The sequence below is a fragment of the Spermophilus citellus genome, assembly GCF_964194105.1.
Source record: "Spermophilus citellus genome assembly, chromosome: 12".
NCBI lineage: Eukaryota > Metazoa > Chordata > Mammalia > Rodentia > Sciuridae > Spermophilus > Spermophilus citellus.
In genome coordinates, this window is record NC_138198.1 from 5,013,535 (window position 1) to 5,085,623 (window position 72,089).

Below are 72,089 nucleotides of genomic sequence, written 5' to 3' on the forward strand. Positions count from 1 at the left end.
CCCCTATTGTTTCACTTATTTCACTGACTCAAAAAAAAAAAAAAAACCCTGCCAGATATAATATCAATGACATGAATGTGGGAAGTAATTAGAAGACTTGACAAGTGAAGAATGAAAGAAGCATGTTTTCAGTTCCTGAGTATCAAGGATTGCCTCTGGGTTCCTTTGAAAAGGCTTGTAACAAGGTGTTGAATATTTCATAAACACCAAAGTGTGTATTTGACGGTCATGATGGGATGAAAAACCATTATATCCTATAGAATGCCAGCCACGCCCTACAGCTTAGAGTATTGGCTGTTTATACCCATGATCTTATGGGTGATGAGAGCCCTGCTCACTGGCCCTGCCCAGTAGGGGAGAAAACAAAAATGACAGGTGAGGCATTGGAATAGAGGGGCACCTGTCATGCCACTCTCCTGTGCATTTGAGAAACTATTTCAAAATGGCCCGGAGGCACACACCTCTTGTGTCACTACTAAACTACTTGATGTGAACTTGAGGTTCTTCTACACCTGCCACAGCTCTTCATGGAATGTCTGCCCAGCCCCCACCCAGGCCTGCTGCCCTTGGCCCCTCCCCCCCTGCAGAATGTCTGGGTCCAACATTCCACTGGGGTTTACATTCAAACTTTGCCCAGCTTGGCTCAGTTGGACCCTGAGCATCTGTTACAGACAGGTTACTCTCTGGGTCCTGTGTTGACGTTTCCTACTCTGGAGACTCCAGACTCTGTGTCCAGTGTCATAGCCTTTAGGAGGAGGTGAGCCTGGAGGGTTTGGTTTTTGACTGCTGGTCACTCCTTAAATCCTTGGGAATTTGAATGGAGCGCTCCCTCCATGTGAGAAGAAGTAGAGGAAGGAAAGTCCACTAGAGGACACAATTGACATGGCTGGGAAAGCCCAGGGAAGACTGATACTGCTCATGGGGAGGAGAGCTCCTAAGACATAGATCCAGACAACTCATGGGAAGTACATGGGGCCAGCAGAAAGGAGAGAGGCCAAGGTCACTTTGCGGCTTTTTAGGCAGTCAGAGACGGTATCACAGTGTTGGGCAGTTTGGGCTCCCTGAAGGGGGGAGAGGCTGAGTGAGACCTGGGTCCATTCTTCAGACACAGGGAAGCTGCCTGGGATATCATTGTGAGGGGTTCAACTGAAGAGTCTCAGATCATAAGTGGGCAGTGGTGAGAAGTGTTCTTAGCTAGAAAACTGCCCAGTTGAGTTCTCAATGACCACAGACGCAGTGTGATATACTCTCTGTGGGTGAGGCTCCAGGACACTCCAACTGCCACAGCCCAGGGCACCTTGCCAACTTCCTGCCCAGGAAAACTTCTCCTTCCATTCAGACAGTTGGTGTCCTCAATTCCTAAAGGTCAAAGAACCCAGAAAACTTCAACCAACATAGATCTGGGCTCCTGTGAGGTCTTCTGAATCGTTATGACTTTCATGGAAAGAGGAGTTCTTTCAGAGCTACTTGGTGTTGGCCCCTCTCTGTGGGGTAGCCTCAGCCTTCATTTCATGTTGGCAGGAAGACTTCTCTCATCTTCCTTGTTGGGTACTCCATGAACACATGTGGGGTGTCCTTCTTTTTTCGAGGATCAGGTTTGAAGATGGCTGGGTTCTTTCCAAGAGAGGAAGGAGAATAGCACCCAGTTAGGAAGGGGCCCAACTCATAATGTCACTGAAGTTAGGCAGGGGTCCTGATCAACATGTGCAAGTGTGGAAGAGCGGTGGACCTCGCATTCCTTGGCTACACTAGTGAACAGGGATGTGCTGCAGACAACCTGACCCCAAATGGCAGCTGGCGCAGACCTGGTTCTCCGTGACACCATCAATCTGTGATTGGGAGCTCAAAGGAAAAGGTCCTCATAATGGCCCCAATTCCCAGGCCCAGTACCAACATGACCAGTGGCTGTGAAAATCTCTGAAATGCCCCAATCCTCACCATCCCATCACCTCCCATGATCCTCAGCAGCCATTGCTGGTCAGGGCAGGGGAGGGTCTCGGGAACTCAGTGTCTATCACACAGACCCTTTCCCTGGGAACAGAGCTTGTGTATCGTGGCAGGGACCAATGAACACCGGGGACACGGCAGGCCAGGATCTGTCCCCCATTAGTGTTTACTGTGGGAAATTCTGGGAGAAGCACCCACATTCTGAGCAGCAAGTGCTTCTGGCTGACCTTCAGGGTTCCTCAGCCCCTAGCTAGGGACAGATTTTATTCAGGGGATTTTCGTTTGTTTGTGCAAGTCTAGGAAAGAAGGGGAGGGGTATACAAGGAGTAGAAGCAATAGGAAGGCTGAGGAGGTGATGGGGCAATAATCTCAGAACCTGTCACCTTCAAAAATGACCTTGGAGTGCCTAGAACTGCCCAGGGGAAGGTCCCTTACCCTGTTGGCGAGCATGGGGAGGGGCATGGTGCCACTGAGCAGAGTCGCATTGATCCATTTCTAGGGATTCACCTAGGAGGCCAATGGATTGTCTGCAAAGGATGCACAAGGGACCTCTCAGAGGCAGGGAAAGCTGAGGTGCCACAGTCCACTGACAGCCTTCAGGGAGTCCTGGTGTCAGGGGAAACAGTTTTCTCTGGATAGAACTATGACAAAGGGAACACAGCATGAAATTCACTCAGGGACATTTGCAAACTGCACAATTTGCCTGCCCACAGGGCCATGAGCTGTGAGCATTTGTCCTCAGATTCCCACTGAGTAAGAAACTGAGGGCCTCAATCCTGCTGCCTTTTCCCCTCCTCCATTTCCCCCTTTGCTTTGCCTCCACAGCATCTGCATCCCAGAGACCAGGCATGAACTCCAATCCTGGTGCCCACATGTCTGCGTTCAGGGGCCTGCCCTTTCTTCCAGCTGCCCCTGTGCCAACACACCAGCTGTTCTGGGAGCCGCCCCTGGCACCACGGGTGACTGCACCCATCTCCCAGGGTAACCCTCTGGTGCTGTCCACTTACCCTGGACAACTGTATGTGCCAGGGCAGTCCACCCTTGGACAACAAGGGCCACAACTGAGGCCAGCAGGGCCTCCTCATATTCAAAACATTACCCACACTCAGGCACCCCACAACTGGAGGGCCCCAGGGGCCTTCTGTGGGGGTGTGGAGATTCCTTCTCCATTCCTCGTGGCACCTTCCGTCCTGAGGACCACTGTGCCTGCCTCAGCCAGTGGAGGGATCCAGATCCATGGGATCCACTGGCACCTGGGCCTTCACCCTCCAGCACCACCACCATTTGCCCACCTGGCCCCCATCGTCTTCCCAGTGAACGCCCAACAATCACCAGATGGAGTGTATGGGGAGGGCACACTGCCCACCTTCCAGGCTGCGGTGCCACCAGATGACTCCAGTGGACCTCAGAGCAACTATGAAGATTTCAGGCGCTGGCAGCGTTTCAAGACCTTGGTCCGCAGGCACCTTCCTCAGACTCCAGATGTGGAAGCACTTTCTTGCTTCCTTGTGTGAGTGTTCTTCCCAGGGACCCAGAACTCCTCCTGGACCTCTGACAGAGGGAAAAGCATGGGATGGACAAAGGAGGCTGGGATGTTAGAGAAGTGGAAGGGAGGTCCTGAGGGTGGGGGCCGAGCTGAGACACCAACATCCCCAGGAACATTGATCTTGCACCAGTAGATGAAATGTGCCTCATCCCAGGTGCCCATCAGAGTCCTGTGAGTGCAGCAATCTTTGTTTCCAATAATCTTCTCCATCACACGGAAGACTCAAGGTCAGAGAAGGTTCCTGAGCTAACGTGAGCCAGGATTTGGAGTTGCCTTTCTCACTCCATAAGATGGTCCCTCCCCCAGCAATTTCACCTTCCACCATGGACCTGATTGTTCCTGGCACAAAGGACATCACAAGGACAAGTGGGTTTAGGGGTACTGGCCCCAAGGCTGAACACTGCACACACCCACACACATTGTCCTGGAACCCCAAGGATCCTGTGGTGACGTGGCACTCATGGGGGAGCTCTCTTTGGATTCTGGATGGGGATGTTCATCTTGGCCCCAGTTTGTAGCCCTGCTCCCAGGCCACTCTTTGCATGGTCTCTGTTAGCTTGGGCTGCCACACTGAATGCCATAGACTGGGTAGAGGAAACCCCACACGTTCCTTTGCCACAGTTATGGAGTCTGGAGTCCCACAGGAAGGGTGCCTGACCCAGAGTCCCATGAGGCCTCTCTCTTCTCCTTGCTAGAGAAGATGGCTGGCTCCCCTGCACCCTCACCTGACGCACATCACTTCAGTGTCTCTGCCTTCTCCAGGAAGACCACTGATGCTCTCATGAAGCCCCTCCCTCGGGTCTCGTCTAACTCTCTAAACACTCAAGCCTGTCTCCAGATGCACCACATTGGGGGTCAGGACTTCGACAGGTGGATCTGGAGGATGAAAAGTCATTCAGCACCTCGTACACCACACCACTGAAGAACCCAAGTAAAATCAAGGCCAATGCAGACCTTGGTGTTAATGTTTGGCATAAGGAACAGTGTCCCGGAGTCTAAATGCTAATGCTTTAAGATGAACATGATGGGGCAGATGTAACACAGGTAGGAGGGAACGTTGGGAAGATGAGAGCGGAGGGTGACCTTGTGGACCCTGACTGATCCCAATGAATTCCAGCCCAGTGCTTCGGTCTCTCTCTGAACTGGAGCCCACCATCACCATGGAGGAGGCCCTGTGGAAGGGTTTGCAGGAATGGCAGTGCACTAGCAACTTTGACCGGATGGCCTTCTATGAGACTGCAGAAAAGTGAGTCAGATTTCAGGACCCAGACCTGAGTGCTGGAGGATCATGGTTTGCACAGCAGGGTCAGTCAGGGCCTGTCACCTACCTACGTGTTGGTTCGGAGGCATCAGGCTCTCCAGATAGCGGCTCCTCTAGCTGGAGGCCTGGACATTCCCTCTGCAACAATCCCAGAAACTGCAGCCTCCATACTCCTGATCCCAACCCTGCCTTGAGGTGCAGGGTCAGGATGGGGAGGAGTAACCAGCTCAGCCAGAGGGTCTCCTTGTGCTTTGTTGGCTCTGCAGAGGTGAAAAGTTGCTCTCGGCTCACACAGGCCACCTGCCTGGGAAGTGGCACCTCTTTACAGAGTGGGATCGATTATAACTCATGAAAGTGGCCACTACTTCAACCTGATGTTCCAGAAGAGGGTGGCAGTGGGGATCGCATGGTCAGGGCAGTCAGCACGTCAGATGCCCCTAGGACATATCTCTGCACTTTACTGGCCTTTCTCTATATAATCCTGGCCATTCTAACAAGGGAAGAGAAGGAAAAGAACAGCCCTCACTGGAAGCAACCCAATGTTCTCAGTTTAGTTTCCATTTTTCACATGACCTCTCCTGTCCTTTGGTCTCCCAGGAGATCCTTCCAGGGCCCATGGTCCCCGCCTCAGTATGCCTGAATTGGATAAGGATCCCCGGTGTTCCCTGAGATAAATCGCATCCCTACCAGCTTCTGGCACTTACCTGGCCTGTGTGGTTCCTGGCAGAATCAGGAGAGAGCCAGAACAAGGGTCACCTAGGGACCCTACCTGGGTCCCTCAGATCTGATTCCCTTCAGGTTCTGACTGATGTAGTGTTTCCGCAGAACTGTGGTTCTTCCTTAGTAGCACCTCCTTCCTGGGACTGGCCGGCACACTGTAGGCAGGACACAGCTCCACATCCCTGCCACCAGCTCCTGCCTGGTATGGGGCTTGCACCTGCCTGGTATGTCTCACCTGATTCTCAGCTCAGCCTGTGCCTCCCTTACCCAAACCCCACCTAGGTACATGGAGTTTGAGGCCACAGAGGAGATGGAGGATCCAAGCATGCAGTTGTCAGGGGTCTTCCAGTGCCGACCTCCTCCTGTACCTCCAAGGAGGGATCTACCAAGGCCCCCAGCCCCTAAGGCTGTGCAACAGCCAGGTAGGGTCCCCACTTTCCCACAAGAACCCATGATAGTGTCCAAAGGGTGCCAAGGGCCAGAGGAGGCTGTTGTCCCAAATAAGAACATTTCCTTCAGTATGGGGGATTTGGTCTTGCAAGTAGAACAGCCCCCTTATCACCTGAGATCCCTGCCACCCATTTTGTTGGATTGCATATTGACTGGGCCAAGTACGTAGCTCCTCTCCTCCCCTGACTGTCTAAAGAACCAACACACCATCTGCTGGGGACTTGGGTCTGGCTAGGCAGGGTGTGTGGAATATCAGTGGCTCAGAATTTCCTCCCACGTGACTCTCCTAGATGTTGCAACTGGTGCACTGGTACCTTCCTTGGGTCCTCGTATGGTTGTCCCAATGCATGGCAGACCAGGTTAGGTCCCCTGAACCCTGCCTACTACCAAGTGTTTGGGAGACATTGGATCCCCCAGCCATGCACCGTCCCGGTCCTCCCTGTCCTAGGGTGCGCCTCCAGAAAGACCACCGCTAAAGCACAGCCTGCCTGCTCATTGGCAGCCAAATGCAAGGCACCAGAGACTAAGGCATGCGAGACCAAGGCGCCTGAGGAGATCCCACCTGAAGCCATCCAAGAGCTCACGGACATCATGGATGAGCTATTTGGGCCTACCAACTTTGGCATGTGGGAGCCCTTCTACTTGTCCACAGGAGACCTTGCTGCAAATCTGGGAGAGGAAGGACTGGAGCAACAGCCAACGGACGTCGATTTATACCCAGATCCAAGTCTACTGAGCTATGTTGATGAGGACTTTGTTAACCAGGTGGGCGGGGATACAATCTTGGTGTCCACAAGGTTTCAGGACCCATAGAATGGAGCTTAGACTCCCAACATTGTGTATGTGTGTGTTTGTGTGTGTGTGTGTGTGTGTGTGTGTGTGTGCTTCTGAACATGTGTGTAGCTGGTGGTTGGGATTTAACAACCCCGTGGTGGGGAACAGGATGGGATCATCATTGCTTCCTGTTCTCCAAGAAGCCTTCCTGACTTGGGGCCATTTCCCACCAGGGTCACTCACAATGTCTTCCTTCTCTTCCCAGGTGGAGACCATGATTCACCCCCAGTTCCTGGAAGAATTACTTTGCTCTGAACCGTATATAAATATTTTGGACCTAACACAAGAGCTGGAGCAGGAGGCAGGACTTACCCCTGACCAGGTAGAGGGGGAAGTGGGGTCTCTCAGCAGACCAGAGGCAGGAGGTACACCAGTTATCCAAGAGAGGCAGGGGCACCTGATGAACAGGTGCAGGGACACCAGGAGCACCAGGGACTGGGAAGAAACAAAAGGTAGAGCAGCAGAAAGGGGCATCACGTAGAACTATGGAGGTAGAGACACTAGGTTTACCGGGACTTGGAGAAGGACACCAAGTGGATATGGCAGATATCTATCCCTATCCTGCCTGTGACGCATGGCTCCTTCAGTGTGAATGCTCCAGGACAGAGGACGTAGGTGGGGGGAAAAGGAAGGAGACAGGAAAGTCATGACAGGCTCAGGGTATCAGGCTGAAAGGAAGCCCAGCAGGGTGGCCAGTAGAGGCTCAGTCTGCCTCTCTGAGACCAAGACAGGTGACAGCTCCACTTCCCATCTCCCGTGGAAACATAATTGTCCCTGGTCCCTCTGGCCCTCATCATGCATAAAGAAGAGTTAGCCAGTGCCCATCCCCTCCTGAACTGGTGGAGAAGCACCTCTGTACGTGCCCCAAGGTCATGTTATGTCCCAACAGGACTCAAGAGCTTCCGAGGCAGCAGCCAGCCAAGGTGCAGAGAAACGTAAATGTTGCACTGACCAAGGGGTCTGCACGCTGAACTGGCCCTCAGAGGTGGCTTCCCAAGATGTGAAGAGGCGCAGGGCCACAGAGCCAGAGCTTCTGGGTCCAAAGGACACTGCTATCCTCCCGAGCTGTCAAGTGTCTCCCTCACTGGGGGCCATCCGGTCCAACCATCCACCCCAGAACCACAAATCCTCCTCCCTAAACCTGAGGGGAAAAGGTGCTGGTGGTCACAGAGGAGCCACTTCTTCAGGGGGGCCACATGGGACAGCCAATGGCTGCAGTGAGGACGATGGCCTCCAATGCCTGGACTTCCTCCTAGCCTCCCAGCACCGTCTGCTGCCCTGGGCTCTGTGCCAGAGCCAGGGCCCTCACATGGAACCCCTCTGCTCAGGAGACCAAGCAGCCCAGGCCCCACCTGCCCAGACAGGCAGCCTCATCCCCCATCCTCCTCCAGCTGCCATGTCCAAGAAGAGCGCTCTCACTGGACGCTCCCGCAACGTGGAAAAGATGCCTGGCCCCAGGCCTCCCCTGGAGGTCACTGGAGGGAAAGACCTGCATCTGAAGCAGGTTCGAACCTCACAGCCTCAGAAGAGGAAGTGCAAGGCACCAGGCAACTCGAAGAAGAAAAGGAGGCTCTATGGACAGTAGGGCTGGTGGGTGGCCTCTGGGGTGGCAGCCCCTCAGGCGAGGTCTCACCCTTGCTTCATGATGCACACCCAGAGCTCCTCCTCACTCAGGATGGTTCCTGCCAGTCCTCGGGACAGGGAAGGGAAGGGGATTGGGAAGGGGGAGGGCAGAGGGAGGCTACTGAGAGGGAGGGGGCGGGATGTTCAAGCCTGGAGGGAGGTTGGACCTTGTTGGCCTCGTGTCACTGGGAATAAAGGCAGATTTGCAGGAAAAATCTTCTCAGGCTACTGCTTCTGCTATAGAGTCTGTGTAGCACCATGCAGTGAGAACTGAGAGGAGGAGGTAACCGGAGATGCCAGGCACCAGGGTGCACAAGTGTCCGTCCACTGGGTCTTGCCTCTGGATTGAGGCTGGTCCTTCCACTGATCCTGGGAGAAAAGAGCCAACAAGCTCCCAGAACCCCACTCATCACCCCACTGAAAAGGGGTCACTTGGTTTAGGGGATCTTGTCCCTGTGCATCCCTTCACGATCTGTGTCCCTTAAACATCTCTCTTACCAATCATCTGAGGGCCTGACACGAGGAGGAATCACGAAGAGCCAAAGTGCATCTCCCTTGGTGTTGGCAGCTCTGAGGTCTGAGGACTGACAGACTGGTGGCTGTCAGATTGTAGTGTGAACAGCCCTGATGTTGAATGTCAGGGCCCCTCAGCTCCTAGTGGTAGCAGCTCTCCTGTTGCTGCCCTGGGAGCAGTAGCCAGCCACTTCCAACACTTCCCTGGAGATCATCTAATGGCCAGACCTAGCAGCTCCTGTAGCTCCCCACTGCTCTGGGTCACTCTCTGTGCTGGCCACCCTCAGGTTGACCTGCCCAGTTTGCCAGTTTTCAGTGCAACCAACTTGACCTGCTCCAGTTGAGATGAGAGTCATGAACATAAGCTCTACCCATCCCTAAGAGCCTTCATTAGGACTCATGCTGTGGCAGAAGGGGAAGTGGTAGAGGGACTGTCTGCATCAGGAGATGGGGAAGGAATCTTTTTTGAACTAAAAAGGTGAACTCAGGCCTGCACAGTGTCCTTCCAGATACCCACAGTCTTTCTCCATAGGCACAGGCAGGGGAGGGGCTCCTTGGGCATCACACTGGGGACCACTGAAGGGCCCCAAAGGGGTGGAGTCATCTAGAGCCACTCCACTACAGGGTGGAATCATCAGGGGAGGACCTGTATGGAAACAAAAGGCTCGAGTACCGTGAGACCTTTGTGGCAGCCATGAGCATCACAGGCAGGGGCACAAGTTTTTATCAAGTGCCTCTTGACAGCTTTGGGCCCTCTTGACTCCTTTGGGTGGAGGGCTGCTTTTGGCTCTTGGTCCCCCTATGAGGTTAATCAGGTTTCTAGAAGTAAGCCTGGAAATAGTGTTATTTTTTAGACAGCTTCTTTCTCCTCCCATGAATGATGCTGGACAGTGAGTTTGGACTGACCCCCAGCATGGCCATGGTCTTCCTGAGTAGGTGGCCTGATGAGAGGACAAGGCCTGGCTTCTAGGGGAAGAAGTCACAGCGCCCTAGGGAAATGTCAACTGACACCACCAGTAAGACCCACTCCCCCAATTACTGTTGTGCTCTGCTTTCTGACGGTGACCACAGGGACTGGCCCCTTGTGCATGGATGCCCTTTGTTAGCTGCACCTTCATTGAAACTCAGTTGAAGAAGCTCCTCCTGGTCTCTCTGCACTGGGTAGGGTTGGTCAGAGTCTCCTGATTCCTGGGACCTTGGCCAGCCTGTGCCATGCCAGTCAACAGATGAGCCATGGTCTGCTAACATCTTAAAATTTTTGTCCTAGCTCATTACAAAAAACTTTAGGAAGACCTTCTCATAACACACGTCACTCATCAAATCGTAGAATTCTAAGGTTTTCAGTAGACTTTCATAGACTTTGCCTCCATATCAGCAATAAATTCATAGACATAGGCAAAGAGGGCTGAACTGAGGGAAGGGGTCGAGAGATGCTCTCACCTAGGGAGTGGGTATGAGGAGCTGTAGGGACTGCCACTAAAGAGGAATTAGGTCTGTGGAGTGGGTAGGAGCCCTCCTGGTTAGAGAGCAGTGTGAACAAAACCATGATGTTTCTTGTTCTCATCATAACAAAAGAAAGCTGCAATTTTGTGCACTCTTTTTTTGCATAAGAAATTTGTTGTGAGCACTTACCACCAAGTAGAAAAGAAACCCTGAGGGAGTGGGTAGTAGAGTTGTTTATGCCTGGGTCAGAGGGAGATATTTGAAGAGACGACTGATGTATGAGTTAGCTTTTTGTCACTGTGAAAAAATACCTGTGAAAATCAAATTAAAAAGAGGAAATTTTACTTTGGGTCCTGGTTTCACAGGTTTGTACCTCTGTTACATGCTGGACACATTGCTTCAGGCCTGTGGGAGAACAGTATGCCACAGCAGGCGCACATGGTGGAGGAGTCCTTTTCACCTCATGGCAGCAAGGAAGCAAATGGGGGGACATGGTCCCAACATCACGTCCAGAGCACACCCCCAATTCCTAGGCTCTGCTGCTTAAACGTTCTGCCATCTCCTGATAGTGCCACAGACCAGCACCCAAGCCTTTTGCACATGAACTTTTGGGAGTCATTTAAGGTCCGAACCATAACACTGGTAATGGTCCAGAGCTCCTCCTAGGAAAGTAAGAGGGTTTGATCTGAGGCACCCATTAGTACCCTCCCAGCACCAGGATTCTCAGCTCCTCCAGGTCTAGGAGGTGGTGGGAAGCCCTCCGTCCTGAGGTTGTGAGTTGAGTGTTCATCAACCCAGAGCGAGAAGGCTCCTGAGTGTTAGAAGGGAGGAGACAAAGCTGCCTGGAATCAGGGCAGGGAGGAGGGGTCCAGAGCAGTGTGGGCAGTGGGATGAGGATGCAGGAAGAGTGGGGCCCCAGATAATGGGCCCTTCCTCCTCCAGCAAATCCCAGGCACCACAGGACTATGAGGTCCTCCTGGGGAACACCCAGCTGTACCAGCACACCCAGCACACCCAGAAGATGCTCGTGAACCAGATTATCACCCATCCAGACTTTGAGAAGCTCTATGTCTTCGGGAGTGACATTGCCATGTTGCAGCTGCACCTGCCTGTGAACTTCACACCCTATGTGGTTCCTGTCTGTCTCCCACGTGCAGACATGCAGCTGCCCAGTCAAACGTCCTGTTGGATAACTGGCTGGGGAAGGCTCTCCGAGAAGAGTGAGGGGGCCTGGGAGAGGCAGGAAGGGAAATGAAGGACAGGAGGAAGCATCGGGGCAACAGGAGAGGGGTGGCTCAGCCAGGCAAGAGGCCCAGGCTGGTTTCTGAAGCCCCTGGACTTGACCCCCCGGTGCCTCATTTCCATGATCTCTCAGATGAGGACCGGGCAAGTGCTTCATCCCTTTTAATTCTGAAAGTGTATGATTCTATGCTTCAGAGTTCCATGTGGCCCAGTCCCTGAATATCTGGGGATCCTTAACAACTGGAATCAAGAATCTGGGTTGTTTGAGTCTTTGTGGCTTTTGATTCGAGTGTTTAATCAGCCAAGGTTTGGGATGACTTGAATGAACTCAAAAGCTGTTCCTGGGGGCTGTTCCATTCCAGGTTGTTAGTTGGCTTTCCATTACTGTAAAAACAAAGCAAAACAAACTTGCCTGAGATAATTACTGAAAAAGAGGAAAGGCTTATTTTGATTCATGGTTTATGATGTTACATGGGGATGACGTTACATCCTGAGCAAGTTATGGAGCAGTGCTGCCCAGGAAGCAGAGAGCCAGAGGAGGGGCCGGGTTCCTGACATCCCCTCTAAGGGCACACCTCCAGTGACCTACCCTCCTCCTGTACACCCCATTCCTTAAAGATTCCAGCACCTCCCAATAGTGTCATGGGTTGGGGCCAAACTTTAAACACACAGGCCTTTGAGAATCCTTGGAAAGGTGCTTGGGAAAAGTGGTAAGTCACATGTGGCATCTGACCCCAGAGCCTGCATGATGAAGTCAGAGTGGTCCCAATTTAGGAATGGTTAATGTCTATGAGCTCACCTAGCTCTTATCTTGTCCACTTCATATTCTTGTCATGTGAACTGCATAATGAAGAAAGCTTTGGGGTTTTGTGTTGCCTTGTCAGATTGAAAGAAGAGAATTATAGACAAAGGCTTATGCCTGGATGATTCAATAAAGAAAGGATTGTTGATGGTTTGGGGAAATGCTTCTGGTGTATTTTCAATGAAAGAAAGAACAGTACAAATTTGTAATCATCCATGGGGTCAGCATTTGGTTCCGTGTCTCTCAACAGAGGTGTTATAGGTGTTTTGGACAGAACATGTCTTCAGTGAGTGCTCTGCCCACAAGCCTAATACCTGCCCACCCAGTGTTGGGAACACTCCCTAGTCATGGGATGGCCAGCCCCCAGCATACATATGTGTAGAAACACATTCTGGTTCTTCCTTGAAGGCAAGATCCAAGTCTTGTTTTAATGTTCCAGACAGTGTCCCAAGGCACCTGGTAGGAGCGCCACTGCTCTTTTCCACCCTGGCACAGTAAATCACTGTTTCCTGCCTGTTGACTCCAAATTTCTCTCCCATTTTCCATCCTGTGTACTTCTACTCAAGTCCCCACATGGTGTCCTATTATGGGCACATAGAATGGAATGTAAACTCCCCACCTTGGCTCTAAGGCTGTACATAGTACCAGTGCTCTGCCCCCTCTCTGCTCAGCTCCTCCTGCATCCCTCACATATCTGATAACTAGCAGCACTGTCCACGTTGCCCCTCCTTGAGCAAGGCCACCTCCATCCCTAGACCATTTGCTTTGCTATTTTCCCTGCCTAGCTTTCCTTCCCCTCTGCTCTTTGCATTACTTCTTTCTTCTTGACATTTACAGCTCAGCTCAGCTACTCCCAGCTTTACTCGATCATGTGAGCTATTTTGAAATAGGCAATCCCTACTGTCATCTCCCTGTTCTCTTTGGTCCATAGCACTTAACAATTTGTTCATTTACCTTACTTGCTCTGTCTCTTCCAACTCAAAATGTCAACCTATACCTCAGTGTGCAAAATATGCCTAGCACAAGGACAAGTGAATAGATAAGTGATTGGGTGAGAGGATGGATGGATGGATTGACAGATGGGAGGATGAATGTGGAATTGGATGGGAAGATGATTGGATGGATGGATGGATGGGTGAAGTTGGTGGATGGGTGGTTGTATGTGTTAGTGGATGGGGAGAAGGAAGAAAGAATGGAGAGATTGATGAGAGTAGATGGAAAAATGAGTGTGGGAAGATGGGTAGATGGATGGAGGAATGGGTGAATGCGTGGATGTGTGGGTGGGCAGGTCAGTGGATAAAGAGATGGCAAAAAGGTTAGTAATGGATGGGTAGAGAGTAGACTGAATGGTTCATGAGAGGATAGGTGGGTGAGTGAATGGTCGCTGAATTCCAGGGAGTGGAGTCACATAATTAGTGGGATTTGCCACTTTGTAGAATAGGAAAGGTTGTTCTGTTATTGGAGGAATAGGCTAAGTATGTGGACAGCTTTGAGAAAAAGGTGGGAGGCTTAGCATGGAAGACTGAACCAAGGTTTGAAACCCATGCTTGAGAGTAGTGGTGAGCGTCAGGCAGAGTGGGGGTTCTGAGTCGTCTGGGTTTCTTTGCTAAGGCACAGTGCATGTCACTCACCTCCTTCTCATTCTCACAGAGCCATTGTCACCGCCCTACTCTCTCCAGGAAGCTAAGGTGAGTCTTATGAATAGCACGATCTGCAATACCTTCTATGGGCAAACACCTGGAGAAGGCAGGAACTACTCTGTGCAGGAGGAGATGTTGTGTGTGTGGGACTTCTCAACAGGAAAGGCCATCTGCCAAGTAAGTAAGGTCGGGCTCTGCTGCTCTCTTGCCTGTTCTGCTGGCCTCAGTTTCCCCTGGGGGGCCTGTGTTGGCCTCAACTGTCTTGGTGGAGACCCCAAACTTCTTGCTTCCTTCCTTCTACATATTTTCCGTGGGCTCTATTCCTCATCAGTCTTCCTTCAGACCAGCACCTTTCTCAGCCCATCCCAGCACAAAGCTGTCTGCTGTGAGGACCCTCAAACAGTATCCATTTTAGTTGCCTGTTTTAAACTTTGATGCGTAGCGTATACACAGGATGAGTTATTTGTAAGTGTACAGCATGATGACTTTTCTGACGTTGATGCAACCTGTTACCAGCCCTCCCCACAACTCTCCATTCCCTTCTTGTCCCTAACCAGCAGATTTCCTTTTAGTCTTTGGAATTGATTCTGAATTTTCTGCAGACAGGATTTACAGTTGGCTTTCTTCTGTATTTTAACATTATATTTGTACCCAGGGTTTTTACTGTAAGTTCATATCCGCTGTCTAATCATCAAAAAATAAAGGGTAAGCCACAATTGGGGGGCATCTGGTCACCTGGTGTGTTGGAATACACCTGTAAGCCCAGTGGTTCAGGAGGTTGACTGCAAATTCATGCCAAGCCTCAGCAATTTAGTGAGACATTTTGCAACTTAGGGAGACTGTTTTCATATTAAAAATAAAAGAAAGTGTGGATGTGGAACAGTCGTGAAAAGCCCATGGATTCAGTCCCTGGTAATAAAAAATAATATTAATATCTGGTTGGTAGTATACAAAAATGCCAGTGTTATAGAAAAGAAGGAATGAATGAGACTGAAGAAGGTTAATAAAACTTGGTATTTAAAGATAATATGGGATCCTGGATTGGATCTTGGAATAGAATAGGGATATTTGGGGGCTGAGGCTCAGTGGTAGAGTGCTCACCTAGTGTGTGTGAGGAGCTGGGTTCAATCCTCAGCACCACATAAAAATAAAGAAAATAAACATATTGTGTCCAACTACAACTAAGAAAAAAAATTTAAAAAAAGAATAAGGATATTTGTTCATAGTGAAATCTGGATATTTATTTAATAATATTGTACCATCTCTACTTCCTTGGTTTAAGTATTTGTACCATGGTTATGTCAGATGTTAACACTAGAGGAAGCTAGGTGCAGGATATGTAGATCCTCTATAGTATCCTGCAAATCTAGCCTAATCCCACATTATTTCAAAATGGAAATATTTGAAAAGATTGAAATAAACCCTTTACCAGAGAGTTCATTTAGATCTCAAACAAGCAAATGAAAAAACCTCTCAATATTGTCAGGCACAGGAGAAATACAAACTCAAACACCAGTGAGATGCCTCTACACATTAATTAAATGGCTGAATTCAAATGACTGGCCACATCAATTGTTGATGAGGATGTGAAGCACCTGGAACCCTCAACATACCCAAATGGTAGCATTGTAATCTGGTGCAAATATTTTGAAAACAATTTTGTAAAAGGCTATATACACTTCTACCATACAACTCAGACATAGTAATGTTAGGTATTTACCCAGGAGAAGTGAAAGCAAGACATGTAGATGTCCAAGAAAGACATCTATATGACTACAAGACAATTCACAGCAGGTTTCTTGGGTAATAGTTCAAAACCAAGAAAAAGTTAAAAGATCAGTAGCAGGCTAATGAACAAATAAACTAAACAATATCCCTACACTAGTGCACTACTCAGCAATAAACAGGAATAAGCTATGGTGCACACAGCTACCCAGGTGTACTACTAAATAACTGTCCTGGGGCTCAATGATTGTAATAGCATACTGGCCTGCCACATATGAGGCTCTTGTTTTTCATCCTCAGGACTGAAAAAAAGAAATAGAAATAGAAGAAAACAATCTTTAGTGAAAACACCAGATAAAAATAGGAGTACAACTTGTGTGATTCTGTTCCTACAAAATTCTAGCAAGTTGGATACTCAGTGAAGAAAAAGGCAGTACGGGTGCTCCCTGCTGCTCAGGGTTCACAGAGCCAGGGTCTGCACAGAGGTGTCAGCTGACCCGGCCTGCTCTAGGCCATTCTGTCCAGAGAGCTGTCCACCCCGGCCTCACAATGTGTGCTGCCCTGGGCCACCAGGAGCTCAGGCATGGGGGCGAGAGGGAGGGGCTATGTACTGCTGGATTTGGAACATGATCTCCACTGGGAGGGTCATCTCAGGAGCTTCCTGCTGCCTCATTCTGGTGCCCCTCATTGGGGGCTTGAACGGATTGGCCTTCACTAGGGCCCTGATTCAGATAGTGGCAGCCCAGGGTGTCCAACGATGTCACCTGGTATTTCTGCCCCCACTCAGCCCCCATACTAACTCCTCTCTCTCTTTCCTCAGGGTGATTCTGGGGGTCCTCTTGTCTGCTATGGCCCCCATGCCTGGGTCCTGGTAGGACTGGCCAGCTGGGGCCTGGACTGCAGGCATCCTATCTACCCCAGCATCTTCACCAGGGTTGCCTACTTCATTGACTGGATCAGTAAAGTCAGGAAGCGGAGTTCTCTGCCAGACCCTCTGCCCGACCCTCCTCCCACAGACTTTCCATCCCAGCCTCTGAGAGCTTCCGGCTGCCCCGGGCCCTGGAACACGCTCATGTGCACACAGACCTGGCTCCTTCTGCCATTCATCCTCATGTTACAGCAGCAGGTCCCTGGGTGACTGTCAGGGCCCTACACATTTCCTCTGCCCAGGCCCCCAGCCTCTTGCTGCAGCTTCTCTCTCAAGTCCACTGTTGATCTAAACAGCTCCTTTCCTCAGCTTCCCTGTCCATCGTCTGCCACTCCCCAAGCCAAGTGCAGCAAACCAACCCAAATAAAAGACTCATCCTCCTGTGCCTCTGGCTGTGCTGCCCTTTGGGCTCCTTCTGCCCCTCAGTGCTCTCCTTTCCCTTCCACTTGGTCATCGGACTTCCAGAAGGAAGAGGAAGGGGTCTTCTTAGGAATCTTCAGCCAAGGGGCCCTTGGGCAGAAAGCACTGCCATGGGGTGGACTAGGAGGAAGTTGGGGAGCCAGGGTGCTTTCTAAGCAGCAGTCATGGTCTGTCCACCCTGGCTGACTGCTCCCACCCTGGGGAGCACCAGATTGCTCAGAGAAGGCCAGGCTTTACACCTGGTGTCCAAGTGTGGGGAGGCAGTGCTTCCCCTCAGTAGATATGTAATCGGGTGCAGATATTTTGAAAACAATTTTGTAAAAAGCTATATACACTTCTACCATACAACCCAGACATAGTTGGAATCAGTGGACCTGAGGGATGACGACTGGTGCTGTCCTGTAGCCAGAGGTCTCTCAGATTTCGGTGGTGGGGGCTGGAATCTGGTCAAGAAGCAGAGAGAAGGCCCTGATGCCAGACTGAAAGCTCATCCTCATAAGGCAGCGATTTTCAGAGCTCTGCCCCCTTTTTGACACCTGGTGTGCTCTTCATCTACATCTACAGGATGCTTCCAGCATGTGTACACTGTCCACTTCCCCAGCCCCAGTCACCCATGAACATGGTACCTGTTGTCTAAGGTCCAGGGTACACCTACCCTTGTGTCCACATGCCTCTTGGGGTTGGATCCCAGTGTCACCTTGTTGATGTAGCTGATCCTATACTAGGGGTCCAGTAATAAGTTTTAAAGTAGCGTGGCTGTCTTTCCCAAAAATACGCTGGACACAGGTTTTGATGCAGCCAGCAGGAACCCAGAGGCCTCACAATACCCACCCCAATGTTCAGATCCCTTGTTGAAAGGGAGAGCTTTTATTTAGCAGATGGTCACATAAACTGGACACCATTTATGGGTTTCAGTGGTAAATGTTTCCTACCCTGATATTTCTCAAATTTCCTGGACCCTTACTGACAGGAGAATGGATGAACGCTCATGAACATTAGCAATAGGACTTCCCTGTCTTTGACCTTCTGAAGGCTCAGCAATGGCCTTTCCAGTGTGAAGACACTGTAGGAGCTTTAAGTACAATCCTGGCCTTTGGCCAGAGCACCTCTACTAAAGTACAACTCTGGATAATTGTATAACCACCATCTTTGATGGGTCTTGGAGCTCCATACTCTATGGAAGGTGGAAGACAAGAGCTTTCCATCTGGTAACAAAACAGGTGATCTCACCCAACATGACTGCTCAGAACTATGGTCTGCATATGAGTTATTTGCACAGCATGCGGTCCATGCATCTTCTCCACAGGGTCAGGGGAGCTTGCGTGGTTCAGTGCTGAGTACCACCTTCTGTTGGTGCTCTGGAAACCTCAGGCTGGCTGGTGCTGGGGACCCGGGCATTGTCTTTCCTATTGCAGGGGCTGGGAGATTCTCTGATCTGTGGGCATTCTCACACTCTAAACCAAGAGATCTCAACTCACACCTAGTCCTCATAACAGATCCACCAAATATCAGCTTCAGCCCAAGTGGTTTTCCTTTAGGTGAAGCAACTTAAGTACTCAGTGTCATTTATTTTGAATGGTGAGCTGAAGCATATAAGGTTCAGAAACTACTTGAGATGTTATAGGAAGCAAGTAGTGGCAGAGGAATGTAAGCCCAATACCACTTTGAAAGAGTTTGAAGGCCTTTTTTTCCCCTCTCCCGTAGGCTGCCCTGACCCAGCCTCAATCACCCAGGAGAGACTTTTTATGACCCGTCTCAAATGTGAGCTCCAGATACTGCCTTCAAGAGAGGGAGTGGCTGGGTGGGCCTGGAGCAGGGTTTCAGGCAGCCCTATTGGGAGAGCATTATCAGGAGGAAGGATTTGAAATTCTTTGATCAGGGCCTCCCTACCCTCACAGGTGGTGCAAGGACACAGGCTACTGCTCATTGTAAGATCAACTGTAGAAGAGCTACAGAGGGCAAGAAGTGAGCCACGGTCAGTTGGAGATGCTGCTTCCAGCCTGGAACAGAAGGAGCTTGGAAGTCCTCACTCCCATTCTCAAAACAGGAAGGCTGGACCAGCAACATCCACAGCTCTTCTTAGATCCCTCAGAGAATGAGGTCCCCAGGAAAACTGTGACCCTCACATTTGCAGAGACATTCTTATCTGGAGACTCAAGACTTACCTGAAGGGAAGCCGAGGCGTACACACCAGGCACCGGCACCAGTGCTGGGTGAGGAAACCTAAACTGCAGTGGAGCAGTTGCTGGAGACTCGAAGTTGAACTCCAGAGAGGCCGTGGGAGCACTGGGGCCCCTCGCTCCCTAGAGTACTACCTCCAGGAGCCTGGTCAGGTTCTCAGGCTTTAGACCAGAGGATCAAACACTACCCCTGTTTGTGGCAATGGCATGGGGAAAATAACCATTCTGAACTATTACCAGAGTATTAGTTCTACTCTATAAAAGCTGCTACAAGAGAAAGTGTCATGCCAGAGCTGATCTTTATGATTTTATCTGCATCTAACTGACTTGGAGGGGCAAACATCAACCTCCTGTTCCCTCTTTCATTCCTGCCCTATCATGGTTGGGAGTGCATGAAGGTTTTAGCCAAAGGACACAGGCTCCCTGTGAGACTGCGAGGTCTAATCCTAAGACTAGGGAATTCTTCCTATCCCACATGCTCACCTCAGGACCACCTCAGTAGGGATTCTGTATAATGAGAGAGGAAGGAACTGTCTCAGTCCATAATCAGTAAGGATCTGGGAAACTAACAGGCCAGAGCGGAGACAAAAATAAAGACACCAGAGGAAATACAGTCTGTCACACCCATGGCAATGTCAAACAGTAAACACAGCCTAACTACTCACCAGATAAACACGAAACATCACACTGCACATTTATGAACCTTTCACCCAGCAGATCATATCTGACTTTGTACAGAAAATTTCAAGGTATACATGAAGAAGAAGAAGAAAAAAGAAGAGGATGAGGAAGGAGAAGAAGAAACAGAATCAGACAACATTTCTTCAAGGAAAAGCAAACATCAAAACCAGGCTTAGATTTAGTGGGCATTTTGAAAAATTCAGATCAAGAATCTGAAATAATTATGAATACATTGTGGGCGATGTCAACAGGCAGATGGACACTCCAAGAAAGAGTCAAAAGGAAATTCTAGAAATCAAAAGATATTGTAACATAAATACTACCTTTAAATATTTAATCAATAAACTGGTGCAATGGCTAATTTTAATTATCACCTTATTAGAGTAAGAGATGCTTAAGATTAAGAGGCTTCTGGGTTTGACAATGAGAATGTGTCTAAGTACAATTAATATACACTAATATATTTGGAAAAATAAAAGATTTGTGAATGGTAATGAAGCACATGAAAATATGTTCCACATCATCAGGCATTAGGGAAATGCAAATTGAAACTAAAATGGGAGACCACTTAATTTGAGTTGAATGGCTGATAAAAGAGATAATATCAAAACTTGGCAAGGATGTAGAAAAAGTGAAACCCATTCACATTTCAGCAGGAATGTAAAATTAGAGACCTTTTAGAAATCAGTTTGGAAATTTATAAAATATTAAACAAAAACTTACCACATGACCCGGCAGTTTCAATTCTCAGAATCTACCCAAGAAAAACAAAACTGCATGTCCAAAAAGAAAGTAAACTAAAGAATTGAAATAAAATAGTTAAATCAAAACACAGGTGTCTGCACAAATACTTTCACAGGAATATTCACAGCAACATTGTACATAACATCTGCAAACTGCAAACAACCAAATTCTTGTCAACTGGTAAACAAATATCAGAGTGATACAACCATGGGGTGGAATAAAAAGAAACAAAATACAGGCACCTGCCTAGAACTTCAAATAGGTTATGTGAAGTGAAGGAAGCTGGATGCAGAAGACAACAAATTCTGTGGTTTTATTTATCTGGAATGCCTAGGAAATGCTCATAGGAAAAAAAGGACTTAAAAAATATTGGCATTTTTCTAGGAGTGGAGGCAAGAGTGAAGATAGCAAGTTAGGTGATTATTGCACAAATCCATGAATTTACCAAAAATCATTGAATTGTCTACTTGTAATGAGTGAGATTTATAGTATGTAAATAATATTTCAATAACACTGTGTTGAGGGAAAAAATAAAAATGGTATGATAATGGTGAAGGCACTTAATGTGGAGTTGGGTTGCCAGTGCAAATCACCTTGGAGACCTGACAACACCCACAACTTGGGCACCTGCCCAAGTGCATGCTGGCTGCATGGAGAGCCTTAACAGCAAGGGCTTTGGGGATGACAACACTGAGTTACGAATTAAGACTGCTGTGCTGGAAAAATTAAGCCATTTTGTAGGAAGGGACATGAGTACAATTTAAGTCTCTGTATAGTTTTGTGGAAGGAGTGGTTTGTACAGAAGATCAAGAGTTTAATCGTGTTTCAGGAACAGGTAGTTTGTCCCACTTGGGTCAGCATGGTGGGGTGGGGTGCAGCCCAGATAAAGGTTGAGCTGTGGTTCCCAGTGATATCTGATTAATAATGGCTTCTTGCTTCATTTCAAGTGCCCAGAACCAATTCTGCTCCATTTGATATTTTTTCCTGACAGTGGCAAATAAAATAAGTTCCCTATAGTCTGAAGTTTATGGTCAGACATGAAGAAAAAGCATAAGAAATAAATGCAAAAATGACACCTTCCTTGAAAACTCTGCTCACTGGCTGCAGGTCTTCCTGTACCCGGGTATTCCCATTGGCCCCTCACAGTACGTGTGCAGGGCTGGGGGTGTGGGAACAGAAACTTCAGGGTTCAGGGGCGACAGCAGTAGCAGCAGCAGCCAGAGGCAGGGTCTGGCTCAGCTCAGGTCCCCACAGCCCCTGACCATCCAGAGTGCAGAGTGGAGCGTGTGACCTGTCCCTGACCTGGGCCTGACCCAACTATAGACAGTCCCTAATATAACCCAAGTCACACCCCTTCTGTCCCCTCTAAGCCCTGATGGGTGCATTCACTGGAGACCAAACAGCCTGGAGGTCCTGACTCCATCCCAAGACAGACCCCCCACTGACACAGTGTGTGACACAACCCCGACCTCAGCCTGACCTATATTGAGCATGGCTGGCACAAATCCAATCAGGTTCTCCTACGAATCAATGACGAAAAAAAAAGTTTAAAAAGGAAGCTACGCACCACATGGCTTGCCAATCATTGAAATGGGGAGGTTTGCAAAGAACAATGATTTAATCACAAGGTGGCCAAGGTTTAGTGCTATTTATGGGACAAAGACCTGGGGAGAGTTCAGGCAGGCACGAAAGTGACTGGAGGTGAAATAGGTCATATCTGTCATTAGTAATCAAACTTCATTGTTCTTCAGAGGACATAGGTTCCAAAAGTGGTGGCATTGGTGTGATCCAGTTGTGCAGTTGTCAGCCCCAAGACATCAAAAGGTCACTCATCAGACACCAGTATAGGCCCAAGGGAAGTCAGTGGTTTCAACAGAAGCAGGTGTTACAGCCCCAAAAATTAACCTAGGAAAGCATGATCATCCTAAACCCCCACTTCAGAGGTGTTATCTCCACTAATGGGAAGTGACAGAAACTGTGAGTATCGGAGCCTAATGGAAAGAAGTTAGGTCATGAGGGTGGGGTGCTGTTGATGTGCAGAGGACCATGTCCTCCAATTTGTTTCCTTGCAGCCATGAGGTGAAGAGGAATTCTCACCACGGCTCCTGACAGTGTGGTGCTCTCCCACTGGACTGAAGCAATGTGTCCAAGTTCCCATGTAACAAAGATACAAACCATGAAACCAGGACCCAAAGTTAAATTTCCTCTTTTGAACTTGATTTTCTCAGGTATTTTGTCACAGTGACCAAAAGCTAACTCATCTCTCAGTTGTCTCTTCTAATGTCTCCTTCTCACCCATCCCCAGCCCTAAACCACCCTACTACTGCCCACACCCTAAGGATTTCTATTCCACTTGGTGGGAAGTGCTCACAATGGGGCTGGGGATGTGGCTCAAGCGGTAGCGTGCTCGCCTGGCATGTGTAAGGCCCAGGTTCGATCCTCAGCACCACATACAAACAAAGATGTTGTGTCTGCCGAAAACTATCTCTCTCTCTCTCTCTCTCTCTCTCTCTCTCTCTCTCTCTCTTTAAAAAAAAGTGCTCACAATGATTTTTTTTAAAAAAATATTTTTATTTTTAGTTGTAGTTGGACACAATACCTTTATTTTACTTATTTATTTTTATGTGGTGCTGAGGATGGAACCCAGGGCCTTGCACCTGCTAGACGAGCACTCTACTTCTGAGCCCCAGCCCCAGCCCACAATGAATTTCTCATGCAAAAAAAAATTGTAGCTTTCTTTTGCTCTGAAGAGAGTTGAGAGACTTCATGGCTTTGTTCAGACAGCTCTCTAACCAGGCGGCCTCCTACCCACTCCATGGAACTAATTCCTCTTTGATGGCGGTCCCTAAGGCTCCTCCTAACTGCCCCCTATGTTACAGAATCTCTCTCGACCCCTTCCCTCAGTTCAGCCCTCTTTGCCTATGTCTATGAATTTATTGCTGATATGGGGGCAAAGTCTATGAAAGTCTACTGAAAACCTTAGAATTCTAAGATTTGATGAGTGATGTGTGTCATGAGAAGGGCTTCCTAAAGTTTTTTATAATGAGCTAAAGCAAAAATTTTAAGATGTTAGCAGACCACGGCTCATCTGTTGACTGGCATGGCCCAGGCTGGCCAAGGTCCCGGGAAACAGGTAACTCTGACCAACCCTACCCAGTGCAGAGAGACCAGGAGGAGCTTCTTCAACTGAGTTTCAATGAAGGTGCAGCTAACAAAGGGCATCCATGCACAAGGGGCCAGTCCCTGTGGTCACGTCAGAAAGCAGAGCACATCAGTAAATGGGGGAGTGGGTCTTGCTGGTGGTGTCAGTTGACATTTCCCTAGGGCGCTGTGACTTCTTCTCCTAGAAGCCAGGCCTTGTCCTCTCATCAGGCCACATACTCAGGAAGACCATGGCCATGCTGGGGGTCAGTCCAAACTCACTGTCCAGCATCATTCATGGGAGGAGAAAGAAGCCTTCTAAAAAATAACACTGTTTCCAGGCTTACTTCTAGAAACCTGATTAAAGGCACAAGAGGCTTGAGGCTTAAAAGCAGCTCTCCATCCAAATGAGATAAGAGGGCCCAAAATTCTCAAGAACTATATTAAAAAATTGTGCTTCTGTCTGTGATGCTCATGGCTGCCACAAACACCTCACAGTACTGGGAGCCTTTGGCTTCCGTAGCAGGTCCTTCCCAGATGACTCCACCCTGCAGTGGCTCAACATGACTCCACCCCTCTGGGGACCTTCAGTGGTCCCCAGTCTGGTGTGTGAGGAGCCCCTCCCCTGCACAGGCCTAAGCAGAAATACTGTGGGTAAAAGACCGTGGCCCTGCCTGTGGTGGCCACGGCTGCCACAAATGCCTCACAGTTATTTGGAGTCTTCTGTTTCCATAACAACTCCTCCCCAGATGACTCCACCCTGCAGTGGGGTGGCTCTGGATGACTCCACCTCTTTGGGGCCCTTCAGTGGCCCTTAGTTTGGTGTGCAAATTCTCTTGCCTGTGCTTATGGAGAAATGCTGCAGGTATCCAGAAGAACACTGTGCATGCCTGAGGCCACCTTTATAATTCAAATAAGATTCCTTCTTCACCTCCTTAAGCAACCCTTCCCTTTACCACTTTCTCTTCTGCCGCAGCATGAGCCCTAATGACGGCTCTCAGGGAGGGGTAGAGTTTGTATATTCAGACTCTCATCTCAACTGGAACAGGTTAAGTAGGTTGCACTGAAAACTGGCAAACTGGGCAGGTCAACCTGAGGGGGGCAAGCCCAAAAAGTGACCCAGAGCAGTGGGGAGCTACAGGAGCTGCTAGGTCTGGCCCTCAGATGATCTCCAGGGAAGTGTTGGAAGTGACCGGCTACTGATCACAAGAAGGCAACATGGTAGTTGCTACCACTAGGAGCTGAGGGTCACTTACATTCAACGTCAGGGCAATTAACACTAAGATCTGAGAGTCAGTCCTCAGACCTCAGAGCTGCCAACACCAAGGGAGATGCGCTTTGGCTCTTCGTGATTCCTCTTCATGCTTGCCCCTCAGATGATTGGTAAGAGAGACGTTTAAGGGACACAGATCGTGAAGGGATGCACAGGGACAAGATCCCCTAAACCAAGTGACCCCTTTTCAGTGGGGTGATGAGTGGGGTTCTGGGAGCTTGATGGCTCTTTTCTCCCAGGATCAGTGGAAGGACCAGCCTCAATCCAGAGGCAAGACCCAGTGGACGGACACTTGTGCACCCTGGTGCCTGGCATCTCCGGTTACCTCCTCCTCTCAGTTCTCACTGCATGGTGCTACACAGACTATAGCAGAAGCAGCAGCCTGAGAAGATTTTTCCTGCAAATCTGCCTTTATTCCCAGTGACACGAGGCCAACAAGGTCCAACCTCCCTCCAGGCTTGAACATCCCGCCCCCTCCCTCTCAGTAGCCTCCCTCTGCCCTCCCCCTTCCCAATCCCCTTCCCTTCCCTGTCCCGAGGACTGGCAGGAACCATCCTGAGTGAGGAGGAGCTCTGGGTGTGCATCATGAAGCAAGGGTGAGACCTCGCCTGAGGGGCTGCCACCCCAGAGGCCACCCACCAGCCCTACTGTCCATAGAGCCTCCTTTTCTTCTTCGAGTTGCCTGGTGCCTTGCACTTCCTCTTCTGAGGCTGTGAGGTTCGAACCTGCTCCAGATGCAGGTCTTTCCCTCCAGTGACCTCCAGGGGAGGCCTGGGGCGAGGCATCTTTTCCACATTGCGGGAGCGTCCAGTGAGAGCGCTCTTCTTGGACATGGCAGCTGGAGGAGGATGGGGGATGAGGCTGCCTGTCTGGGCAGGTGGGGCCTGGGCTGCTTGGTCTCCTGAGCAGAGGGGTTCCATGTGAGGGCCCTGGCTCTGGCACAGAGCCCAGGGCAGCAGACGGTGCTGGGAGACTAGGAGGAAGTCCAGGCATTGGAGGTTATTGTCCACACTGCATCCATTGGCTGTCCCATGTGGCCACCCAGAGGAAGTGTCTCTCCTGGGACCCGTTATGCCTTTGTTCCCCAGGTTTAGTGAGGGTATCTGTGGTTCTGGGGAGGATGGTTAGACCCAATTGCCTCCAACCAGGAAGACCTGTGACAGCTCAGGAGGATAGCAGTGTCCTTTGGACCCAGCAGTTCTGGCTCTGTGTTCCTGCACCTCTTCACGTCCTTGAAAGCCACCTCTGGGGCCAGTTCTGCGTGCTGACCCCTTGGTCAGTGCAGTGTTTACGTTTCTCTGCACATTGGTTGGCAGCTGCCTCAGAAGCTCTTGAGTCCAGTTTGACCTTGGGGCACTTGCAGAGGTGCTCTCCACCAGTGCAGGAGGGGATGGGCACTGGCCAAATTTAGGCATGACAAGGGCCATAGGGACCAGGGACAATTATATTTCCATGGGAAATGGGAAGTGGAGCTGTCACCCATCTTGCTCTCAGAGAGACAAATTGAGGCTCTACTGGCCACCCTGCTGGCTTCCTTTCAGCTTGATACCCTGAGCCTGACCATGACTCTTCTGTCTCCTTCACCCCCACCCCACTTCGAGTATCCTGGAGAAGTCACACTCAAGGAGCCATGAATCACAGGCAGGATAGGGACAGACAAAGTCCTGTGGGCCATGTGACTAGGGTCCTGCATCTTCTTCATCAACGTGTTATCCCTTGCTCCCCTGTTCACCCGCAGCCACTACCTTTTCTGTCTACTTGTCTCCCGGTCTCCCGGTCTCCCAGGTAATCCTCTCTCCCTTATCCACTTGATGTTCATCCCAAAGCCCCAGTAAACCTGGTGTCTCCAGCTCCATGGTTCTACCTGGTTCCCCTTTTTCCTTGTCTACCTTTTGTGGCTTCCCAACCCCTGGTGCTCCTGCTGTCCCTGTAATTGTTTATCAGGTGCCCCTGCCTCCCTTGGATAATGGGTGTACCTCCTGCCCCTGGTCTACTGGGAGACACTCCTTCCCTTGTTTACCTGTTCAGAGGGGAGTCCTTCCTACTGCTCTAGCTCTTTTGTTAGGTCAAAGAAATTTATATATGGTTCAGAGGAAAGTAATTCTTTCAGGAAGTGGGGTAAATTGCAGTCTCTACCTGGGAGGAGAATGAAGAGAGTATGAATGACCTTGGAAGGAAATGGCCCCAATATAGGAAGACTTCTAGGAGAACAGGAGGCAATAACAACCTCATTCATATATGGGGTTGTTAAATCTCGACCACCAGCTACAAACATGTTTGGAAACACACACACATAATCCCATAAAAAAACACTGCTGAGAATCTAAGCTATGAAGCTCCATTCTATAGGTCCTAAAACCTTGTAGACACCAAGATTGTAGGCCCAGCCCACCTTGTTGACAAAGTCCTCATCAACGTAGCTCAGGAGACTTGGATCTGGGTATAAATCCTCTATTGGCTGTTGCTCCAGTCCTTCCTCTCCCAACTTTGCAGCAAGCTCTTGTGTGGACAAGTGGGAGGGCTCCCATGTGGCAAAGTTGGTAGGCCCAAATAGCTCATCCATGATGTCCATGTACTCTTGGATGGCTTCAGGTGGGATCTCCTCAGATGCTTTGATCTTAAACACCCTTTTCTCTGATTCCTTGTGTTTTACTGCTAATGAGCGGGCATGCTATGCCTTACGAGTGGTCTGAGAATGCACACTAGGAGAGGGAGGACCAGCTGGATCATGGATGGGCGATGCAACCTCATCCCAAACACTTGGTAGAAGGCAAGGAACCTAACCTGGTCTGCCATGCACCAGGACAATCTGACCTGAGGACCCCAGGGAGATGAAAACACACAGGCGGAACATATAGGACAGTCATGAGAGAGGACATTTGGAGCCAACAATATTCCATGGTCTGGGCCCAACCAAGTCCCAGGAAGATGGTGTGTTGGTTCTTTGGAAAGGAAAGAAGAGAAAGGAGCTACATACTTGGCCCAGTCAATATGCAGCTCAAAACGAGGGGTGGCAGAGACTTCAGGTGCCAGGAGGCTATTCTGTTTGCAAGACCAAATCCCCCATACTGAAGGAAAAGTTCTTACTTGGGACAACAGACTGCCTTGGACCTAGTCACCCTTTGGTGACTTTGGACACTATCATGAGTTTCTGTGGGAATGTGGGAACCCCACCTGGCTGTTGAACAGCCTTGGGGACTGGAGGCCTTGGAATATCCATCCACAGAGGTACAGGAGGTTGGCACTGGAAAACCCCTGACAATTGCATCCTTGGATCCTCCATTTCCTCTGCAGCCTCAAACTCCATGTACCTGGTTGGTGTTTGGGAAAAGGAGGCACAGGCTGAGCTGAAAAGCAGGTCAGCCATACCAGGCAGGTGCTAGTCCCATACCAGGCAGGAGCTGGTAGCAGGGATGTGGAGCTGTGTCCTGGAGTGGGCTGGGCCAGTCCCAGGAAGGAGCTTCTACAAAGGAAGAACCACATCAACTACATCAGCTACCACCTGAAAGGAATCAGATCGGAGGGACCCAGGCAGGGCCCCTAGCTGGCCCTTAATTCTAGGTCTCTCCTGTTTCTGCCAGGAACCACACGGATCAGGTAAGTTCCAGAAACTCATCAGGGATGTGATTTATATCAGGGAACACCAGGGATCCTGGCCCAATTCAGGCATACTGTTCCTGGGACATGAGCCCTGGAAGGATCACCTGGGAGACCAAGGGACAGGAGAGGTCATGAGAAAATGGAAGCTCATCTGAGAACATTGGGTTGCTTCCAATGAGGGCTGTTCTTTTCCTTCTTTTCACTTGTTGCAATGGCAAGGATTTCATAGAACAAAGGCAGTAAGACCAGAGGCAGGTCCTCGGGGCATCTGAGGTGCTGGATGTCCCTGACCATGCACTCCCCACTGCCATCTTCTTCTGGAACATTAGGTTGAAGTAGTGGCCATGTTCACGACCTTTTGTAGTCCTCACTCTGTAAAGAGGTGCCAGTTCCCAGGCAGGTGGCCTGAGTGATCAATCCAGTGTAACTTTTCCCCTTTGCAGAACCAAGAAAGCAGAAGGAGACCTTGTGACTAGGCTAGTTACTCCTCCCCATCCTGACCCTGAACCTCCATTGTTGCAGAGAGAAATCCCAGCCTTCCAGCTAGAGGGAGCTGTTATTTGGAGAGAGAGATGGCTTGGATCTAACACATAGGTAGGTGACAGGCCCTATCAGACACTGCTATGCAACCAAGATACCCACCACTCGGGTCTGGACTCTGAAACCTGACTCACTTTTCTGCTATCTCATAGAAGACCATCCCATCAAAGTTGCTGCTGCACTGCCATTCTTGCAAACCCTTCCACAGGCCCTCCTCCATGGTCATGGTGGACTCCCATTGGGACAGAGACCAAAGCACTGGCTGGAATTCATCAGGATCAGTCAGTGTCCACAATGTCACCCTCCATTCTCAGCCTAACTGACCCAACATGTCCTCCTACCTTTGTTACATCTGCTCCATCATATTCAAGTATGGTACTGGGGCTCTGGGACACTATACCCCATATCAAACATTAACACCAAGGGATGCATTGGCCTGTAGGATTTCACTTGGATTCCTTGATGGTATGGTGTGTTATGTCTGAATTTGGTTTTTAAGAATTTAATCTTTTTTTTTAAATGTGATGCCAAGGATGGAACCCAGTGCCTTACTGGTGCTAAGCAAGCCATCTACAACTGAGCAACAATCCCAACCTGTACTGAATGTTTTATCCTCCAAAATTCACCTGTTGAAGTCCTAACCCCCAATGTGATGGTATCTGGAGATGAACTTCAGTGTTTAGGAGGTTTGATGAAATACTGAGGATGGGGCTTCAGGAAGGCATTAGTGGTCACCCAGGAGAAGGAAGAGACACTGATGTGATGTCAGTCGTGTGAGGACAGTCGAGTCTGTCGTCTCCTTTAGCAAGGAGAGAGCCCACATGGGAATCTGGATCAGGCACCCTTCATCTGCATCTCCCAACTCCAGAACTCTGAGAAGTGAAGGTCTGGAGTCTTGATTACCTAGTCTATAGCACTCGCTATGGCAGCCCAAGCTAACTGAGACAGTGCACAGGATGGCCTGGGAGCACATTCACAAATTGGGGCGATGATGAACATCCACATTCAGAATTCAAAGAGAGTAACTTCCTCAGGAGTGCCACATGACCACAGTGTCCTTATCAAGAGTCCAGGACAACACGTGTGGATATCTGTAGAGTTCTGTCTTGGAGCCAGCAACCCTAACCCCACTTCTGGTTGTGATTTCCTCATGCCAACAACAATCAGGTGTAGGGTAGAAGGTGAAATGACTGGGGGAGGGACCATCATATAGAGCGAGACAGCCAACTCCAAATTCTGGCTCACATTACCCCAGAAACCTACTATGAGCTGGAGTCTGCCACATGATGATGAAGACCATCAGAAACAAAGATTTCCACCGCCAACAGGGCTGTGACGGGCACTGAGTTAAGGCACATTTCCTCCCCTGGTGTGAGATCAGTGATGCTGGGAATGTAGGTCTCTCAGCTTGTTTCCCACCCTCAGGACCTTCCTTCCAGTTCCCCTACATCCCAGTCTCCTTTTCTGTCCCACACTTTTCCCTGTCAGAGCTCAAGGAGGAGTTCTGGGTCCCTGGGAAGAACACTCACATGAGTGGAGTCTTAGGAAGGTGCTGGTGGACCAGGATCTTGAAGCACTGCCAGTGCCTGAAGTTTCTGTAGATGCTCTGAGGTCCACTGGAGTCATCTGGTGGCACTGCAGCTAGTATACCCTCCCTGTACACTCCCTATGGCCATTGGTGGGCATTCATTGGGAAGACAATGGGGGTCAGGTGGGAAAATGGTGGTGTTGCTGGGGTGTGAAGGCTCAAAGTCCATCAGCTCCCATAGTTCTGGGTCCCCCCACTGGCTGAGATAGGCACAGTGGTCTTCCAGGCAGAAGATGCTGTGAGGAATGAAGCAGGATGATCCACACCACCTCAGAAGGCCCCTGGGGCCCTCCACTTGAGGTGCCTGAGTGAGGGCAACCTTCTGAATGTGGCTCTCCTGGCTTCCTTCTGGCCCATGTTGACCAAAGTTGAATTGCCCAGACACACACACACACAGCAGGGACATCAGCTCCTGCAGCCATTGATATTTCAGAGTAAGGAGACTGCACCAGCCAGTTCCCCTGGGAGATTGGTGCAGTCACAGGAGGCAACATGGGCAGCACCCAGATGGCTGGTGTGTTGGCACAGGAGCAGAGGAAAGACAGGGCAGGTCTCTGAGGGGAGACATAGGAGAGCCAGGTTCTTCCTGGTCTCAGCATTCAAGATGCTGTGGAAGCAAAGTAAGGGCAAGTGGCTGTAGGAGTGAGGCCCCCAGCCTTTGTCACTGGGCATCTGAGGCGGAATGGCAACAGCTCAGGGTCTCATGGGCAGGGAAGTCTTGTGGTTTGCAACTTTCTCTGAGTGAAATTTAGGCTTCCTTCCTCCAATCAAAACTTACACTCAGAGAAATTTTGTTCCCAGGACTCAAGCATTCCCTGAACATGGTCTATAGTGACAGCTCAGCTTTCCCTGACTAGAGGCCCCTTGGCGTCCTTTGCTGACAATGCGTCAGCGTCCAAGGCATCTCGCTGGAAACTGACTCTGCCGAGTGGCACCATGCCTCTCAGCATTCTCACCTACAGGAAGGAGACCTCCCTTCTCCAAGAAAGTTCCAGGCACTCCAAGGCCTATGTGGAGGTGACAAGTTCATAATTTATGGGTCCATCACCCCATCAGCCTTCCTTTTGCTGATTCTCCTTGGAAAGCCCTCTGTTTCTTTCCTGGCCTTGCACAACTAAACAAAAGCACCTGAGTGAAATGTCTCCCCAGCTAGAGCCTGAGGAACCCTGAAGGTCACCAGGAGCACATCCTGCCCAGAGTGGGGGTACCTCTCCCAGCACTTCTAACCACAAGCACCAGTGGGGAACAGATTCTGGCATCTCAGTGTATCTGTCAACAGGGTTTTCCCAAGAGAATTCTTGACATGGCCACAACTAGATTAGCACTTGAATATTTTGGCTGGAGGTGCAAAAGCCATGGCCACAGAACTGTTCTCAACTTGAAATGAATCAAGGCAGTGGACCTAAACTGTACGAGTAGACATTGTATTTGTCCCACCCACCCAGCTGCATGAGAAATGACAGTTTTAGTTAAGAATGTTCAACATAAAGTTGAAAGAATGTCATTCATTCTTAAATCTTGAACCACGGGAGATGCAGTGCTGAAACTGAACACCCAAGGGCCACACTTGCACATATCAAATAAATGGTGGGAAGAGTTGATAGGCACAGAGATAGTTCAAAAGTGTTGGGAAAACATTCGGGGGGAATGGGGTTGATAGCTAAAAGGGAAGGGATTTCTTTTTGAGCTGATAGAAGTATTCTATTTTTTGTTGTAGTCATGAAGGAAATGTTTATTGCCGATACGGTGGCAAAGTCTATGAAAACTAGAATTCTAATATTTGATGGGTGATGTGAGTTGTGTAAATTTCTTCCTAAAGTTATTTTGTAATGATCTGCAGAAAAATAGTGAGATGTTAGCAGACAATGCCTCAGATGGTTGGCCAGGGTGCCACAGACTGGCCAAGATCCCAGGAACTGTCCTGGCCAATGCATAGAGATCAGGAGGAGGTTTATAAACTGAGTTTCTATAAGAGTGCATCTAAAAAGGGGGCCCACAGGATCCCAGTCCCTCTGGTCACTATCAGGAAGCACAGCTTTTAATTAATGGAGAGGGTGGGTCTTGGTGGTGTCAGTTGACGACTCCCACGTGTGCTGTGACTTCTTCCCTAGAAGTCAGGGCCAGTCCTCTCATCAGGCCACGTACTCAGGAAGATGGTGGCCATGATGGAGTTTTGTCCATCCTCACTGACCAGCATCATTCAGGGGAGGAGAAAGAAGCTGTCTAAACACAAACTGTTTCCAGACTTACATCTAGAAACCTGATTAATGGCACAGGGGCCTGAAGCCTCCAAAGCAGTTCTCCATCCAAATGAGACAGGAGGGCTCAAAGTTGTCAAGAAACACTTGAGAAAACATTGTGTCCCTGTCTGTGAAAGCCATGGAACCTGTGTCCTATGAAGAACCATGGTATTCATGACAGACCAAAAAGTACATCACATATGATCCCTTTTGTGCATGTCAGAACCCACCCCAGCTCTTATCTCATCAGGAGCACTAAACTTTAGCCTCCTTGTAATTAAACCATTCTCCTTTGCAAACTTCCTGGTTTTGTAAACGGGCAAACCATGTTGTGTAGCCTCAGTTTCTTTTTCTCATTGGTTTGTATAACTTGATTACATTTGGGACGGCCACAAGGAACACAGGTCAGGCTGTGGTCAGGGCAGGGATGACACTAGGGAGGGCCAGAGCTATGTCAGTGGTGGTTCTGCCTTGGGATGCAGTCAGAGCCTCCAGGCTGCTGGGTCCCCAGGGAGTTCATGGTCAGGACTGTAGAGGGGGTGGGAGGGTGGGAGGAAGGCCATGATCTCTCCTCAGGCCACCTACACAGGAAGACCATGGCCATGCTGGGGATCAGTCCAAGCACAAAGTCCATCATCATTCAGGAGAGGAGAAAGAAGCTGTCTAAGAAAAAAGACTGTTTCCAGGCTTATTGCTAGAAACCTGGTTAATGGCACAGGGGACTGAAGGCTCCAAAGTGACTCTCCTTCCACAGGAGACAGGAGGGACCAACGATCTCAAGTGACATGTTATTAAAAATCATGGCTCTGTCTGTGATGGCCATGGCTGCCACAAATGCTTCATGGTCACTCGGAGCCTTTTGCTTCCACAGCAGGTCCTCCCCAGATGACTCCACCCTTTGGGGGCCCTTAAGAGGTCCCAAGCCTGGAGAGCAAGGAGTCCCTCCCCTAACCATGCTTATGCATGGTTATCTTCAAGGATATCTGCAAGGACACTGCATGCTTGAGCCCATCTTTTAAATTCAAATAAATTTGTTTCCCCATCTCCTTATGCCAACAGTGGCTGTGCATCCCTTCATGATCTGTACCTCTTCCCCTTCTGCTGCAGCATGAGTCCTAATGAAGGCTCTCAGGGAGGGGTAGAGTTTGTATGTTCAGACTCTCATCTCAACTGGAGCAGGTCAAGTTGGTTGCCCTGAAAACTGGCAAACTGGGCAGGTCAACCTGAGGGTGGCCAGCACAGAGAGGGACCCAGAGCAGTGGCGAGCTACAGGAGCTGCTAGGTCTGTCAGATGAGTTCCAGGGCACTGTTGGAAGTGGCTGGCTACTGTCCCCAGGAAAGCAACAGGAGAACTGCTGCCACTGGAGCTGGGGGTTGCTGACATTCAATGACAGGGGACTAACACTACGGTCTGAGAGCCACATGTCCGTCCTCAGATCCCAGAGCTCCAACACCAAGGGAGATGCGCTTTGCCTCTTTGTGATTCCTCTTCATGTCTGGCCCTCAGATAATTGGTACGAGAGATGTTTAAGGGGCACAGATCATGAAGGGATGCCCAGAGAAGATTCCCTAAACCAAGAGAGGCCGTTTCAATGGTGCGATGATCAGGGTTTTTCTACTAGGATAAGAGGAAGAAGCAGTCTAAATCTGCAAACAAGAACCAATGAATGGACACTTGTGCGCCTTGGGTCCTGGCAACCCCAGTTATCTCCTCTCAGTTCTCACTGCATGGACGTGCACAGACCACATGGCAGAAGGCAGCAGCTGCAGAAGATGTTTCCTACCAAACTGCCTTTATTATAACTGACAGTCCAACAGGGTACAGCTTCCCACCAAGGCTTGAACATGGTGACCCTCCCCTCTCAGTACCCTCCCTTCTGCCCCCCACCTGCCCTCTTTCTACATTCCCTGTCCCCTCCCACCCCCTTCACTTTCCTGAGAACCCGCAGGAACTGCCCTGTGTGGGGAAGAAGGTCTTCACAAGCTGAAGACCTTTGGCCCTTCTGGTGTAGAATGAAGCAAAGGTGAGATCTTGCCTGAGGGGCAGCCACCCCAGAGGCCACCGGCCACCACTACTGTCCTCAGGGCCTCTTCTTCTTCTGGTTGCCAGATGACACACACTTTCTCTTCTGAGGCTGTGAGGTTGGAGCCAGCTCCAGGTCCACACCTTGCCCTCCGATGACCTGGAGGGGAGGCCCAGTGCAGGGCATCTTTTCCACATTGCATGAGCGTCCAGTGAGAGCGCTCTGCATGGTCCTGGCACCTGGAGGAGGGTGGGAGCTGAGGGGTCCCCTTTGGGGTGGTGGGTCCTGGAGAGGTTGGTCTCCTGAGCACAGGGTTTCTATTGGAGGGGCCTGGCTCTGGGACAGTCCCCAGGGCAGCAGGCGGTGCTGGGAGTTAAGGAGGAAATCCAGGCTTTGGAGGTCATCGTCCACACTGCAGCCATTGGCTGTCTTATGTGGCCCCCCAGCAGAAGTGGCTTGTCTGGGACCCATTACTCTTTTGTTCCTCAGGTTTGAGGAGGGTCTGCAGTTATGGGGAGGATGGTTGGAGTGGTCGGACCCCAACGAGGATGACCCGCGACGGCCTTGGAGGACAGCAGTGTCCTTTGAACCCAGCAACTCTGGCTCCTTGGCCCTGCTCCTCTTAGCGACTTGGGAAGCCACCTCTGTGGACCAGTCCTCCATGCTGGCCCCTTGATCAGTGTGATGTTTCCGCTTCTCTGCACCTTGGTTGGCAGGTGGCTGGGAAGCTCTTGAGTCCTGTTGGGACATACCATGACCTTGAGGCCCCTGAAGAGCTGCTGCTTCACAAGCTGAAGGAGAGTATGGGCCCTGGCCAACTCTTCTACATGCATGAAATGGGCCACAGGGACTGGGACCATCATTTCTATGGGAGGTGGGAAGTGGGGAGACAGACTGAGTCTCTGCTGGCCACCCTCCTGGGCTTCCTTTCTTCTTGACGCCCTGAACCCATCCATGACTCTCCTGTCTCCTTCCTTTCCCTTCTACATCCTATGTCCTGAGAAGTCACTCAAGGAAACATGTATCACAGGTAGAATAGGGACAGATGACGTCCTGTGGGCCACATGAGTAGGGTCCTGTGCCTTCCTCATCTACGTGCTATCCCTTGGTCCTCTGTCCACCTGTGGCCACTCCCTTTCTTGTCTATTTGTGTCCCTTTGTCTCCTAGCTGGCCAGGATTGCTCTCTGCCTTATCCACTTGGTGTCTTCCTCCAAGTCCCATGACCCTGGTTTGTCTACCTCCATAGTTCTATGTGGTGCCCCTTTCTCTATCTTTTCTTTCTACCCAACCCCTGATGTTCCTGCCATGGTTTGTGAAGAGTATAACCAGTGTACCTCCTACCTGGTTTACTGGGGGACCCTCCTTCCCTCTCTACCTGGTCAGGCATGAGTCCTTCCTCCTGGTCCAGCTCTTTTGTTAGGGCCAAGATATTTATATATGGTTCAGAGGAAAGTATTTCTTCCAGGAAGCGGGGGTGAATTATGTTCTCTGCCTGGGATGAGAAGGAAGAGAGTGTGGGTGACCTTGGGAGTAAATAGCCCCAAGTCAGGAAGACTTCTAGTAGAAACAGGAAGCAATGATGATCCCATTCTCGTTACACCATGGGGTTATTATAGCCCAACAACCTGCTACAAACATTTACAAGAGTGCACGCATGTCTGTGTGTGTGTATGTGTGTGTGTGCATGCACACACACACACACACACACACACACACAAATTCTGCTGAGAATCTGTGCTAGATGATCAATTCCATGAGTTTTGCAACCTTGACTACACCAAGATTGTAGGTGCGGCCCACCTTTGTGACAAAGTCCTCATCAACATAGCTCAGGAGACTTGGATCTGGGTATAAATCCTCTATTGGCTGATGCTCCAGTTCTTCCTCTCCCAAGTGGGAGTGCTCCCATGTGGGAAAGTTGGTAGGCCCAAATAGCTCATCCATGATGTCCATGTACTCTTGGATGGCTTCAGGTGGGATCTCCTCAGGCGCCTTGGTCTCAGGCCCTTTGGTCTTGGCCACCTTTTTCTTGCGTGCCTTGGTCTTGCGTGCCTTGGTCTCAGGCACCTTGGTCTCTGGTGCCTTCGGTTTGGCTGTTAATGAGCAGGCAGGCTGTATTTGGGGGTTGGTCTCTCTGGAGGTGCACCCTAGGACAGGGAAGACCAGAGTGGTGCATGAATGAGGGATCCATGTTCATCCCAAACACTGGGTAGTAGGCAGGGTTCAGCGGACCTCACCTGGCATGCCATGCATGAGGCAACATGACCCAGGACCTGAGGGATATAACAGTGCACCAGATGCACCATCTAGGAGAGTCTAGTGGGAGGACATTTAGAGTGACTGATATTCCATGTACTCTGCCCTCCAGGACCCAAGTCCTGGGCAGATGATATGTGTGTTCTTTGGACAGACAAGGAGAGAAAGGAGCTGTGTACTTGTACTGGTGAATACGCAGTTCAAGGCTGGGTGGCAGGGACCTCAGGGGCTAGGGGCTGTTCTGCTTACAAGACCAAATCCCCCACACTGAAGGTAAAGGTCTTATTTGAGACAACAACTTGCCTTAGCCCTTGTCACCATTCAGAGACTATCGTGGGCTCCTGTGGGAAAGAGGGAACCCTACCTGGCCGTTGGAAAGCCTCCAGGACTGGCGGCTTTGAAAGTTGCAGCATTGGAGGTACAGGAGGAGGTCGGCACTGGAAGACCCCTGACAGCTGCATCCTTGGATCCTCCATCTCCTCCGCAGCCTCAAAGTCCATGAACCTTGGTGGGTAAGGGAGGCACAGGCTGAGCTGAGAAGCAGGTCAGCCATACCAGGCAGGTGCTGGCCCCATACCAGGGAGGAGCTGGGGGCAGAGATATGGATCTGTGTCCTGGAGTGGGTCAGGCCAGTCCCAGGAGGGAGCTGCTACATAGGAAGAATGGCAGTTCTGAGGGAACACCACATCAGCCAGCACCTGAAGGGAATCAGCTCTGAGTGACGCGGCATAACCCCTAGGTGACCCTGGTTTCCCCTGTCCCTGCCAGGAACCACATGGATCGGGCAAGTTCCAGAAACTGGTCAGGGAAATGATGTATATGAGGGTCCTGGCCCAATTAAGGGATGCTGAGGCTGGGACCTTGAGCCTTGGAAGGATCACCTGGGAAAGAGAGGCACAGGAGGGGTCATGTGGAGGTGGAAGCTCAACTGAGAACATTGGGTTGCTTCCTCGGAGGGCTGGTTCTTTTTCTTCCTTTCACTTGTTGGAATGCCAGGGATTTCAAAGAGCAAAGGCAGTAAAGATGGCAGACCTGTCCTAGGGCATCTGAGGTTCTGGGTGCCCCTGACCATGCACTCTTCACTGCCCCCCTCTTGTGGTACATTGGGTGAAAGGGGTACCACTTTCATGAGCTCCAGTAGTCCCCACTCTGTAAAGAGGTGCCAGTTCCCGGGCAGGTGGTGTGTGTGAGGCTAGTGGAACTCTTTACGTCTGCCCAGACAACAAAGGAGAAGGAGTCAGTGTGGCTGGACTGGTTTCTCCTCCCCATTGGGACCCTGAACCTCAAGGCACAGTTGGAATCACAAACATTGAGGCTGGAGATTCTGGGATTGTTGCAGAGAGAATGTCCAGCGCTTCAGCTAGAAGGAGCTGCAATTTGGAGAGCTAGACGCCTCAGAGCCAACACATAGGTAGGTGACATGCCCTACTCGACCCTGCTGTGCAAACCCTGAATTCCCACCTAGCTTCTGGGCCCCGGAAGCTAGCTCACTTTTGTGAGGTCTCATAGAAGACCATCCGGTCAAAGTTGCTGGTGCGCTGCCATTCCTGCCAACCCTTCTGCAGGCCCTCTTCCATGGTCATGGTGGGCTCCCGTCGAGACAGAGACCGAAGCACTGGGCTGGAATTCATCAGGATCAGTGTCCACAAGGCCACCCTCCTTCATCAGCAGACCAACATACCTTCCTAACTTTGTTACTATTTCCCAGTCATGTTCACCTCAAAGTATTGACGTTGGGACTCCAGGACACTCATACCAAACCTGAAGACCAAGGGCTGCATCGAGCAGCATGACTGTGCTTGGATTCCTCAATGATGTGGGGTACTAGGTGCTGAATGTTGTGATCCTCCCACATTCACCTGTTGAAGCCCTAACCCCAGTGTGATGGTATCTGGAGCCTGGCTTTAGTGCTTAGAGGGTTAGATGAGACCTGAGGGTGGTGCTTCCTGGGGGCATTGGTGTTCTTCCTGGAGAAGGAGGAGACACTGAAGAGATGTCAGTCATGTGAGGACACAGGTGAGCCAGCTGACTTCCCAGCAAGGAGAAGAGAGCGTTCATGGGACTTTAGGTCAGGTACCCTTTACCTGGGAATCTTGACTCCAGAACTGTGAGAAAGGAATACCTGCCTGTGTTCCTGTCCACGTGTTCCACAGTATCCTGTATGGTGGCCCAGGCTGACTAAGACAGTGCACAGAATGGCCTGGGAGCACAGTTACAAACTGGGGAAAGGTGAACATGCCCATGCAGTGCCCAAAGACAGCTTCCCCATGAGTGTGACATCACCAGAGGGTCCCAATCAGGAGATCATGACGACGTGTGTGGGTATCCTTAGAGTTCTGTCTTGGGGCCAGCACCCCTAACCCCACTTGTGTTTGTGATGTCCTCTGTGCCAGGGACAATCAGGTCTATGGTGGAAGGTGAAACGACTGGGGGAGGGAGCATTATGCGGAGTCAGACAGCCAGGTCCAGTTCCTGGCCCACATTACCCCCAGGAACCTCCTCTGACCTTGAGTCCTCCATGTGATGCTGATGATCATTGGAAACAGAGTTTTCCTGCCCTCACAGGCCTGTGATGGGCACCTGACATAAGGCACATTTCATTCCCTGGTGTGAGGGGTACATCTGGGAATGTAAGGGTCTCAGCTTGTCCCCTCACCTCAGGACCTGTCTTCCAGTTCCCCTACATCCCAGCCTCCTCTCTCCAACCCACAGTTTTCCTCCTCACAGAGCTCAAGGAGGAGCCTGAGGAGAACACTCACACGAGGAAGCAGGAAAATGCTTCCACATCAGGAGTCTGAGGAAGGTGCCTGCGGACCAGGGTCTTGAAGCGCTGCCAGTGCCGGAAGTTCTCATAGACGCTGGGTTGTCTGCCGGAGTCCTCTGGTGGCACCACCGCAGCCGGGAAGATGGGTGGTGCACCTGCCCCATACACTGTACCTGGCCACTGGCGCGCATTCATTGGGAACATGATGGGGGCCACCTGGGCAAATGGCCGTGGTGCTGGAGGGCGAAGGCCCAGGTGCCAGTGGATCCCATAGTTCTGGATCCCCCCACTGGCTGAGGCAGGCACCGTGGTCCTCAGGGCAGAAGGTGTCACAAGGAATGGAGCAGGATGCTCCACACCCCCACAGAAGGCCCCTGGGGCCCTCCAGCTGAGGGGTGCCTGAGTCTGGGCAATGGTCTGACTATGAGGAGGCCCTGCTGGCCTCAGTTTTGGCCTGTGTTGTCCAAGGGTGGACATCCCTGGCACATACAGTTGTCCAGGGTAATCGGACAGCACCAGAGGGTTACCCTGGGAGATGGGTGCAGTCACCCGTGGTGCCAGGGGCGGCTCCCAGAACAGCTGGTGTGTTGGCACAGGGGCAGCTGGAAGAAAGGGCAGGCCCCTGAACTCAGACATGTGGGCACCAGGATTGAAGTTCATGCCTGGTCTCTGGGATGCAGATGCTGTGGAGGCAAAGCAAAGGGGAGAATGGAGGAGGGGAAATGGCAGCAGGATTGAGGCCCCCAGTTTCTTAGTGGGAATCTGAGGACAAATGCTCACAGCTCAGGGCCCTGTGGGCAGGCAAATTGTGCAGTTTGCAAATGTCCCGGAGTGAATTTCATGCTGTGTTCCCTTTGTCATAGTTCTACCCAGAGAAAACTGTTTCCCCTGACACCAGGACTCCCTGAAGGCTGTCAGTGGACTGTGGCACCTCAGCTCTCCCTGCCTCTGAGAGGACCCTTGTGCATCCTTTGCAGACAATCCATTGGCCTCCTAGGTGACTCCCTAGAAATGGATCAATGTGACTCTGCTCAGTGGCACCATGCCCCTCCCGTGCTCACCAACAGGAAAGGGATCTTGTCAAGGGCAGATGCAGGTACTCCAGGGTCATTTGTGAAGGTGACGGGTTCTAAAGTTTATTGCCCCACCACCTCCTCAGCCTTCCTTTTGCTAATACTCCTAGTATACCCTCCACTTCTTTCCTAGACTTCCACAAACAAACAAGAAACACCTGATTTAGATCTCTGCCTAGCTAGAGGCTGAGGAATCCTGAAGTTCCCCCAGGAGCACATCCTGCCCAGCATGTGGGTGCCTCTCCCAGCACTTCCCACAGCAAACACTATGGGGGACAGATCCTGGCCAGCCATGTCCCAAGTGTTCACTGGGAAGAGGTCTATGTGATAGACACTGAGTTCCCCAAATCCTCTCCTGGAATGACCAGCAACAGCTTCTGAGGATCATGGGAGGTGGTGGGATCATGAGCAGTGCGGCTTTTCAGAGATTCTCACGGCCACTGTCATGTTTTTATTGGGCCTGGGAATTGGAGCCATTCTGAGGTCTTTTTCCTTTGAGCTCCCAATAATAGGAAGGAAAGTGTCACAGAGGATCAGGCCTGCACCAGCTGCTACCTGTGGCAAGGTTGTTTGGAGCACATCCCTGTCCACCAGGACGTTCTGCAGAGTGTAGTCAAGGAATGGGAGGTGCACCACACTTCAACACTTGCACATATTAATCAGGACACCTGCCTAAGTTCCAATGACAATACGTGTGGGGCCCCTTCCTAACTGTGTGCCACTCTCCTTCCTGTCTTCATGAGAACCCAGTCATCTTCAAACCTGATCCTGGAAAATGAAGAACACCCCACATGTGCTCCCTTTTCATGGAGTACCAACCAAACCAGGAAGATAAGCAAAGTCTTCCTGTTGATTTGAAAAAAAAAATGAGCTGAGTCTACACTCAGAGATAATGATTCAGAAGACCCCCCCCAGGGGCCTAAATCTATGTTGGTTGAGGTTTCCTGGGTTCCCTGCCCTTCAAGAATCAAGGACACCAACTGTTTGAATGGAAGGAGAAGTTTTCCTGGACAGGAAGTTGGCAAGGTGCCCTGGGCTGTGGCAGTTGGAGTGCCCTGTAGCCTCACCCACAGAGAGTATATCACACTGCTCTGTGGTCATTTATGAGACCCACTGGGCAGTTTTCTAGCTATGAACACTCCTCACCACTGCCCAGTTATGATCTGAGACTCTCGGTCAATCCCCTCAGAATGACATCCCAGGTGGCTTCCCTGTGTCTGAAGAATGGGCACAGGGCTCAGCATCTGGACTCCAGGGAGCCCTAACTGACCACCACTGTGACACCATCTGCGACTGCCTAAAAAACCATGCAGTGACCTGTGTCCATTCTACAAGGAATCAATCCCTTGGCCTCTCTCCCTTCTGCTGACCCAGTGTACTTCTCCTGAGTAGCCTGGACCTGGTCTTAGGAGCCCTCCTCCCCATGAGCAGTATCAGTGTTCCCGGGGCTTCCTGGGCCATGTCCAGTGCATCCTCTAAGGCTCTTTCCTTCCCTTGCTTCTGCTCAGTGAGTTGACCTCAGGGGAAGTACTCCATTCTAACTCCCAAGGGTTGGGGGTGACTGGTTCTCAGATAACAAGCCCCTCACCCTCCAGGCTCACCTCCTTCCAAAGGTCAGGACACTGGACACAGTGTCTCACAGTCTCCACAGTGGGAAACCTCAGTACAGGACCCAGAGAGTGACCTGTCTGTAACAGATGCTCAGGGTCCAACTGAGCCAAGCTGGGCAAAGTTTAAATGTAAACCCCAGTGGAATGTTGGACCCAGACATTCTGCAGGGGGAGGGGCCAAGGGCAGCTGGCCTGGGTGGGGGCTGCCAGACATTCCATTAAGAGCTCTGGCAGGTATGGAAGAACCTCAAGTTTACATCAAGTAGTTTAGTAGTGACACAAGAGGTGTGTGCCTCTGGGTCATTTTGAAGTAGTTTCTCAAATGCACAGCAGAGTGGTGAGAGCCATGGCTCTCATGAGCCACACAGTCACGGGTCTGAACGGTCCCTACTCTAAACTGGAGGGTATGGATTGCATTTTATGTATACAGTGGGTTTTTTTAATCCCATCCCCTGTCAGCAAAACATAATCTTGGGTGTTCCTGAAATATTCAACACCTTATTATAAGTCTTTTCAATGAATGGGCGGAGGGGGCAAACTAAGAACAAGCTTCTGTCACTCTTCCTTCACGTTTTATGTAGTTATTCCCCACATTGATGTCATTGATGAAATAGTTGGTGGGGCTTTTTTTTTTTTAACTAGTGATATAAAATATGCAGTGTAGAAAAACTGTCTTTTCATTCCACAATCAGGTGTTTGTTTGTTTTTTTAGTTGTTTCTTATACTGAATGATGGAGTTCAGATTCTCAAAGCAAGCTTTATTTGGTAGACCCAGGTGGAATTCAGGGGCCTTGCCAATTTTTAGTCAGTGCTTTCTCAGTGAGCTTCAGCCGTTACCCCATGCAATCAGTTTGCACTACTTCAAACTGCTAGACCGCAGGGGCTCATATAATCACACTTGTCAAATGCAATTTGTGCAAAGTGGCCAAGGGAAGGAGCATTGAAATGTCCTTTTGTCCTACCATCTGACCTTTATTCTTGTAAAGTCCTGAACTCATATTGATTGCCGAAGGGAAAAAAAATAAAAACACTGTGAACATGGATGTCCTTGTCATCAGGAACATTGGCGGGAGGGCTAAAGGCCCTGTCCGCCTCCTGTAAAGGTTTTCCGTCCTAGGACCTTGGCAGTGTCACATGTGACATGTCTTCCACATTATCCTTTGGAAAGAAACGGTGCTAATTATCTAAATTTCCAGAAAGAGAATCAAAGGATTGTTTTTGTTTGTTGTTTTTGGCAATGCATTTCAGGGTCAATGGGATCCACGGTACACATTTGAAAAGTTCAGGCTAAAAATATGCCATATCCTAGAAAAGGAAGAGGATGCATTTGGTGTGTGCGCAAACTGGTCGACACTGCCAAATGTTCATCAAACATAGGAGAAAAACTGTCAAAGAGAACATTTGGGCATCTGTGTATAGTGGGAGGGCTGTCTGTATGCAATAATGGCTCAGTAGGCAAAATCAAGGAATGGGGTTTTCAGAGTGTTACCCAGACCTATATTCCTTAATGGAACCTACAGCTGGACTGGAGGAAAGCACACACTGATGTTTGGAGGAGTGAACAGGAACCAAAGGGAGTTAGTGGGAAGGGGGCGAAAACACTGGGCCCAAATGGGAGCCAGTGCTTCAGGGTAGAGAGCTTCCAAGGGCTGCACAGGGCGGTCTCTAATTCATAACAGTGAACATCTCTTTGTCATTAAAGACGCTCTGGCTGAAAGAAGGGCCAGCCCAGAGGCTCTGGAGGAGGCGCCGCTTTGCTGGAGACACCTGCAGGCTGCCCGACCCACTTGTCCCTCCTGCACCCCGTGCGCATGCGCACGTGCTTGGCTGGAAGCGCATGCTCGCGGGCCACCATCCGAGGGCTCCAGCGTCCGTTGGGGCTGGGCGTCCGTTGGGGCTGCAGCGGGGCACGGCGCAGGCGCGAGTGGGGCCCGCGTGTTCCCAACGGCCGGCAGGGCTCCCGTGGCGGCGTCCAGTCAGTCCCATAGGCCCGAGGTACTGGACCCGCGAGCCTCTCCCGTCCCCCGTGTGTCCCTGCCGGGTCCTCCGGCCCCTGCGGCTCGCGGGGCAGTGCGGCTGCCGGCCTTGCTTCCCCTGGGACGTGGGCGCCGGCACCAGGCCCGGAAGTGAGGGGCGCGTTGGCCAGTGGCACCACATTGGGGCGTCGTCCCTCCGTGTCCCTTGCAGCCTGTGTGGCGCCGGGCTCCGGGGCACCTGTGCGGTGCTTGAGAAGCGCGGTCCGGGTCAGCGGGTCCGAGGCTCCTGTCGGTGTCAGGGGAAGTGGTGACGGTCATCTCCTGTTCCCTGTGAAAGCTGTGAATGTTGGGGACACCCTCAGCCGCCATCAGGGTTGTTAGGCTGAAGGACGCTCGTTCCCCGTGACCTTAGCGACTTTGCAGAAGGGAACACACTGAGCCGAGTGTGCTGGGTCCGCCGTGGTCACACCGTGATTGACGGCCGTCGTCGGTGGGCTGTTGGTGGGCGCCTCTGGACAGAGCTCCTAAATGATGACGGAGAACCGTGTGACCCCAAGTCGTGTGCAATAAAGAGTCGTGTTGTGTGTGACGTGTGGTGCTCGTGTATGCGCAGTGACACTGATGATGTGCTCTCACGCTGGGTGGTGGGCTGTGGGGGGCCCTTGTGGGTCTTTCTGGGGGCCGGGAGTTTTCCTTCCGTCTTGAGGGGCATGAGGATCACAGGGCGGTTATTCGGGTGAGAAAATGAGGCCTGCGCTGGTCCTGGAGGGTGGGTAGGGGTCCAGAGGGCTGGGTGTTTTCCCTGTTCCTTGGGTGGGTGTTGGGGTCCCTCATGTGTCGATGTGCATTCATAAGTTGGACCTTGTTCTGTTTACGACTGACTGAGGGGAATGTGGCCTGTGTTCAGAAGTGTGGGTGGCGGTGTCCGGGTGCTTTGTAATTGGAGAATTTGTCCTAAGGCAGAAGTGAAGCAGCAAAGAGAACAAGCAAACCTCACTTCATAATTATGAGCTGCTGATCTGATTTTGAGGAGTTATAATGCCAGAAAGAAAAGAAAAAAGCAGAGGTCTCTGAGAATTTCACAGGCATAGGATGAATTCTGTGAAGCTGTGAGTGAGTCTGGAGTCTCTTCAGGATCCAGAGGGAGGGTTTTACCCAGGCAAGATGGATCCAAGTTGGTATGCCCTGTACCTTTATGGCCATAGAGAAAGCTAAAGTGATGGTGTAAGGTACCTTCCATCTAGGTTGTAGCTGTTTTGATGGCTCCACCTCCTTCCAGGTCTTTACTAGAACCTGGTCTCCTGGTTTTCCTTTCTTCTGGGATTCTGCGATTTACTGGGCATGGCCAAAGACATTTTCTTATTTCTGGAGTATGGTGTGAACTCATCCCAGATCAATCAGGTACCACAGAAGCTGACTCACTTCTGGGTCTAGGACTGTATTTGCTGACAGAAAGAGCATGCCATATGACATCTCATATTGACATAGCATCAGATTAACCTTCACAGTATTTCCAGCTCTCATAAGGGCAACTGGTTATTTTGGTATTGGTGAGAATTGTTCTTTCTTATTCATATTGCACAAGAAATAAGAATATAAACAATATCATTCTCTTCCTTTCTCTTCCCTGCTCCCTCCCTATAGTCCCTTTCATCAAATCTACTTATGTTCCTTCGATTTTCATGAGCTGCCACCTCTATTTATCTTTTTTTCTATAGCTTTCACATATGAGAGAAAACATCCAACTGTTGATGTTCTCATTTTAGAATATATTGCTTAACTTAAGGGACTCCAGTTCCATTCATTTTCCTTCAAATTGACATAATTTAATTTTACTTTACAGTGAATAAGTCTCCATTATATGTTTATGTATAGACACACACACACACACATACACACACATATTGTGGGGACAAGTGCTTGGAGTACTGCATACATGGTGTACATTAAGGGCACTGGTGTGGCAAACCACTCCCCTTGTGCTGGGCACGTGAGCGGCAAACTGCTTACCCCGTAGGCACAGCGGCTGAGAGTGAAGCCACATGTTGCAGTCCCAGCGCTTGCTCCATGGCTTCCTCCTTGATTGGTTGCCGCAAGGTCAATTGGCCAGAAACTGTATTGGTGGCCGCCTATAATCTGCTTAGCTACAGCCCAAGTATATATACTTGGTAACTACGTAATCAAATGAGACCTGCTTCTAGCTTGGTCTCTGGAGGTCTTGATTCGTGACTCCACAGCCACACTGGACAAGAGAGAGCCATGCAATACATATCACATTTTCTTACTCCATTCATCTTTTGATGGACCTAGGTTTCATATTTGGATATAGTAAATTGTGCTGCTCCAAAGGTTGGTGTGCATGTATCACTATAGCTTGATGACCTTAAATCTTCAGGATAAATACCAAGGAGTGGTATTGCTAGGTAATATGGTGGTTTCAGTTCTAGTGTTTTGAGGAGCATCCATACTGATTTAGAGTTTCTACTAATTTACAGTCCCATCAATAGTGTGTAAGTGTTGCTGTGTTTTTTCATATTCTCCAGCATTTATTATTGTTTGTTTTCTTGATGCTGTCTTGTTGACTGGAGTGAGATGAAATCTTGGGGTTGTTAATTTCCCTAATTGCTAATGGTATTGAACATTTATTCATGTATTTGTTGGCCATTTTTATTTCTTCTTTTGAGAAGTGTCTATTTCTTTTGCTCATTTATTATTGCATTGTTTGATTTTTGATGTTAAGCATTCTGAGTTCTTTATGTATTCTGTATTTCTTGGTCAGAAAAGTAGCAAAGATTTTTTTCTCCATCTATAGGTTCCAAAATCTTGTTTCCTTTGCTGTGCATAAGTTTTTTTTTAATTCAATACACACCCATTTATTAACTCTTGGCCTTATTTCCTGAATTGTGTGGGTCCTATTAAGAAAGTCATTCTTGGAGTGTTGAGTCTCCATTTGCTTCTAAAGGAGGCATAATTTTTGGTCTGATCCCTGGCTCTTTGATCCATCTTGGTCGTGTTGCATACCCTTAACATGTTTTTAAATGTGATTTGCTAACATTTTATTAAGAAATTTTGCATTTAAGTGTATGTGGGATATTGGTCTGCAGTTTTCTTTCCTCAGTGTGTCCTTATCTGGTTTTGGTCTGAGAGGGATACAGGCTTCACAGAGGGAACTTGGACGTATTCCATCCCTTTCCATTTCATGGAGCACTGGCATGAGTTCTTCATAAAGTCTCATAGAATTTAGCGAGAATCCATCTAGACCTGGGGTTTTATTTCTTAGAAGCTTTTCATTACTGCTTCTCATTGCTAGTTACTGGTCTGTTCAGGTCTTCTTTTTCCTCTGACTTCAATTTTTGCAAATTATAGCTGTGTAGAAATGTACCCATTTTTCCTGGGGTTTCCAGTTGATTGGTGTATAATTTTTCAAAATAGTCCATAAAGATTTTTTTGTTTCTGTGATATATGTGATGATTTCTACTTTTTCAACTCTGAATTTATTAATTTGAGTCTTTGTTTGGTTAAGGGCTTATCCATCTTTTTATGTTTTCAAAAACTCTTAGTTTAATGGAGCATTTATATTTTCTTCATTCTCAATTTCATTAATTTTGGCTTTGATCTTAATTATTTACTTCCTTCTTCTCTTTTTGGATTTGGTTTGTTCTTTCTTAAGGGCCTTTAGATGCATCATTTGATTGTTTAAACATTCCTCTTAGAACTAACTTCATACTGACCTACAGTTACTGGTATATTGTATCACTATTCTCATTTGCATCTAAGAATTTTTTTTTAAATTTCTTTCCTGATTTCTTCTATCACCCATTCATCATTCAAACATGTATTGTTCAATCTCTATATCTTCATTTAGTTTTTGTGGGGTTTTGGTGTACATTTTTATTTTCATTCCATTATTATGTGATTCAAGGAATTATTGTACCTTGGTCTCTCTGAGAGTTTAACTCATGAAGTGTCTCTTTTATATAATTAATGGCACTGATGATTGGGGCATAAATATCTGTTGCCATTGTATCTACTTGTTCTATTGTTCTCTTGCCCAATATGAGGTGAACTTTTTGCCTGTTCTGATTAATTTTGACTTGAAGGTTGCTCTATCGGATATGAGAGTAGCTTTTCCTGCTTTCTTGGGGGCTTCATTTACATGGTTTTTCTGTTTCCATCATTTTTACTTGTCTGTAGCTGTCCTTGAATGGAATGTGAGTCTCTTCCAAACATCATATATGACCTGTTGTGTCAGCCTGTATCTTTTCATTGGAAAGTAGAGATCCATTTACATTTGGTGTTATTATAAGGAGATGTTTGGTAGTTCCTTCTGTGTTTTCTGATGTAGAATTTGTTTCTGTTTCTCACATGCTTGGCTACACTTCAAATGAGATCTGTCCATTTGTGAGCTCTGTAGTTTTTTAATTCTCCTCTGTGTAGTAGCTCTTGGTGTATTTTGTTTAGTGCCAATTTAGTAGTCATGATTTCTTTTTGTTTCTACTTCTCCTGGAAAGTTTTTATTCCTCATTTGCTTCTGAAGATTGGTTTTACTGGATATATCAATCTTGGTTGACAGGTATGTTCTTTCAGGGCTTGGAACCTGTCATTTGAAACCTTCTGTAATTTTGATTTTCTGCTGAGAAACCAAAAGTAATTCTGATTGGCTTGCCTCTAAAAGTGACCTGATGTTTATCTTGCCTCAAAAAGTAACCTGAAGGTTATTAATAGGAGACAGCCAGGAGGCCATCCTCTCTGTATCCTGTGGGTCCTGGCTTGTCAGAGGTGGGATGAGACACCTTCATATGTGTGTTCAGTGATGTGATCCTCTCCTCGGTTCCATTCTCATTATACCCACTGATATGCTTGGAGGCTGAGGATCCCAGGAGGGAGACACACTCTGAATGGCAGAGTGGGGACCAAGCCAGCTGGCAGAGTACTCAAGGGCTTCTTCCAGGGGATAGAGATCCCTTCTGGTAGAGCAGATTCAGCTGCAGGCAGGGGAGAGGTACAAGGGAAACCAGAAGCTGCTTTTAGAATCGGCCTCATCCTAGTAAGCCTTAAAAATTCCCACAAAGAGAAAACAGATGTGTGGAATGAGGGATCTTGGCATGCACATTGGGGGACTTACCAGATGGCCAAGGGTGTCACAACTTATACTGAGTTCAGTTTCATTTTTCGCAAAGTGGACTATGATGGAGCAGTCTGTACCATTCGGGGAGAGGAGATGGGAATTCCCCAGAGCAAAAAGAGCTTCAGAAGCTTCTCGGATGGTCCCTCAGTCCCTCCCTTTCCTCACAGGAATGGCTCCTCTGGTTCTACCGAGGCAAGCTCACCCATCTCCTAACTCTCCAGTGTTCCAGCAACCTTGCATCCTTAGCATGAAAGTGGGGCTCTTTGGAGAGCCAGGCCTACCAAGAAAGCTGAAGCAGGGGCTGCTCTCAGATTCAACCTGGGACACCAGTTTTGTTACTGAAAGTTCCATCCTGGTCTCTGATGCCAACCCTAAAATGAGGACATGGTTTGGAGAAAAAGGAAAAAAGTTTTATTACTTTGCTAGCAAAGGAGAAACATGGGACTCATGTCCCACAGGCTGTGATTCTCAGATGTGTTCTTTCTCATCCTCTGTTCATAGCTTCATAATGTGTGGATCCCTCTTGAGTCTGACTGTCCAGTATTGAATTACTTTGAGACAGTACCTCTTACAGAAGCGGTGTGCCTTGGTTCTTTTGTGAACCATGGAGTGGGAAGTGCCATCTTTGCTCCTGTGCCTCTGTCTTGAACCCTTTCCCCTGTGTTTGCCTCTACCAGTTTCAAATGTTACTTTTAGGTCTTTGATCCATTTGGGGTTGAGTTTTTAAAAATGTTTTCTATTCTGACTTAAGAAAATGGTTCCAGCCTTTTTATAATACCTCATGTTTATATCAAGTTTTAAGGATTTCGGTTTTTTTTCTTTTTCTCAGTAAGTGTTAGAAGTCAGGTTTTCCAGGAAAACAAATAGTACAATTGTGTGTGTGTGTGTGTGTGTGTGTGTGTGTGTGTGTGTGTTGTGAATGTAGATAGACCAGGGAGAGAGATTTATTAGAAAGAATTGGCTCCTGTGATTGCGGGTGGGGGATGGTGAATTTGAATCCTTCAGGGTCTGTCAGGAAGCTGAAGACCCAGGGAAGAGCTGATGTTGCAGCCCATGTTTGAAGGCTTCTGGCAGAATTCTCTCTTTCTCAGGATATGTCAGTCTTTTAATGATTTGAACTGATTTGATGAGGCCCTCCCACGGTGGAGCAAAATCTGCTTTATCAAAGTCCAGGCACTAGAAATCCACTCCTCATATACTGGGCTTGCATTTTCAAACTAGCCAGGATTCTGTCCACCAATGTGCAGTTCCCATTCCTATGCACCCACTCATCTAAATCCTAGCTCTCCAATCTTTGATGCTGGGGGCACCATTCATTAGCTTCCTCATTACCTGTCTCTATCTCACTGTTTGCTCTTTTTTAAGTCAAAATTCTTTTTATTCTTAATGCAGCATAACATTTCTTAAAATTCACACATATAATTTTGACTCTAATATTATACACTTGAACAAATGCAGCACTGTTCTAAATATTTCCTTTATCTACAGAAACTTACATACACCTCCAACTGAGAGTGATAAGACCCAAATGTAGGAAATATAGAACTTAGTAATTGTTCATAACAAATAACTGCCCCTTGCTGCTCTTAAGCTTCTTTTGGCATTCTTTTATCACTGTTGTTCTTTAGGATCCATTCTCTTTCTTAAATAAACTGTTGGAGGAACCTGTGATTGTTTGCTTTTTAAGGTGTTCATACACATTTGTTAAAAACGGTGTTTTGTATTATGTATTTTGATATTTTCCCGAGTCAGTATCTTTCACTCCTACAAAGCTGGGTAGGGGGCATGAGCTACAGCTCTCATCTGCCACCCAATCATGGGGAGGAATAGCCAATAAACTAGACTTTAGTGTGTGTTTTGCATTTATTGGATATTGTGTTTTGTACCCCATTATGTCCACAAAACATGTGTGTGTGTTCATGAGACATTCAACTCTTATGACAAGACAAAACATTGTCTCAAGCACTGATGAAGTCAGGCTTCTTTGGGAACGGTTATTCTACCTGTCAAATCAGCTAATTATTTCCAGTAATTTTTATTTAAATCTTTTACATAAGCTTTTTTTTTTTGAACTGTGATTTAAAATTTCGATTCCAGAAAAACAATGTTCTCCAAAATTTGCAATCAGTTTTCATAAACCAAGATGCAGAAATAATTAGCCCACATTCAGTTTGTGAAGACTGGCCATGGAAATTGTCAGCTAAATATCCTTCAGCCCCTACTGTCTGACCACTGCTGTATGAAAGCTCTGGACTAATATGACAGCTCTGGACTAAAGCTCTGGAATTTCAAAAAGGGCATCTGGTGCTCTCCACACATCTGGAACATTGGAAGAATGGCAAGAGTCCACATCTGCATCCTATAGAGCTTTTCACTTTGCACTTGAGGGCCCTTGGCAGTGTCACATGTAATGCATCTTCCATATTATCTCTTGAGGGAAATGATACTAATTATACAGATTCCCATAAAGAGCATAAAAAGACTGACTCCCCCCCAATCTATTAAGAGGCCTAGTGAGGCCATGGTACACATTTTTAAAAGTTCTAGTGGAGTATATGCCCAAACTGGCGAAGGGTAAAATTGCCATCTATTGAAATTGGTCAATATTGTCAAGTCTTAATGAAAGGTCTAACAAAAACTTTCAAGGAAAACATTTGTGTATCAGTACTTGTTGGTAGAGTTCTCCTTATGAAATAAATATACCCTGTAGAGTAAATACAGTAGGAAAGAATGGAGTAATGGATCCTTTAGAGTGTTGCAGGATTCTTACAGACACAGGACACCAGGGCATTCAGCAGGGAAGCAGTGTTGATTTCCACTGACACAGACTCAGTGCATTCTTATTTGAAGGCTGAGCATTTACTTTAGGGAGGCATAGCCTTATATATTCTTGTTAGTTTCCCTTTTCATACTAGTTCTTTGTTTCCCATGAGGTGATACATATTTCTGGTTAGGTCAATCTATTTCTATACTATAGAGTAGCAACAATGTTAGAACCAGTTGTACAAGGATCACATTGATACTGATGGTGTCGGGTAATCTTTTTCTGTGCTCTGAGAAAAATCCTTATCACCAGAGTGTTCCCCAGGGCTGATTTTTTTACCAGAACTGTTCTCTAATGTGACCTATACTTGAAGTAGGAGGAACACACACATTGTATTTTGAATGAGTAAGCAAGATTCAAACAAACAGTGCCAAGTGGGTAAAAGCAGTTGGTCAACATGGGGAGCCTATTTTCAGGGTGGACTTCAGAGGCTTGCAGTGAGGGTAGTATCTAATGCAGGTATGATAAGTTTGTAATACTGAAAATCATAAATGGTCACTTTATTCACACTCACTTAAAGGGAGACCAGCCCCAGAGTCTCCATGAGAAGGCATCAACTTGCCCAGGAAACCTTTTTGCTTTCTGACTCACTTCCATCCTCTTCCTGCAGGGCTTTCCTGGGCTTCCTGTCAGGAGCCCACACTCATGTGCACCCCTTGGCTGTGTTAGGGATGCATGATTCAGTTACTTCTTAGTATTTGCATAGAAATGAGGTGTGTTCTACTTGCCAGTGATAACTTGAACAGATCATGTTTGTAAGTGGTTTTGTGTATACTTTTAATGGTATGCTGGAGATATTTTTGTATCTTGATCATGAAAATTGGTTTGTGGATTCAATGGTAGGGTGATGAATTATATAAATTTTTTTCCTCAAGAATGAGCTTTTTAGGATTATTACTTTGGAGAGTGCAGTGGGTTTCTGGGTGTTTCTAGAATGAGGTTGGCAGTTTGTACTCTGGATATGTAGAATACTGTTTGGTGTTTTAGGGAGTCTATATATTCATGTTCTGAAATTATTTTTATGTCTCTCTGTTTTTGTATAGATATTGAGTGTGCATGGGTATATTTGTGTGTGTGTGTGTGTGTGTGTGTGTGGTTTCTGTGTGTAATGGTGTCCAACTCCAGCCTCATGTATGCAAGGTTAGCATCCTAGAAATTTATTTGTAGCTTTGACTTTCTCATGACCTCTCCTGAGTCTTGTGCCCTTGGACCTTCTTCATAGTATACAGTCCTAACCACACCATTCATGGAGAGACAGGATTCATGGTGTTCTCCTACATAAATCATGTCTTTGACCAGATGCTGATGCTTGGCTTTTCTGTGTGGTTCAGGGCAGGGACATGATAAGCCTGGTATAAGGAGGGCATACATAAAGGAATTTGCTTTGTTCACTTAGGGCTACATGATTCCCTTCAGGTGGTAAGTGATGTAGGGTCTTTCCAGAACTCTTTCTGCTTTGGGAATTGATCCCTCTTGGGACCAGACTAGCCCACTTCAGAGCAATGCTCCCCATCCCTACTACCAGCTCCCCATTGGTATGAAGCTACAGCTTGGATTTTCCAATGACTAATCATTTTTTTAATAATCCTGTACCTTGATTACCTGCCAGGTTGTGGAGTTTGAGGCTGCAGAGATGAAGGATCCAAAGCTTAAGATGATTATGGATTCCAGTGCCACACTCCTCTCTAATCCCACTGAGGCGCTATCTTCCAGGTTCTCCAGTCTTTGAGATTGTACAGCAAGAGAGAGGCAGACACATTCCCAGAGGAATTCATGATAAAAGGGGGTAAGACAATGGAATTTGTTGTCTCATATTTGAACATTTTGTTCAGAACAGGACATTCATCTTGCAAGCATAACAGTACTCTAGCATTTGGGATTCCAGCTGCCCTTGGATTTGAGGTGGACATAGCCTAGTCCAAGGTGCTATCTTCTCCCCCCCTGCCTATACAAAGAGTCCACACACCATCTGCCTAGGACATGAGTCTGTGTGGCCCAAATATATCGAATATGGGTATCTCAAAATGTCCTCCCACATGACATACCCAAGGGAGGATGCAACAGGTGGACGAACATAGACAACTCTCCCAGCAATTGTTCCTAAATCTGTGAATCTCCTGGCAGTTTCCTTCTGGAGTCAGTCCCTTTGAACCATTCTGAAGAGGGATGGCCATACCTCATATCTTGGAGGAAAAGCTCCCCACCACCACTCCTGAGGGGTCATCCCTAAATGGCTTCCATCCACCAATCCAGGATCCAAGAAGCACAGGATCCACTGAACCACAAGAGGCACATCTGCCCACTGCAACAACTAATGCAGTCAGACATCAAATAAGGACGAGAAAGCAGAAATCACTTTTGGAGTTTCAGATCAACGGGAACAAGGGGTCAGTGCACATGGGAAAGGCTTGCCATCACCAATGTGCTCCTGCCAACCCTTACTGCCATGAATGCACACACACATCACCCAGCCACAGAGACCTGTGCACACACTCCTTGCTGAAGCATGCACATGTGAGGATGCACACTCATTACAACCCCTCCAACTCAGATATCATCAAAACCCCCCACATCTGAAAACAGGTTCATGACCCGCAGCTCACTGCCATCCCAACAAACACACACACCAGGATGCATAAATATCCCCCATCTCTGCCTTCACTGAATCCAGACACCACCCTGTAACTTCTTCAAAAATATACTCCATGCACACCCCAAATACACATGCCTGTAGTCTTCCAGGACTGAGAGACATGCAGTTATAATGTATCCTTTTCCACATGCAGGCTTATACATTCCTATATACTCTGCACTTCCTGAAGACATGCACATAATATCACCAAACACTGAGTATGCACATACACAGAAACACATATAAAAATACACAAATATCTATACAAACACACACACAAAACCCTACAGAATTCACATAAACAAAATCCTAAGTTCTCTGGAAAATCACACAGACTTGATTCTCTCAACAGAAATATACACTCAATAAATGTAATATGGCTTCATCTCCACCATATACAAAAAACTCTTAGAATCTCCCCATGATTGAATGCAACCAGATACACCCTGATGATAAGAATGTAACATCCACAACCCTAAAGGACACAGGCACAATCACCTACATACACACACAAACATGACTCTATATCCCCAGAATCACTTGATGTGTGAACACCAACTCCCAAACACACATAAAGTTTCCCAACCCTCTCCCAATGTACACAACCAAATGATGTGAACTACAATCTACACGTTGTCATTTCCCAAATACACACATAACATATATGTGGCCCTAATACACATATTTTACCTCTGCACTCTCTAATCTCATACCTTTTTCAAAACAAAAAATACATTCACAGAAACACTCCATTCATACCCTCCTCTTGATAACTAACCACAAGTCCCACCACGCCATAAATTACCCATATACACTGTCAGTACTGAAGCCTCCTAACTTGTATTCCCATATAAACTTAACTCCTTCATTCCCTCAGTGGAAACACACTCCACATGTCTATTGCTTGAAAATGAATTCTCAGCCATCACAGTTCCTAAATACATTCACAACCCTAGATTACATAAGCTTGAAGACGCACGTGTATGTCTGAACCTACAAATCCACAGTACACCCACAGAACCAAAGGACATGCAGCCACTCTGTCACTATGAACAGGTATGTGCAGGACTGCTCATACTTCTTGATGTACACAGTCAAAAGCGCACACTGTGGAACTCTGAAAATCCTCTTCCAGATGCCTGACTGCACACCCACACACACCTCATGCCCAAATTAAAACGAATGCACACCAAAATCCAAACGATTCTGATAAATAGCCTTTCATACAAAGCCCCATATTCCAGCCACCTCCAAGAAACACTTAAAATAGATATAAAATAGAAAAGAGGAGGCTGGATACCAGAGGAAGTTTCAGGAAGCAGGTTTACTGGCTGCAGTCAACCAGTCCAGAGTGTGGCTCCTGCCTAAACATTCTCTGGACAGCTATTATGGAAATAGTTTGAACTTTATATCCCATGGGCGGCGGGGGTGGGGTGGGGCTTGAGGGTTCACATTACAGGTGCTTTTCATCCCATCCTCTAGGCCAGACACAGGTTTCGTCAGTTTTTAGCAAGAAAACAGAGACAATATCTTTTGTACAACAAGCTTACAGACTTTATCTCACCTTTTGTGTGCAAACCTGGCATTCACAAGAAAGAGGACACGACCAACCACAATAACCCCTGCATGAATGCTGCTGATCTAACAATAGGAGAAGCTTAATTAAGGCAAGGGTGTATTGTGTGGGGGTATTTTGTGTGCTTCAGATACATATATCCTCACACCCCATTCAGTATCCCCCAAACGCAATCATATAACCCCCCCCTCAATAACTGAATAGATTTAGAACAAATATACTTATTAACATATGACAACAACTTCTATTCTCAAATGTAGCACATACAATCACCTATATGTTGCAAATACGCACATACACAGAATGCTTCAGAATTTGAAGTTCGGCAAAGCTCAGGCTTACATGGATATCACTAACTCCTCTATATACTCAAACAGGATACTCCTCCATTCCCAAGAACAACATTATCAGTCAAAGCCCAAAATAAGAACATACACAGCAGTCCATCTTGAGAAACTATCAACAGAATCTGTTCACATCCACTGGTCATACATACATTACTCCAAATACCCCAACATACCAAAAAAATCCCATTCTCTACAAATATACCAAAAAATATATGTACCTAAATTCTCACCTAGACACCATGAACGTATGTATAAACTCTATGAAAATGCACAGATCCAACACAGAAATGTAAGACAGCATCCTAGCTCTTCTCAAATGCATGCTGCACACATGGCATTGTGGACTATTGTGAAAAACAACACTTTCAGAACGAGCACTAACACCCCAAACACACGCCCTGCCAGAAAGGCATTCACCCAACACTGACCAAAGACATCACTCAGATACAATCTTTACACACAACAATCAAACACTCACACCAAAGATAATTCATGGTGTCCTGTTTCATGTCCTTTCCATACCTCTACACATGAAGTGAAACACATGAGACCACAAAGTCCTGGTGCCAGAGGAACAAGTTCGTACACACACACACTCACACACAAACACACAGACACCACATACATAATCTGAACATTGACACATCCAGTTAGCCTTTTGTTCAGTGATATTGATCTTGTGGGCCCTGCACACAGAGGTGGAGGGGTGAAGAAGCAGACTTCAGGCACATACCTTGTTGTTATAAAAGTACAAAGGAGAGAGCACATTCCCTCCTATAAAACTGAAAGGTACTTGCCAGACACTCAATAACTGCTCAATACAGAGGAAAACCCTTCAAATAGGAAGACAGCCCTCTCAGATAATGCCTCTGGAGGTGAAGGTCCTCTGGAACACTTAAGGGGTAGCTAAAGGAGAGGATCACCCCAAATAGACCCTTTTGAGTAGCCACTGTCAGTGGGGGATGGATGTCTCCTAGCTGGGAGGCCATATTGTTGTGCAATGTGTGTTTCCATGCCAGGCCAGGCTTGTTCACCTCGACTCTTTTAAGCCACATCTGCTCCAGTTTCTGAATGGGGTCTGCAGTGTTCTCACACAAGAGGCCTTTGGCATCCTTACATGCCTGAATTCTAACCTGGGGACATTCCTGGCATGTTTGTTGTGCAAAAGATGAGTGAGTAAATTATCAGCTGTTCCCTGCTACATACAGACAGAGGAGGTAAATCTGGTTAGAGGAAGGGTCTGGAGCCTCTTGTATTTTTGACAGGACCTGTCCCAATCACTTTTCAACCCTGTGAAAATACACCCGAGATCAACACTATCGAAGAAGCAAAGACTTATTTTGGCTCATGATTTCAGAGGTTACAGTCCACGATCACTTGGCAGTCTTGCCACAGACCTCTGGCAAGGCAGAACATCTGGAAGAGTGTGTAGCAGAGGAAAATTGCTCACTTCATGGAAGTTGGGAAGCAGAGAGAGAAATGCATAAGGATCCCAGGACCCCTTCAGGAACACTTCCCAAGTGAACTAATTTCATCAACTGGACCCCACTTTCTAAAAGCTTCCAGCACCTCCCAATAGTGCCATCGGCAGGGAGCCACAGTTTAATACCTGAGCCTTTGGGGGACACTAAAGGTCATTACCAGAACATCTACCCCTACCCCTTGTCCCCCAAAATTCATGTCTGTATCACAGAAAAAAAAGGCATTCAGTCCAACTCCAAGTCTCCAAGAGTCAGTCCACAAATCTCAACAGTGCTTTTCTCAATAGTCCTCATCCAAAGTCTCCTCTGAGATGCAAGGGAACATAGTGATGCTGAACCCTGAATTAAAAGGTTTTTTACTGCCACTGTTTTCTTTTTCATTCATGAGCATAGCTTTCTTTTCTCCCCATAACCCATCCCTATCTTAATGACTAAACATAGAAACAGTTAAAAGCACTAACCCTTGCACTGGGCACTCCTCCATACTAGGTCATAGGAGATGTCCAAATGAAAAGGTATGGGCACAAGTGTAGAGAAGACATTGATTAGGATGGAAACCAGAGGCACACACCTTGAGAATGCAGACATCTAAACAATCACCCTATCTTAGATTCACAGGTCAGGGATGGGTCAGTGTCCACTGGACTCCGATAAGACCCACACGACCCCAGCTCGTCTAGAGGAGTTTTTTAAAAATATGTTTAGTTGTCAATGGTCTTTATGTATTTATATGTGGTGCTGAGAATCAAACCCTGTGCTTCACACATGCCAGGCAAATGCTCCACCACTGAGCCACAACCCCAACCCTCTCTAAAGGACATCCTGTCAACACTAGTGAACTGCCCTTGTGCCCACCTGCCCAAGACTCAGAGAACAATCCCAAGAAACACACTGTATATACTTTCACTCGGCAGAACTAAGCAAGGTGAGACCAGGAGCTAGCCATTCATCTCTGACACACTGGATTGTTGCAAACGAAGCCTTTTCCTCTCACACCTCTCTGCCTCTTCATTACTGGCTATCACAGGTGGAAGCAAAGCAGCACAATCAAACCTTTTGTAGTTGCATTGGCTGAAATCCTATTTATTAATCAAAAAGAAAGTTAGCATGTTTCCAAGATACAACTGCACGGGGAAACACAACCAGCCCCAAAGGGAAGAACAGGAAACCAGCAAGGAGGAAACTGAAAAAGCACAGCAGGGCACACGTTAAGTCTAGTGCTCCAGGTGTGAAACTAGGACCCTGATGGTGTGATATTGGTCCCCGAGAGCTTGAGCATCCTCACCCCTCCAGCCCGCTCTGATGTGGGACCACTCCCTAGAGCTGGTGTGCTCACTACTTTCACTTCCCTGAGCAGGCGTTTCATAGGCCTGCCAGTGCTAACTTACTGAGCTCTCCACCACAACACTGGCTCCACCCTCACAGTTTGACAAATCACTGCTTCTGGGGTTGCTGGATTTCACTCTGACTGTGACATGCTCTTCCTGGCCACCAACCAGCCTTTCCTCTGAAGTATCAGTGCAAACCTTCACAGCCCTACTACTCCTGCATTCTATAAGCCTGATAACCAGCATCACATGGACAATGCCAAGGTCAGCTGTGAATGAGAACATTAGCCAGGGCAGCCTGGACCATGGCCTCTGTGGGCCCATATGGTGTTCTGGGGCCAAGATGAGGCAGAACATTGTGGTGGAAGTGTAGGGAGTGGGAACGACACTCAGGATATGGCAATGGGGAAGTAGAGAGAGAGGGACAAACTATGAACCCCAAAAGCATTCCCCCCTTTGACTGACTACTTCCAGGCCTACCCTACTTGCCTACAGTTACCATCCAGTTAATCCACACAAGTGGATTAACACACTCATTAGGATAAAGCTCTCAAAACCCAATCATTTCACCTCTACACGTTCTTGCATTGTCTTACACATGAGCATTATGGGGACACCTCCTATCTATAAAGTATAACCTTCTCACACCATTAAATAAGCCTCCCACGAGTTCTAAGGACATGTAGGATGTAGGCTAATTCTTGCCAGAATTAACGTGAGTGGCCTCTAATCCAATTCCCAACTTACTTCAGTCTCTAAACCTCATGGACACAGCCTCTACTGTCTGCACCTCTCCACACATTCTGGTCTGACTTCACATCAGCATCACCCACAAAACTCTCTCCTAGCACTCCAGGCTTTCTCTAGCCTGTTTCTCCAAGCTTTTCCATATATCCTCCTGGAAACCAGTTCAAAAGCCTTCTGAATCACAGGTCACAAAAACATGCACACTCTTGGCACCAATGTTTCTGGGTTAAACAGTAGTCTTTCCTAGTTCTAAAATATCTGATATCAACATCATGAAAGGAGAGAAGATTAATTTGGGCTCATTGTTTAGAGGTTACCATCCATGACTGCTTGCTTGGCCCTGTTGCCTCTGGGCCTAAGGCTAGGCAGTATAGTATGCTGGAGGGGTGAGGATGCTTAAGCTCTCATTCGCATCACTTCAATGTGGCCAGGAAGCAACAAACAACAACAACAACAACAAAAAAGAAAGTGGGTATAGATAAGAAAAGACTCAGGTCCCAATATTCCCATTCCAGAGAACAACCCAATGACATGATTAACTTCCACTATATCTGCCCCAGTCTGGCTGAGCACAAAATCACGAGCCACTCAAGCAGGAACAAACTTTATTTTTGAAACTGCCGCCAATGCCCCATACGCGCCCGGGAAGATTGCTGATCCACACACGCGGCGTTCTGGAACCCCAGAGGAAGTTCCTCCCCCGGAATTCCCTCCTATTGCACTTCCCCAACCAATGGGAACTCTCCAGGAGTCCCGTAGCAGGCCGAGGTGAACAGCAGGAGTCCAATATCCATATGAATGCAAATCTTAACATAATCATATCATCTCAATGGCTAGCTGGCGTCACCTTTCAACCAAAAATGCCATGCATCATATTACTTGGCTGTGGCTCTTAGCAATATCCCACCTTGAAAATCTCCCCCAATAGAACCATCCCCTGGTGACCAAATTTCTAACTCATGAGCCTTTCCCAGATTCTATCTCAAGACTAATTCCAACCTAATGACCTGATGCCACTGAACATAAAACTCAAAAGGATGAACAGCAACAGCTACCATAGCTGGCTCCTGGTAGTTCCAGCACAGAAAGGATACGTGCACAAAACTCACCTGCCCCAGGGTGAACTAACTTGAATTCCAACCTCAAATACACAAACAAAACCCCAGTAACACCTCCAGCCAAAAATACTCCTCAAGGATTCTGAACAGATGTACATCTGATATCTCCACCCAAAACGCACAGAATCACCATCTGTTACTACATGATTTTTTTTTTTTGCAGAAAATATCCTATTTGTCCTAAATTCATGTGCATTACCACAATTGAACATACACATTCAACATGGGCCAGGCACATACCTGTACAACAAACACACTGCTCATATACATCCAACAAATACCCTACGGGCACAGACTCTGGCAAACTAAAAAGTATAAAACCAGTCATCTGTTGCACTAAAACAAAGCAGACCCACATGAAGTCCCACAGTTCTAAACTACATACATTCCACAATACCTGAAGACAATCTATTTATAAGGACACAATGAACCTCTCACATCTGCCAGATACTAAGAGTCCCATGAAATCAAGACACAACAACCAACATTTCTCAAATGCATGAGAGTAAAACATAATTATATACTAGAATCACACATCCTAATGTCACCACCAAAATTTTCAAGAATTTCATCCCAAAATAAACACAAACAGAATGCCTGAGCATTTTGTATACACACTGATTCTAAATACAAACATCCACAAATTCATGAATATACTCCTCATCACTTGATTATCTACACACAAAATGCAAAAATGCTAGTCTTGCATGCATGAGGTAGAGAACTCAATACCAGCACACCTGAAAAACCATGCACATATTAATTAATCGCTATATATGGATCACTATATATGTAAAACTTCCCACAGGAGACTCAGACACGGAAATATATGCAAAACATGAATACAGAGATTCCCTAAAACACTACTCAGTATTCTACATAGCCAGAAAGCACTCTGCCAACCTCACCAGCCAAACATTCCTGTCCACACATAGAAATGGCACAGCATTCTCCAAAGAAATACACTTTGAGTACTCCTAGCAATCTCATTCCAACTGAAGAAACTTACAGAATTCACCCACCCATCTGCTAACCCACAAAGGAATTTGCAACGCAAAAGAAAATAGTTCCAGCATATCATATAAAATACAACTAAGCTCACTTACAAATCCCAAATTATCACAGGCAACTAGAATACACTTTATAACTACTCAAATTCTAAGGAATAGCTGTATCATGAATCTCTAACACATATAAGCACAACTTCCACACTCCCTTATGTAAATACACAATGTCACATCTCCATCTCATACATATATCCTTACTGCCCAGTTATAAATAACTTTCTACTTAATACATATATGGCAGCAGAAAGCAGACACCAACTGCCATGTCCCTTACATACACCTACTAACCAACACCTAAACATTCTTCCCCCTCACAACTATTGCTACTACATGCAACACAAATACACACACCCCTAAGGTGTGGTAGGTAATACAATCTCAATACACAAGTAACTCCACATAGGCATCTCATCTCTACCCAGTTACCCACTACCTGCAAATATGCACATATATCCAAATATACACAAAATATCACACACTCTTCATATTCAAGCTCACACACTTCCAAATATGAAAAAATAACTCATCTTCAAAAATGCAGAACCCTAACAACTCCAAACTACACTTGAACATATTCATCCCACTACTCCACAAAATTAGCAATTGACTAGCCTTCATGCACTCAAGTATATATACTTGAGTGAAATGAAAACACATTTTTGATAAAACCCCACATAACCAAGCACTATGTCCCAAATATACGAATACCGCTCTCCTCCATTTCCCAACTGCAACAGCCACATTGCAAACCCAGAGAACCATACCCAAACACATTCCTTAACTTAGCCTATTTCCAAACACACATGTTACGCCGAAACTTCCCAAGGTGCATTCATGGGCCAAAACAAACAACAAGACGACAGGTAAAATATTACAACAACCAAATTACAAACACCTGAGCCCAACTCCTGAGTTTACGTCTCACACCCTCCAAGTACACCAAACCCTGCAGTCTCACCCACGCTCTCTAAGTACACCAAACCCTGCAGTCTCACCCATGCCCTCTAAGCACACCAAACCCTGCAGTCTCACCAAAAACGTCAGGACTTTCCCTTGATCTCCAATATCCACCCGGACACCGCCACCCACACTTCTGAACACAGGCCACATTCCCCTCAGTCAGTCGTAAACAGAACCAGGTCCAACTTATGAATGCACATCGACACATGAGGGACCCCAACACCCACCCAAGGAACAGGGAAAACACCCAGCCCTCTGGACCCCTACCCACCCTCCAGGACCAGCGCAGGCCTCATTTTCTCACCCGAATAACCGCCCTGTGATCCTCATGCCCCTCAAGACGGAAGGAAAACTCCCGGCCCCCAGAAAGACCCACAAGGGCCCCCCACAGCCCACCACCCAGCGTGAGAGCACATCATCAGTGTCACTGCGCATACACGAGCACCACACGTCACACACAACACGACTCTTTATTGCACACGACTTGGGGTCACACGGTTCTCCCGGCATCATTTAGGAGCTCTGTCCAGAGGCGCCCACCAACAGCCCACCGACGACGGCCGTCAATCACGGTGTGACCACGGCGGACCCAGCACACTCGGCTCAGTGTGTTCCCTTCTGCAAAGTCGCTAAGGTCACGGGGAACGAGCGTCCTTCAGCCTAACAACCCTGATGGCGGCTGAGGGTGTCCCCAACATTCACAGCTTTCACAGGGAACAGGAGATGACCGTCACCACTTCCCCTGACACCGACAGGAGCCGCGGACCTGCTGACCCGGACCGCGCTTCTCAAGCACCGCACAGGTGCCCCGGAGCCCGGCGCCACACAGGCTGCAAGGGACACGGAGGGACGACGCCCCAATGTGGGTGCCACTGGCCAACGCGCCCCTCACTTCCGGGCCTGGTGCCGGCGCCCACGTCCCAGGGGAAGCAAGGCCGGCAGCCGCACTGCCCCGCGAGCCGCAGGGGCCGGAGGACCCGGCAGAGACACACGGGGGACGGGAGAGGCTCGCGGGTCCAGTACCTCGGGCCTATGGGACTGACTGGACGCCGCCACGGGAGCCCTGCCGGCCGTTGGGAACACGCGGGCCCCACTGGCGCCTGCGCCGTGCCCCGCTGCAGCCCCAACGGACGCCCAGCCCCAACGGACGCTGGAGCCCTCGGATGGTGGCCCGCGAGCATGCGCTTCCAGCCAAGCACGTGCGCATGCGCACGGGGTGCAGGAGGGACAAGTGGGTCGGGCAGCCTGCGAGGTGTCTCCAGCAAAGCGGCGCCTCCTCCAGAGCCTCTGGGCTGGCCCTTCTTTCAGCCAGAGCGTCTTTAATGACAAAGAGATGTTCACTGTTATGAATTAGAGACCGCCCTGTGCAGCCCTTGGAAGCTCTCTACCCTGAAGCACTGGCTCCCATTTGGGCCCAGTGTTTTCGCCCCCTTCCCACTAACTCCCTTTGGTTCCTGTTCACTCCTCCAAACATCAGTGTGTGCTTTCCTCCAGTCCAGCTGTAGGTTCCATTAAGGAATATAGGTCTGGGTAACACTCTGAAAACCCCATTCCTTGATTTTGCCTACTGAGCCATTATTGCATACGGACAGCCCTCCCACTATATACAGATGCCCAAATGTTCTCTTTGACAGTTTTTCTCCTATGTTTGATGAACATTTGGCAATGTCGACCAATTTGCGCACACACCAAATGCATCCTCTTCCTTTTCTACGATATGGCATATTTTTAGCTTGACTTTTCATATGTGTACCGTGGATCCCATTGACCCTGAAATGCATTGCCAAAAACAACAAACAAAAACAATCCTTTGATACTCTTTCTGGAAATTTAGATAATTAGCACCGTTTCTTTCCAAAGGATAATGTGGAAGACATGTCACATGTGACACTGCCAAGGTCCTAGGACTGAAAACCTTTACAGGAGGCGGACAGGGCCTTTAGCCATTCCGCCAATGTTCCTGATGACAAGGACATCCATGTTCACAGTGTTTTTATTTTTTTTCCCTTCGGCAATCAATATGAGTTCAGGACTTTACAAGAATAAAGGTCAGATGGTAGGACAAAAGGATTTCAATGCTCCTTCCCATGGCCACTTTGCACAAATTGCATTTGTCCAGTGGTATTATATGAGCAGTTTGAAGCAGTGCAAGAATGATGGGGTAACACTGAAGCTCAGTGGCAAAGCACTGACCAAGAGTATGCAAGGCCCCTGAATTTGACCTTGGTCTAGCAAATAAAGCTTGCTTTGAGAATCTGAACTCCATCACTCATTATATGAAACAACTAAAAAAAAAAAAAAACAACCTGTGGAATAAAAAGACAGTTTTTCTACACTGCATAATTTATATCACTAGTTAAAAAGAAAAGCCCCACGAGCTATTTCATCAATGACATCAGTGTGAGGAATAACTCCATAAAAAGTGAAAGAAGCTTGTTGTTAGTGCCTGAATATCATGGTTTGCCTCCTCCCCCATTCATTGAAAAGACATATAATAAGGTGTTGAATATTTCAGGAACACCCAAGAGTCTGTTTTACAGACTGGGGATGGGATAAAAAAACCAATTTATACATAAAATGCAATCCATACCCTCCAGGTTAGAGTATGGGCTGTTCAGACCCGTGACTGTGTGGCTCAGGAGAGCCATGGCTCTCACCACTCTGCTGTGCATTTGAGAAACTACTTCAAAATGACCCAGAGGCACACATCACTTGTGTCACCACTGAGTTGCCTGAAGGAAACTCGAGGTTCTTCTACACCTACCACAGCTCTTCATGGAATGTCTGCCCAGCCCCCACCCAGGCCAGCTGCCCTTGGCCCCTCCCCCTGCAGAATGTCTGGGTCCAACATTCCACTGGGGTTTACATTTAAACTTTGCCCAGCTTGGCTCAGTTGGACCCTGAGCATCTGTTACAGACAGGTCACTCTCTGGGTCCTGTACTGAGGTTTCCCACTGTGGAGACTGTGAGACACTGTGTCCAGTGTCCTGACCTTTGGAAGGAGGTAAGCCTGGAGGGTCAGGGTTTGTTATCTGAGAACCAGTCACCCCCAACCCTTGGGAGTTAGAATGGAGTACTTCCCCTGAGGTCAACTCACTGAGCAGAAGTAAGGGAAGGAAAGAGCCTTAGAGGATGCACTGGACATGGCCCAGGAAGCCCCGGGAAGACTGCTCATGAAGAGGAGGGCTCCTAAGACCAGGTCCAGGCTACTCAGGAGAAGTACACTGGGTCAGCGGAAGGGAGAGAGGCCAAGGGATTGATTCCTTGTAGAATGGACACAGGTCACTGCATGGTTTTTTAGGCAGTCACAGAGGGTGTCACAGTGGTGGTCAGTTAGGGCTCCCTGGAGTCCAGATCCTGAGCCCTGTGCCCATTCTTCAGACACAGGGAAGCCACCTGGGATGTCATTCTGAGGGGATTGACCAAGAGTCTCAGATCATAACTGGGCAGTGGTGAGGAGTGTTCATAGCTAGAAAACTGCCCAGTGGGTCTCATAAATGACCACAGAGCAGTGTGATATACTCTCTGTGGGTGAGGCTGCAGGGCACTCCAACTGCCACAGCCCAGGGCACCTTGCCAACTTCCTGTCCAGGAAAACTTCTCCTTCCATTCAGACAGTTGGTGTCCTTGATTCTTGAAGGGCAGGGAACCCAGGAAACCTCAACCAACATAGATTTAGGCCCCTGGGGGGGGGTCTTCTGAATCATTATCTCTGAGTGTAGACTCAGCTCATTTTTTTTTTTCAAATCAACAGGAAGACTTTGCTTATCTTCCTGGTTTGGTTGGTACTCCATGAAAAGGGAGCACATGTGGGGTGTTCTTCATTTTCCAGGATCAGGTTTGAAGATGACCGGGTTCTCATGAAGACAGGAAGGAGAGTGGCACACAGTTAGGAAGGGGCCCCACACGTATTGTCATTGGAACTTAGGCAGGTGTCCTGATTAATATGTGCAAGTGTTGAAGTGTGGTGCACCTCCCATTCCTTGACTACACTCTGCAGAACGTCCTGGTGGACAGGGATGTGCTCCAAACAACCTTGCCACAGGTAGCAGCTGGTGCAGGCCTGATCCTCTGTGACACTTTCCTTCCTATTATTGGGAGCTCAAAGGAAAAGGACCTCAGAATGGCTCCAATTCGCAGGCCCAATAAAAACATGACAGTGGCCGTGAGAATCTCTGAAAAGCCGCACTGCTCATAATCCCACCACCTCCCATGATCCTCAGAAGCTGTTGCTGGTCATTCCAGGAGAGGATTTGGGGAACTCAGTGTTTATCACATAGACCTCTTCCCAGTGAACACTTGGGACATGGCTGGCCAGGATCTGTCCCCCATTAGTGTTTGCTGTGGGAAGTGCTGGGAGAGGCACCCACATGCTGGGCAGGATGTGCTCCTGGGGGAACTTCAGGATTCCTCAGCCTCTAGCTAGGCAGAGATCTAAATCAGGTGTTTTTTGTTTGTTTGTGGAAGCCTAGGAAAGAAGTGGAGGGTATACAAGGAGTATTAGCAAAAGGAAGGCTGAGGAGGTGGTGGGGCAATAACCTTTAGAACCCGTCACCTTCACAAATGACCCTGGAGTACCTGCATCTGCCCTGGAGAAGATCCCTTTCCTGTTGGTGAGCATGGGAGGGGCATGGTGCCACTGAGCAGAGTCAAATTGATCCATTTCTAGGGATTCACCTAGGAGGCCAATGGATTGTCTGCCAAGGATGCACAAGGGTCCTCTCAGAGGCAGGGAAAGCTGAGGTGCCACAGTCCACTGACAGCCTTCAGGGAGTCCTGGTGTCAGGGGAAAGAGTTTTCTCTGGGTAGAACTATGACAAAGGGAACACAGCATGAAATTCACTCAGGGACATTTGCAAACTGCACAATTTGCCTGCCCACAGGGCCATGAGCTGTGAGCATTTGTCCTCAGACTCCCACTGAGTAAGAAACTGAGGGCCTCAATCCTGCTGCCATTTCCCCTCCTCCATTCTCCCCTTTGCTTTGCCTCCACAGCATCTGCATCCCAGAGACCAGGCATGAACTCCAATCCTGGTGCCCACATGTCTGCGTTCAGGGGCCTGCCCTTTCTTCCAGCTGCCCCTGTGCCAACACACCAGCCGTTCTGGGAGCTGCCCCTGGCACCACGGGTGACTGCACCCATCTCCCAGGGTAACCCTCTGGTGCTGTCCGCTTACCCTGGACAACCATATGTGCCAGGGATGTCCACCCTTGGACAACACGGGCCAAAACTGAGGCCAGCAAGGCCCCCTCATATTCAGACCATTACCCACACTCAGGCACCCCTCAGCTGGAGGGCCCCAGGGGCCTTCTGTGGGGATGTGGAGCATCCTGCTCCATTCCTTGTGACACCTTCTACCCTGAGGACCACGGTGCCTGCCTCAGCCAGTGGGGGGATCCAGAACTATGGGATCCACTGGCACCTGGGCCTTCGCCCTCCAGCACCACGGCCATTTGCCCAGGTGGCCCCCATCATGTTCCCAATGAATGCGCGCCAGTGGCCAGGTACAGTGTATGGGGCAGGTGCACCACCCATCTTCCCGGCTGCGGTGGTGCCACCAGAGGACTCCGGCAGACAACCCAGCGTCTATGAGAACTTCCGGCACTGGCAGCGCTTCAAGACCCTGGTCCGCAGGCACCTTCCTCAGACTCCTGATGTGGAAGCATTTTCCTGCTTCCTCGTGTGAGTGTTCTCCTCAGGCTCCTCCTTGAGCTCTGTGAGGAGGAAAACTGTGGGTTGGAGAGAGGAGGCTGGGATGTAGGGGAACTGGAAGACAGGTCCTGAGGTGAGGGGACAAGCTGAGACCCTTACATTCCCAGATGTATCCCTCACACCAGGGAATGAAATGTGCCTTATGTCAGGTGCCCATCACAGGCCTGTGAGGGCAGGAAATCTCTGTTTCCAATGATCATCAGCATCACATGGAGGACTCAAGGTCAGAGGAGGTTCCTGGGGGTAATGTGGGCCAGGAACTGGAGCTGGCTGTCTGACTCCACATAATGCTCCCTCCCCCAGTCGTTTCACCTTCCACTATAGACCTGATTGTCCCTGGCACAGAGGACATCACAAACACAAGTGGGGTTAGGGGTGCTGGCCCCAAGACAGAACTCTAAGGATACCCACACACATCGTCATGATCTCCTGATTGGGACCCTCTGGTGATGTCACACTCAAGGGGAAGCTGTCTTTGGGCACTGCATGGGCATGTTCACCTTTCCCCAGTTTGTAACTGTGCTCCCAGGCCATTCTGTGCACTGTCTTAGTCAGCCTGGGCCACCATACAGGATGCTGTGGAACACGTGGACAGGAACACAGGCAGGTATTCCTTTCTCACAGTTCTGGAGTCAAGATTCCCAGGTAAAGGGTACCTGACCTAAAGTCCCATGAACGCTCTCTTCTCCTTGCTGGGAAGTCAGCTGGCTCACCTGTGTCCTCACATGACTGACATCTCTTCAGTGTCTCCTCCTTCTCCAGGAAGAACACCAATGCCCCCAGGAAGCACCACCCTCAGGTCTCATCTAACACTCTAAGCACTAAAGCCAGGCTCCAGATACCATCACACTGTGGGTTAGGGCTTCAACAGGTGAATGTGGGGGGATCACAACATTCAGCACCTAGTACCCCACATCATTGAGGAATGCAAGCACAGTCATGCTGCTCGATGCAGCCCTTGGTCTTCAGGTTTGGTATGAGTGTCCTGGAGTCCCAACGTCAATACTTTGAGGTGAACATGACTGGGAAATAGTAACAAAGTTAGGAAGGTATGTTGGTCTGCTGATGAAGGAGGGTGGCCTTGTGGACACTGATCCTGATGAATTCCAGCCCAGTGCTTCGGTCTCTGTCTCGACGGGAGCCCACCATGACCATGGAAGAGGGCCTGCAGAAGGGTTGGCAGGAATGGCAGCGCACCAGCAACTTTGACCGGATGGTCTTCTATGAGACCTCACAAAAGTGAGCTAGCTTCCGGGGCCCAGAACCTAGGTGGGAATTCAGGGTTTGCACAGCAGGGTCGAGTAGGGCATGTCACCTACCTATGCGTTGGCTCTGAGGCGTCTAGCTCTCCAAATTGCAGCTCCTTCAAGCTGAAGCGCTGGACATTCTCTCTGCAACAATCCCAGAATCTCCAGCCTCAATGTTTGTGATTCCAACTGTGCCTTGAGGTTCAGGGTCCCAATGGGGAGGAGAAACCAGTCCAGCCACACTGACTCCTTCTCCTTTGTTGTCTGGGCAGACGTAAAGAGTTCCACTAGCCTCATACACACCACCTGCCCGGGAACTGGCACCTCTTTACAGAGTGGGGACTACTGGAGCTCATGAAAGTGGTACTCCTTTCACCCAATGTACCACAAGAGGGGGGCAGTGAAGAGTGCATGGTCAGGGGCACCCAGAACCTCAGATGCCCTAGGACAGGTCTGCCATCTTTACTGCCTTTGCTCTTTGAAATCCCTGGCATTCCAACAAGTGAAAGGAAGAAAAAGAACCAGCCCTCCGAGGAAGCAACCCAATGTTCTCAGTTGAGCTTCCACCTCCACATGACCCCTCCTGTGCCTCTCTTTCCCAGGCGATCCTTCCAAGGCTCAAGGTCCCAGCCTCAGCATCCCTTAATTGGGCCAGGACCCTCATATACATCATTTCCCTGACCAGTTTCTGGAACTTGCCCGATCCATGTGGTTCCTGGCAGGGACAGGGGAAACCAGGGTCACCTAGGGGCTATGCCGCGTCACTCAGAGCCGATTCCCTTCAGGTGCTGGCTGATGTGGTGTTCCCTCAGAACTGCCATTCTTCCTATGTAGCAGCTCCCTCCTGGGACTGGCCTGACCCACTCCAGGACACAGATCCATATCTCTGCCCCCAGCTCCTCCCTGGTATGGGGCTAGCACCTGCCTGGTATGGCTGACCTGCTTCTCAGCTCAGCCTGTGCCTCCCTTACCCACCAAGGTTCATGGAGTTTGAGGCTGCGGAGGAGATGGAGGATCCAAGGATGCAGCTGTCAGGGGTCTTCCAGTGCCGACCTCCTCCTGTACCTCCAATGCTGCAACTTTCAAAGCCGCCAGTCCTGGAGGCTTTCCAACGGCCAGGTAGGGTTCCCTCTTTC

At 48.6% G+C, this 72,089-nt stretch overlaps 1 protein-coding gene across 1 annotated transcript; it reads left to right on the forward strand.

Moving 5' to 3' along the window:
* Positions 1–11,259: 11,259 nt before the first annotated feature.
* On the forward strand, positions 11,260–26,747 carry LOC308632015 (putative serine protease 47; the record flags this gene model as incomplete). Its single annotated transcript, XM_081263676.1, has 4 exons — positions 11,260–11,557; positions 14,032–14,198; positions 16,567–16,710; positions 26,655–26,747. The coding sequence occupies 4 exons, from the start codon at positions 11,260–11,262 to the stop codon at positions 26,745–26,747; spliced, it is 702 nt and encodes a 233-aa protein (XP_081119802.1).
* Positions 26,748–72,089: the final 45,342 nt, after the last annotated feature.